The sequence below is a fragment of the Carlito syrichta genome, unplaced genomic scaffold (assembly GCF_000164805.1).
Source record: "Carlito syrichta isolate Samal-C Ts95f unplaced genomic scaffold, Tarsius_syrichta-2.0.1 Scaffold305830, whole genome shotgun sequence".
Classification (NCBI taxonomy): Eukaryota; Metazoa; Chordata; class Mammalia; order Primates; family Tarsiidae; genus Carlito; species Carlito syrichta.
In genome coordinates, this window is record NW_007249926.1 from 323,846 (window position 1) to 395,934 (window position 72,089).

At 36.7% G+C, this 72,089-nt stretch overlaps 1 long non-coding RNA gene across 1 annotated transcript; it reads left to right on the forward strand.

The window, feature by feature from the left end:
• Positions 1 to 20,172: 20,172 nt before the first annotated feature.
• LOC103265085 lies at positions 20,173 to 31,491 on the forward strand. Its single transcript, XR_504614.1, has 2 exons — positions 20,173 to 20,259; positions 31,304 to 31,491. It is a non-coding gene; the product is annotated as an uncharacterized LOC103265085 (long non-coding RNA).
• Positions 31,492 to 72,089: the final 40,598 nt, after the last annotated feature.

Sequence of the window (72,089 nt, forward strand, 5' to 3'; positions counted from 1 at the left end):
CGAGACCTCATCTCTACGATCAATCAAAAAATTAGCCGGGCATGGTAGCACACACCTGTAGTTCCAGCCACTTGGAAGGCTGAGGCGGAAGGCTCGCCGGAGCCCAGCAGGTCGAGGCTGCGGTGACCGGGAGCGGCCACTGCACTCCAGTCTGGGCGACAGAGTGAGACTCCAAATCAAAAACAAACAAACAAACAAAAACTTGTCACCATGCACTTGCGTTGGCAGCACTGTATGAACAACTCGGTACGTTTTCATAACCTTGGTATATCAGTGCTCACAGCTGTGTTTGTGTGGCAGTGTCTTGCAGAGTGGCATTCATTATCGATGTTGTATGTTTTTGTGTGACATTGCGAGAATGTCAAAGTTTGAATTAGAGCAATGAAAATACATTAAATTTCTTGCTAAACTTGGCAAGAGTGGAAGTGAAATCAGGGACATGTTAGTCCAAGTGTATGGGGGTAATGCCATGAAGAAAAAGGTAGTGTACTAATGGATGAAACATTTTTCTGAGGGGAGAGAAAACATCACTGGTGAAGGGAGGTCAGGATGGCCAATTACAAACAGAACTGGTGAAAATATTGTAAAAATTCATCGTCTTGTGCGTCAAAATTATTGGTTGACTGTGAGAACTATAGCAGACTAAATAAAAATTGATAGAGAAACAGGAAAATCTTAACTGAAAATTTCAGCATGAGAAAGATGTGTGCCAAAATGGTCCTCAAGGAGCTCTTACATCACGACAACGCACCAGCTCATACAGCACTGTCTGTGAGGGAGTTTTTAGCCAGTAAACAAATAGCTGTATTGGCATACCCTGCCTTCTCACCTGATCTGGCCCCCAGTGACTATTTTCTTTACCTAAAGATAAAGGAAATTATCGAAAGGAAGACATTTTGATGACATTCAGGACATCACGGGTAAAATGATGTCAGCTCTTACGGCCATTCCAGAAAATGAGTTCCAAAATTGCTTTGATGGGTGGCCCAGGTGCTGGTGTTGGTGCATAGCTTCCCAAGGGGAGTACTTCAAAGATGACCATAGCCATATTCAGCAATGAGGTATGGAGCACTTTTTAGAGAATGAGTTCACAATCTTAATGGTCAGACCTCGTATGTTAGGGTTATATGTATGATTTTACAAGGTAAACAATTCTGTTTCTCAATGTATTAAACACCACTGAGCTATGTGGTTGAGAAAGAACCAGGAATGATATTTCCATTGACCAGGTGAAGTCCAGAGCTATGAGTAAGATTCTAGGCACCAGAAATCATAGGCAACCAGGCTACATCTATCAGTCAAACTTTATATTGCTTGGTTAAAATATCTAATGCAAAGTTACATTTTCTTTGCACAGAAAAATTTGAATAGGATAAAATTGTGACTAACCATAATAATGATTTCCACTAATGAAGGAACTACTGAGTTTCAGCACTGCACACTTTATGTAATTTATTCCAAATAACAAGTCATTGAGGAAGAAGATATTAATATTCCCATTTTTCAAGTGAATAAACTTGAGCTTGGAAACAAATAGTAACGTGCTCAAGGTCAACTGATGGATCTAAGAACCTGAGCCCAAGTCCACATGGTTCCATAGCTCATGTTTTTAATCACAACTTCCAACCAGACCATAACTTAGAACAACCAAGCCTCTTTGCCTGTTTTCAGTGGTGAGAATTACAGAAGAGGTGACTGAGGAAATGGAGAAAGAGGGTAGCTCTGTATTATTCATCTATTTTAGATCGTAAGAGGCCGTCTTGGCTTAAGAAGAAAAGCAGCCATATTAACAATCAGAGCAGACAAGTGACTTGTCCATGAGATCATGAGGGTGGGCAGGGCAGCAAGGGCAGGAAGCCTGAAGAAATGAAAGATGAAGAAATCCTTCCAACTGACAAGCCATACCAGACCAAACCGATGACGTCAACCTATACTTTGTGATTTTACTCTGCTATTGCTCCCGACCCAGATAAAATATTCAGTTGTTGCCAGTGATTCACACTTTTCTGTGAGTGCTTTAAAAGCTGACATGGTTCCAGCCTGAAATGATGGAGATCTGTTTCCAGAAACATCTGGAACCAATGAGAGACCTGTTCAAGTGTGTCCGGGATTTACAGACTTCTTACAGTCACAATCCCTGAATGGTCAGCTACATCGTCATTTGGATTTAATAATTTATTTAGAATTCTCTCATGTACGATATCCATGGTGAGGCCAAATAAAACCAAAACATAATTTTCCCCTAATGACTATGTAGCTGTGTTTTTAGATTTCAGCAGATTTAGAAAGGGCTTTATCTTCTACAACTGACTTTTTTTTCTCCAGTCTAAAATTAGGTATAGTAACAATGCCACAAGTTCATTGGATGCTATAAAGAGAAATGGATACATTAGGTCCTTCCTTCTGAAATGGGAATTTCTTGGTAAATGTTTGAATATCAGTAGACAAAAATCAAATATACAAAATGTCAAATATACAAAAGGTATAATATGTTTTATAATAAAAATATCTAACTGGAGTTGTATGCTTCAATAAATAAAATCGGCTATATTCCAGCCTACGGTGGGGTGAAAATTATGATGTAATTGAGAACTAAATAGCATTGGGTCTACACTTTTTCTCATCCACGTCTTGGCTTACCTGCTGACAAAAATCAATCTGTGTGCCGTACAACATAACAGACAAAAGAAAAACTAATGACTATCTCGTTCTTTGAAGGGTATGCAAGAAAACTGCCTATAAAGAATCTGATATCTGGTAACATTTTAAACTGATATTTGGCAAAGGCTCAATGATTCAGGCAATAAGAAAAGAGAATCAAAACAACCTCAGAAAGAATCTTAGGTCCAGAAAATTGTATTACAGATATTCTGAGGACAGAAATACTACACTGCCACATTCTATGAGGGATCTATTTTCCTTGGGGAATCATTATTGATATTCTTAGTAAAGTAATATCAGGACTGTAAAGATTTCTATGCTAGTTTTAAATATTATGAATCCTATAATTCAGGGGTGGGCCAACTCTATAAAGGATCAGACCATAACTATTTTAGGTGTTGCAGGCCACATACAATTTCTCTCATATTTCTTTCACTCTTTCTTTCCTCCTTCTCTTCCTTTCTTCTCTCTTAAAAATGCAAAATAAGCCGGGCTCGGTGGCTCAGCCTGTAATCCCGCACCTTTGGGAGGCTGAGGTGAGTGGATTGCCTGAGCCCGCAGGTTCGAGACCCACCTGGGCAGCGAGACCTCATCTCTACAATAAATAAAAAAAATCAACTGGGCATAGTAGTGCATGCCTGTAATTCCGGCTACTCGGAAGGCTGAGGCAGAAGGATCGCCGGAGCCCAGCGGGTCGAGGCTGCGGTGGCCGGGAGCGGCCACTGTGCTCCAGTCTGGGTGACAGAGTGAGACTCCAACTCAAAAGAAAAAAAAAAAAAGGAAAATAATTCTCAACTCAGGGGCCATACAAAAACAGGCTGTATACCTATTAATCCTATTTCCTTTTTAAGGATATAATGTAATAATAGCATTCAGCCTAGAAAACCACTGAGTCAAAAAGCGAAGACATGGAGAGGATGCAGATGTGATTGATGAGGTTCATAATTAAGAAAGAATTAGATTCAACATGATGACTGAATGCCCACCAGGTGTTTCTATTTTCTCTGCCTACTTAGCTGTGACTATGACTTGGGCAAACCAGAGAGATGAAACCTTTCTGGGCCCACTCATTGTATTTCGGCTATCATGCAGAAACACTCTGCACCAAAAGCAGTGCTGGTATCTGGGCGGGCAAAGTTGTATTTCAGTTCTTCGTTATCTTGTGACAACCTTAATTAAAAATATGGTTAAGTATATTCTTTTTTCTTTTTTATCTTATGATATGTGCTATGGAAATGTGGCTTAAGTTACCTAAATTCACAGAATTTTCTTGTAGGTGGAAATAACTTCAGTTACGTTACTTTGTCTTCACAATACTTAATTTACTAAAGGAACACTTTAAATATATATATGTGTGTGTGTGCGTGTGTGTGTGTGTATACATAGAATATATACACACAGGGATACATGAGGGGAGACCCCCTCAAAAACTGGAATTTACTTATAAAAAAAGTGTGTATTTATTCTATGTTTAAACTTCAGTCAAATACTTGCTGTTTGATGTGATACACCTATTGAGACACTTTTCCCACTGCTCAAAATAGTTTTTGAACTCGTCAATTTTGATGTCTTTTAGTGCTTCTGCCATTTTTTGTTTCACCTCTTCCACATCAGCAAATAATTTCTCTTTGAGGATTTTTTTCATTCAGAGAAGCAAAAAAGGTTGATTGGGGCAAGATCAAGAGAAAAGAAACAGTGGGGCGTGGGTGTCATGCTGTTTTCTCAGTCAAAAGCTGCTGAAGTCTCAGCACAGTGTGGGCAGGTACATTGTCATGGTGGAAGAATCAGTCTCCTGTTTGCCACAACTCAGGATGTTTCTCAAATCTTGACACAACCTTCTCAAAGCTTCGAGGTAAAAACTTTGGTTAACCGTTTGATCTGGAGGAACGAATTAGAGTATATAAGGGGCTTGCCCCCAAAAAGATAATTTTGGCTTTCTGGGGGGGGGTCATCTCTCATATAAATACACACACACGTGTGTGTGTGTGTGTGTGTGTGTGTGTGTGTGTGTGTGTGCTTTACTGAGTCATCCACAAAGAAGAACAGTGAAGATCCTTGAACTTGAATATTAAAAGTCAAAATGGGAATGACCTTGACAGTTGACTAACACTATGTGAAAGAACATGGGGAATCTAGAAAGTCATAGCTCCTAAAAAGCCAAAACAAAGAACTTGAAGAAAATGCGAAGATTCTCATACTAAGTATTTTATAATCTATAAATGCCCTAATGAGGAATAAATTTATATTTTCCCATCATGAATTGGCTACCTGTTAGGACATTTGATGCTTTTCTTTTTCAAAACTTGCATGCCAGCAAGTAAATTTAGGGCAAAATTTCTATTTACCATAAAAATCTCTATATTAAAGATGTTTGAGGATGAGATGAGGGCATAGAGTGACCATCCAAATGATGTTAGAGTCCCAGACAGATAATATTACTTTGACACCTCCTTTTCTGGTTTTTGGAGTCAATCCTCTTTTCCCAGCAGATGTTAGTAAACATCATAATACTGTTGGCATTCTCAGCTTGGTAATAAAAGACAGTCTTTACATACAACTAGTCCTTTGCCTCTACATCAAACTTCTCAAATACCTTCTTTATAATAAACATACGTTGACTAATTTATACCATGTGACTGGACCTACATGGAGTGATTATGGTTAAATCAGAAAGTAAAGAAATAGAATGATAAAGAATCTTCCCGTGTAAACATGTATGGCATTACACTGAAACAAGTTGAAATAATGTGATTAGTCCCAGGGTGTTCCTGAGTTTGAGGAAATTTCCAGCTTGTCAATTACTCCTTACTAATCTGTGCTAACCAACTCTCTGCCTTGGAATGGGTATTTAAGAGAACAAAAACCCAGCAGTCTTGGTAGTGGAAGGCAGAAATCTATAGTTAACTTCAGCAGAACCAGGTGCCAAAGTGACTCAGAAGCAATGGTATACAAAATAAAAAGGAGTTGTCAACAACTATTACAAAAGAAAGAGCTAAACAGCTTCAAAGTAGAATATACAAAAGAATAAAAGGAAGAAAATGTCTGCCCACTCAAAGAAAAATTCACTCTGTGTTCTTAATTGCTCACAATTGGGAGTTAAAGGTTTATTATTTAAAAGTTAAGCCTTTTAAGCGTAAAAAATACAGAGAAGGCCTGAACAAAGTGTTAACAGTAACTAGAAGCACTTCTTGTTAGCTTTGGATTAGCTATATATAGGGACAATGTATATTGAGCATGAGTTGGGGGAAAATTTTCTTAATTTCAGTGAGTGTGTTCTTTGTCCTCCTTCTACTGATGGATTGATTACATTTGTTCCTTAGGAAGAGGCCCTCAGATCATGTAATTGAATTTCCTTCCTGGATAATGATGCCACCCTGAAAAGTTAATCTGGAAGCAGAGAAAGTTACTTTTCTATAGTTTTTTGTTTTGAGTGGCTAAGTACAAGGACTCAAACAATTCTGCAAATAAGTGACTTGGGATGTTAATAACTCAATAACATTGCCAGTTTTACACATCTATATCCCTATGAGTGAGGCAGAGGCAGCTTGGTGTTGTAGAAAGAGTTCCTATCAAAGTTTCAGAGAACGTGGGGTATAGGACTAGACCTTCACAAACTCATTGTGTGCTACTGAGCAAGTTCTGTGACGTTTTTGTGACTGCTTCATTCTGAGCATGGACATATCATTACCAACCTACCCACATCAGATATATAGAGAGAAATGTACAGGGAATTCATTGTATGTGTTTATAAAAAGGTGCTCTAGAAATACAAATGCAGGTAGTTGGCATATTTCTTCTTCCAAATAAGAAAGCTGCTGAACTGTTTCTTGGAATACTGCTTTGGACATCCTGATTTGGAATCTTCTCAGTCTGCCTGATCTCTCCATCTTTCTCAAACAAAACATTATCCTGTTGACCTCTGTGATGAGAGCATTATTCCCAATTAACTAGTGGCATCTTTCAGATCGATTTCTAAAGCATGCCCTAAAGCTAGCTATCCTCTTCCTATTATTTCCATGACTAACATCTTAGTCCTTGCCTCATCATCTCTTACTGGTAACCTAAGATCTCTCTTTGTTACCAATGTGTTTGTCTTCCACAGTCTACTCTCCATACAGCAGTCACAGTAAGCTTTTACAAATAAAAGTCTTCAGTTCAAAACCTTCCTTGGGACCAGCCTGGGCAACTTGATGAGACCTCATCTCTGCAATAAATCAAAAAATAAGCCAGATGTGGTAGCATACACCTGTGGAAGGATTGCCTGAGCCCAGCAGGTCAAGGCTGCACTTCAGCCTGGGCAACAGAGTGAGACTCTGACTCAAAAACAAACAACAACAACAACAACAAAACAACAACCTTCCTGACACCTGTTTCGCTTATGCAGAGAATTTTATCCTAAGTACTCACCATGTCCTACAAAGCCTCACAGAAGGGGATGACAAATGACCTTTTCTATATGGCCTGCAAGTCAGGATGGTTTTTCCATTTTGAAATGATTGCCACATGAAAATGATATATAATTCAAATTTCAGTGCCTAGAAATAAAGTTTTATTGCCACACAGCCTCATTTACTCATTTACATACTGTGTGTAGCTGCTTTCAATCGCACTGCAGCACAGACTTGAGTTGCTGCTCCATAGACATTATGTTCAGCAAAGGCTAAAATATTTCCTCTCTGGCTTTTCACAAAAAAAGTTTATCAATTTCTGTCCACCAAGTGTGACCTCTCTTTGTTCCTAGTATTCTTCTCATTGCTACTCTGCTGTAGACATGCCAGCTTACTCTGTTAAGTTTTTCTAGCAGTGGTGCTAGTTTATAAGTCATTTCCTTTTGGACTTGGATATTATTTTCTTGAACTTCCCTGGACTTCCTCTCTCACATCACTCTAGAATTTAATTATTACCTTTCTCAGAGAAGCCATCCCTGACTGCCTTATAGAAAATAGTGCTGTTATGAAAATAAGAATACCACATAAGAAATTTGTTACTCATTGGGCATGTGAGTACAAAGGTGGGAACAACTGATGCTGAGCACTGCTAATGGGGAGAGGGAAGGGACACACAAGCACTCATTGGGTACCATGCCTACCACCAGAGGGTGAGAGGGCTTGCTAGAAGCCCAAACCTCACCTGCGTGCAATTAGGTTATGTGGCAAATCCTCACATATGCCCCACAACTCTAAAATTTAAAAAAGTAAAATTAAAAGAAATTTGTTTCCTAGATAAAATCCCCGAGTTTGCCCGAGTTCAAATGCTTTTACTTTCAGATGTTGGATGTTTTGATTGTTAAGAATCTGTGTTGAATATCAAATATCAATGGCTTAGATGTAGTTTAGAAGGCAATCTAGGAGTGAAAAAATGACATGTTTCTCTTTTTTTCCCAGCTCTTCCAAGAGCTTAGTGTGTGACTCTGGACAAATAATTAACAAAATGGAGCTTTGGTTTTCCCTTCAAGGATTTAATAATTATTCCCTTTGAACTGCGTAATAAATAGGGATAACCATTATATTAAACAAGTGACTCAAGAAGAATAGCAAGAACAAGTAAAGATACCCATAATATATTAGGTATATATCATCCTTTCTGGGATTTTATTTTTGATTCTTAAATCTTGGACTTTTCTAAGTCATAGCTGTCTTTATCAAAAAACCTACTAAATGAATATATAGTGACATTACTTGCATTTCATAGGGTGGTTGTAAAAACATACCACAAACTGAGCTGCCTAAAACAACCAAAATGTATGGTTTCACATTTGAGGAGGTTAGAAGTTCAAAATATGGGTGTCAGCAGGGTGCACTCCTTCTGAAACATATAAGGGAATCCTTTCTTGTCTTTTCCTAAATTCTGGTGGTTTACTTGCAATCTTTGGTTTTGCTAGGCTCATAGCTGCATGTAACCAGTCTCTGCCTTCATTGTCACAAGATTATCACACAAACCCTGTGTGTCACAATGTTATCATCTTTAGAACACCAGTCAGATTGAAGTAGGGCCCACCTTACTCTAGTATGATCTCAGCTTAACTAATCATATCTGCAATGACCCTGTTTCCAAATAAGTTCACATTGTGAGATAATGGAGATTTGGACTTGAACATATTTTTTTGGTGGGGGAGGGGAGGCACAATTCAATTCACAACAGTACTCAAAATATAGGTGGCAAAAAGCTGAAGCCTCTTGGGTTTGCAGGGTCAAATGTGAGATCCTGAGAATATGTCCAAGAATGTAGATTTAGAAGAAAATTCTTAGAGGCAAAGAACCCACAGAAAGAGTGAACCCCAAAATATGAATAAAATATTTGACAAATTCTCAGTTATGAAATTTCCCGGGTATAAGTGAGGACTCCAGGAAGCCAGACTGGTAACAGCAGCATTTGTGAGTTATAAGATCAGAGCAGAGACATCAGTAGCTGCTCACCACAAAGAAGGCAAACATTGTGAGCAACGAATTCTCAGACCGTGACATAGTCCATGGTCATGACAATTATTATCCTTAATGCCCAGTTTACTCCCAAAAATTGCTAGACATGCAGAGAAACAGGACTGTGTGAGCCATAAACAGGAGCAAAGACAACAAGTAGAAAGTGACTCTCAATGGTCCTAGATGTTGGATTTAGCAGACAAAAGCTCTACAGCAGCAACTATAACTATGTTCAAAGAATTTTTTTAAAGTATAATACTATGGATGAAAAGTTAAGAGAAATTTAAAAGATAAGTAAATCTATTTAAAAATAGAAATTTGAGAATTGAAAATTCAATTAAACTTTAAAAATTCACTAATGGGACTCAACAAGATATTAGAGATAGCAGAGTAAAGTATTAGCAAACTTGAAGATAGATCAATAGAAATTACCCAATTTGAAGGACAGAGAGAAAGCTGGTTGAAAGAAAATGAATAAAGTTTGACAGGGCTGTGTGACAATATCAATCAGTCTATCAAATATATGGGTGGAGTACCCAAAGAAAAGACAGCAAAACAGACATAAACATGTCTTAAAAAAATAAATAATGTTATAATTTTTCCCAAATTTGGTGAAAAACATTAAATTCAGGAAAATTCATAAACTTCCAGCAGAAGTAAAACAAAGAAAACCATTCCTAAACACAGTGTAGTTAAACTTCTGAAATTCAAAGATAGTCCAAATCTTGAACTTAGCTGGGAAAAATATACACAATAATGAGAGAAGAAGAATGTTTTGATTGACTGCTAATGTCCCTAAAGAAATTATAGAGGCCAGATGATATTGGAATGATGAAATAAAAGTGCTGAAAAATAATAGAATGGGTCTGTAATGAATTCTATGTTTAGTGAAGCTATCATAAAAAATTAAATAAAATTAAAATATTTTTAGATAAACATAAAGTGAGAAAATGTATAACCAGGAGAACTGCATTCCAAGTAGTATAAAATAAGGTGCTCAGGCTACATAAACATATTTCTCTCTCTTAAATTCTTTAAAAGAGAAATGACTGTTAAAATGAAAACAAACAACTTATTGATGAGTTTAGATTATATACAGATGTAATATATATGACAACAGTAGTGCAGAAGCCAGGTAAATGGAAATATACTTTTGGAATATTAATGATATTAACTGTGAGGAGATTGGGTTAATTTGAAAATACATATTGCAATTTTTAAAGGAAACATGGGAAAGTAATACAGGAAGATATGATTAGAAAACCAATAAGTATATTTAAACAAAATTTTTAAAAGTATCTGGTCAATACAAAAGAAGGAAGGAAAAATAAACCAAGATAGAATACTATTTGAGAAAAGAGGAGCACTTTATAATGAAAAAAGGCCAATATAGCAGTAATACATAACAATTATGCATGTGTGCGTGTGTGTGTGTGTGTGTGTGTGTGTGTGTGTGTGTGTGTATACCTAATAACAGAGTTTCAAAATACATGGGACAAAATCTAAGAGTACCTAGTGAATTTTTAGACAAATCTACAATCATGGATGGAATCTTTACACCACTTGCAGTAACTGATAGAACAGATAAAAATTTAAAAAATCAGTACAAATATAGACAATAAAGACACTATCAAACTAAATGGTAATTTTAGAACAATATACCAAATAAATGTGGTATGCATATTCTTTTTATGTACATCTGGAGTTTTCACCAAGATAAGCTGTATGTTGAGACTTAAATCGAAAGATCTTATAGATTATGTTCTCTGACCGAAATGAAATTAAATTAAAAATCAGCAATAATAAAATTTCTAGAAAACCTCCAAGTATCTGGACATCAAATAATACACTTTTCAAAAATCAGCAATCACAGAAAATTAGAAATTATTTTAAGTAGAGTGATGAAAAGGAATTAAATTCAAATGTGTGGAATTAAAGTGATGGTTGGGGAAATTTATAGTTTTAAAGGTGCATATCAGAAAAAGAAGGAAAGACTGAAATTAATTATGTCAGCTTCTACCACCAAAGGCAGAAAAATGGATACTCAAAGATGCCCTTGCTTTAATCCCTGAAACCTTTAAATACACAACATTAGATGACAAAAGAAACTTTGCAGATGTTAATGTCATGAAGCCTGAGACAGGGAGATTATTGTGGAATATCTGGGTCCCAGTATAACCACATGGATTCTTAAAAGTGGGGAACTTTACCAATTGGACTAAATATATGTGATACAAGAAGAAAGGATGGGAAATTTGAAGTGTGAGAATGACCTGATGCTCCATTAATTGCTTTAAGATGGAGGATGCGGTCTATACATCAAGGAATGTATGTGTCTTCTAGAAGCCGGAAATGACTTTCAGCTGATAACCAAGAAACATACAGGAATCTCAGTCCCACAACTGCAAGAAAATGAATCCTTGCTTAGAGTCTTCTGAAAGGAATACAACTCTGTTGACACTTTGATTTTAGTCTAGTGAGACCTGTATTAGACTTTGATATTCAGGACTATAAAATAATAAACTTGTATTTTTAAGCCACTAAGTTTTGGCAATTTGTTATGGCAGAAATATAAAACTAATAGACTGATTAAAAAAAAAAAAGGAAAGAGACAAACTACTAATATTAAGAATGATGGAGGAGCTACTATTATAGATCCTGCAACATTTAAGGGATAAGAGAATATGAACATTTTACAGCAATAAAGGTTGAGTATTCCTTACCCAAAATGATTGGAACCAAAGGATTTTGGATTTTTCAGATCTTGGAATATTTGCATTATACTTACTTATGGGTCCAACATCCCTAATCTAAAAATCTGAATTCCTAAATGCTCCAATGAGCACTTCCTTTGAGTGTCACATTGACACTCAAAAATTTCAGGTTCTGGAGCACTTTGGATTTCCAGATTAGAGATACTCAATAATTCAGATGATAATTCAGATGACATACACAAATTCTTCTTATAATATAAATGGCCAAAGTCAACATAAGAGGAAGTGGAAAATTTAAATAATCCCCCATCTACTAATGAAATTGAATTTGTAATTAAAAGTCTTTCCACAAGGAAGACTCTAGGACCAGATACTTTACTGTTAAATGCCATCAAACATTTAAGGAAGAAAAAAATGTTAATTCTCCAAAATAGAAGAGGAAGGAATATTTCCAACCTATTTTATGAGACTACTATTACTTTGATACCACACCAGACAAAGACATTACAAGAAAGAAGGGTGCCAACCAGTATCCCTTGTGGAATAAAGACACCAATATTTTAAATTATACATTGGCAAATCAAATCCTCATCACATAAAAGGACAACACCCTTTCATTGTAAAAACTCTCAGCAAACCAGGAATAGAAGGGGACTTCCCTTATGTAATAGAAGTATGCATAAAAATCCTTCTACTCCATGGTGAGAAACTGTGTTTCCACTAAGACTGGAAACATGTCATGGATGTTCACTTTCATGATTTCTACTTAATATTTTACTGGAAGTCCTAGATATTTCAAACAGTTAAGAAAAAGGATAAAAGACACACAGATTAGAAAGGATGAAATGTTTTGATCAAAAAGTTGATGGTGTAATTAGAAAATCCTTATATATATAAATATTAAAAAGTACCTACTGTAATTAATAAGGAAATTTGTTATGATAGTAGTATTAAGGGGTTAGTATGGAATAGTCATTAGTATTTATATATAATAGCCAAAAACACTTGCAAAATAAATTAACAAATATAATTTCACTTTAAGAAAATCCAAAAACATTATATGCAGTGTCTTCAAAAGTTCATGAAAAATGCATTTTGTGAAAAAATTATGCATAGATTTCAAACTTTTCTTGCACCAAATAAACTCATACTAACGTAAAATGTCTGAACAGGATCTAGTTTAGACATTAAGAAGGATAAAACATCAGTCTGAAAAGAACCCCATTAGAGCAACATTGACTAAAACGTAAGCAAGAACAAACGTCAAATTTATGGGTGGAAGAATGGTGAAGTCATTTATGCTTTATGCAAAGTTTATGGAGACAACACCCCAAGGAAATCAGCAATTTACAAATGGATAACTTGTTTAAAGTAAGAACGAGATAACATTGAAGGTGAATCTCTCAGCAGCAGACCATCCAGATCAATTTACAAGGAAAAAATTCTTCTTGTTTGTGGCCTAATTGAGGAGGTCTGATGACAAACAGCAGATACAATGGCCAACACCATAGGCATCTCAATTGCTTCAGTTTACATAATTCTGACTGAAAAATTAAAATTGAGCAAACTTTCCATTTGATGGGTGCCAAAACCGTTGCATCCAGATCAGCAGCAAACAAGAGCAGAGTACCAAGGGATGTTTTAAACAAGTGGGATCAGGATCTTGAAGCATTTCTTTGAAGAATTGTAACAGGAAATGAAAGATGGCTTTACCAGTAGGATCCCAAAGACAAAGAACAATCAAAGCAATGGCCACTAAGAGGTGGAAGAGGTCCAGTCAAAGCAAAAGTGGACCTGTCAAGAGCAAGGGTCACGGCAACAGGTTTTTGGGATGCTCAAGGCATTTTGCTTGTTGACTTTCTGGAGGGCCACATGAAAAGAACATCTGCTTATTATAGGAGAGTGTTTTGAGAAAGTTAGCCAAAGCTTCAGCAGAAAAACATCTGGGAGGGTGTTACCAGATAGCTGTCCTCCCCCACGACAATACTCCTGCTCATTCCTTTTGAACAAGGGCAATTTTGCAAGAGTTTCAGAAGAAAAGTCATTAGGCATCCACCTTACAGTCCTGATATGGTTCTTTGTAACTTTTGATTTTTAATCTGAAAAAATATTTAAAGCACACCCATTTTTCTTCAGTTAATCATGCAAAAAGACTGCATTGACGTGGTTAAATTCCCAGGATGCTCAGTTCTTTAGGGATAAATTAAATGGCTGGAATCAGTGCTTAGAAAAGGACCTCAACCTTGATGAAGCTCATGTTGAGAAATAAAGTTTATATTTCTAAATTTTTATCTTTTAATTCCATTTTTCCATGAACTTTTTGAAATCCCCTAATGCATATAGAGATAAGTTTAACAAAAATGGGGAATGACCTTTGTACTGAAAACTATAATTTACTCTTGAAAAAAAATTAAATAACTAAATAAACGAAGTATTAAATAGCTGTTTATGGATGGAAGATACAATAAAGTTGAAAATGTCAGTCCTACTAATTTAACTTTGTACTGAATGCATTTCTAACAAACATTTCAGCAGGTTTTTTAATTGAGGTTAAAAAATTACAGGCTAATTCTAAAATTTCTATAATATAGGAATAACTTAGGATAACCAAAGCAATTTTTAAAAAGAAAAACAAAGTTGGAGAACTTTACCAGTTTTCAAGACTCACTATAAAGCTAATCAATATAATATGGAATGAGTAAAAGAATAGATCTATCCATCAATGGTACAGAATAGATTCCAGAAAATGACCAACACGTACTGCTGATTGAGTTTGGAAAAATGAACCAAGGTAATTAAATGAGGTGAGAAAGTTTTTAGAAATGGTGCTAGAGCAGTTAGTTATCCATATGATGGAAAAACTGAACCTTGGTTTTTATCTCATACCAAACATAAAAGTTAACTCAAAATGCACCATAAATCTATATGTGAAAATTGAAATTATAAAATTTACAAAGAAACAGGAGAAAAATCTTAGTTGTCTTCAAATAGATAAAGATTTCTACTTTGCACAAAAGGTGCCAATCATGAAAGAAAACTAACTTTTATACTAGTCATGTCATATGTTGGTAATTTGAATTAATCCAAACCTTAAAATGTTTCCCTTTGAAAGACATCATTTAAAAAACATAGAAAGAAAAGTTACATACTGGGAGAAAATATTTTCCATGCAGGTATCTGAAGAAAGACTTCTATCCAGAAGAAAAAAATAATAACTTCTACCCCTCAGTATGAAGATGACACACAGAACATAACAAAAACTGGACAAAAGTAGACACTTCACAATAAACCAATGAGCACGATAAAAGAAGCTCAACATCATTCATTTTCAGGGATGTTGATTAAAACCACGGTTAGTGACCACCACATACCCATCAGAATGACTAAAATGGAAAAGACTGGCAAAACAAACTATTGGCAAAGATATCCAGCAAAGGGAACTCTCTTACATGGCTGGGAGAAGCCTAACATTGCAAAACCACTTCAGAAAACTGCCTGGCTTTACCTTATACAGTTCAATATATATCTACCATATGACCCAGCATTTTTATTTCTGGTTATTTACCTGTGAGAAACACCTGTGCCCACATAAAGACTAGCTCATGGATGTCCATACAGCTTTGTTCGCCATAGTTCCCACATGGAAACTACCCAAATGTCTATCCACAGGTAAATGGATGGACAAAACGTTGTCTATCCATAAAATGAAGTACTCTTCAGCAACAAAAAACCTCCAGTGATGTATACGATAATATGTATAAATCTCAAAGGTATTACGCTAAGTGAAAGAAACTGGACACAAAAGAGTGGATATTGTAAGATTTCATTTATGTAACATTTTTAAAAATTTTTTTTTTTTTCTGAGTTGGAGTCTCACTCTGTCGCCCAGACTGGAGTGCAGTGGCCGCTCCTGGCCACCGTGGCCTCCACCTGCTGGGCTCCGGCGATCCTTCCACCTCAGCCTTCCGAGTAGCCAGAATTACAGGCATGCACTACCACACCTGGCTGATTTTTTTAAAATTTATTGTAGAGATGAGGTCTCGCTGCCCAGGTGGGTCTCGAACCCGCGGGCTCAGGCAATCCACTCACCTCAGCCTCCCAAAGGCGCGGGATGACAGGCTGAGCCACCGAGCCCGGTTTATGTAACATTTTATACAGTGTAAATGCAGTAAATGCATCTGTCATGACAGAAAGCACATTAGTGACTGCCTGAAGGCTAGGAATCACAGGGACACAAGAAAACTTTTTTTTGGTTGGAAATTTCCTGCATCTTGTTTGCCGTTGTGACCTCACAGGTGTCACCACAGAAACTCATGAAATGGCTTAAGTGCCACTTTAAAAAGGACTCAGAGAATGTCAGATTAAACAATGTGGTTTAAGGAGAGAGATGCCGGACTGGGTGTGATGGCTCATGCTTGTCATCCCAGGACTTTTGAAGGCCTGGGAGAGAGGATCATGAACCCAGGAGTTTGAGGCCAGCCTAGGCAACCCAGCAAGACTTCGTCTCTACAAAAAAATAAAAACAATTAGCTGGGTGTGGTTGTGAACGCCTGTAGTCCCAGCTACGTGGGAGGCTGAGGTGGAAGGATTGTTTGAGCCCAGGAGGTCAATGTTGGCATGAGTTATGATTGCACCATTGCGTTCCAGCCTGGGTGGCAGAGTGAGACTCAAAGAAAAGACAGAGATACTGTCTTTGTTTTCTAGGATCACAGGTACGAAGCATCTAAGAGATGCTAACACAGCATTCTTTAGATACACTTTCTGTTCTGTTGCCATTGTTCTCTACATTCCTGTGGGCATTATTATGTCAATGAAGAAGAAAGAGCGTATGATATCAAGAGGCAGGCAAAACCACATATCAATTCGACACACCTGATGAGGTTAAGCCTTAGTGCTTATGAACCGGTAATTCTCCTGTATTTTGTTTGAACCCCTGGCGCACAATAACTATCTCTTTTCCTTAGAAATTCCCCATCTTCCACGAAGATGGCATACAAGATTGTTCTGTTGGTTGAGGTCATTTCCTCTTTGTAAAGAGGAGGAGCCAGACCTGGGAAGATGAAGCCACAAAGTCACGGGGTATCTCCTGAGACTCAGCGCCTTTTTAGTCTTTCCTTCTATAGTGAAAACAAACACAAGTTTCAAGTGCTAAGACTATTTGTAGCAATAATGATAATAATAATAATAATAAACACTGAACATGGACAACCCATGTGAGAATGGAGGCAAATGAGGGAAGTGAAGATTATGTCAGTCCCAGGTCCTCAGAAGTAATATGTTATTGTTTTCCTTGATCCCAATAGCCTGACATGATGCCAAGTTCATCATAGGCGAATTAATCAAATTATATCTTCTAGTCTACCTGTGGTACCTCGACTACATTGTAATTCCCTTGATGACCAAGTTGTGGCTTTTTTATTTTTCTGCTTCCCATAGATTCGGACATACTTCCTGTCGCATACTTGATACTTAGTAACAATTTACAATAAATTGAGCAAATGTCAAAAGTCCTATTTTCAGAAAGGAAGACTTATACTTTCATGTGGACTTTATATTTTCATTCTGGTATCACATATCATTTTGTCTGCATGTCTGTGTGTGAAGTAACAACGTATACTCTCTTTATAAGGTATTTTCTGTTTCAACAACTGTGCGATTATAAGGTGAAAACTATTCCCAAATGCCACAAGAGCTAATGACAAATGCAGAAATATTGCTAAAGAATATTTCTCTTGAAGTTTTAATGTCATAGCAATTCAGTGAGGAAAGACAAAAAGACATTCTGATACTAGGCATGTATAGGTATCAGGATTTGGCCTCTTACTGTTTATCTATTGAAAAAAAATGGAGAGGGAAAAAAATCTAGTGACCATGATTTCTGTGTTATTCAATATTTTATTAATGAGGGAAGTATCATTTTAACTGCAGCAATCCATAGAATTATGGACTGATTACTAGTTCAAGTGACAGAGTCCTACAGTGAAACCCATAATTTTACATTACATTCAGCAAGAGATGATGGCAGTTCTTCACATATAATGGTGTTGCTAGCCCAGAATCTTGTTAACACTTGTAGTCTGAGAGGTTGTGCTTATCCTCTCTCATTCTTATTTTGAGCCAGACAGAAAAAAATTTTAAGATCTACTGGCCTTTATTTTTCACAAATGGGATTTGGTCAGTTAGAAATTTGCAAAGAGGAGGAGCTTTGATTTAAAAATTTGAGAATTGAAGTGGAATAATAAAATTACAAAGAAATGAATCTTTTTTTCTTTTTTTTCCCAAAATGAAGAAATACAAGTGCTGTGGTTTGACTTGCATTTAGCTCTTTGTAGCTATTTCTAGTCACTGATTCTATGGAAAGTCGCTAAGGAGTTAGTTGCTTGTTACTGGGCAACAATTTATTCCAATTATAACTGAAATGTTGCTAATAGACAGTTACTGGTGGATAAGAACAGACTTTAAAAATGAACTATTAAATCCACAGCTTTTTCTCTTGTTGTAAAGAGGCAGAAATTATTCTAACAATTGACACTTTTTAATGTTCTGAGGTCTTTTTAGACATTTCAAGCGATCCAGGGGCATCGGTGAGGACCCGAGGGCGGCATGGTTCAGAGCTGTTAAATGTAGAAGTGACATAATTAGATAAAATAGCTACAGAGACCAGGGACCAAATGTTACCAGTGTATGGAATTCCACATTCTCTAAAAAATGCAAATGGCATACAACCTTCAAACATCCATAGGAGAGTTTTTCTTTAGAAAAAGCTTTTAATGGACATCTGGTAACTACATTCTCTCTCCCTCATCCTCCCCATCACATTTCTGCTTATCCGTTAAAAAAACAAAAACAAAATCTACCACAGCTTTCAAAGAACAACGGAAAACAGCAAAATATATTTCTTGTTTTTTCACATGTACCTTTAAAGGAGAAGACACTAAAAAAAAAGGAGAATTCTTGTTCCCAAGTTTCTTGACCCAAATCCAAGCTGACTCACTGACAAGCCTAAACCTTTCCATGTGTCTTCCAGCTTCTGAGGTGAGAATTTGGATACGCTCAAAGTTTGCCACATAGATATATTTTTCAAATGATATGTTTGGTATACAAAAAGATGTATATTTCTTTTTTTCTTTATAGTATTAAAATGCCATGTATAATATGCTGGTCATAGTTGCAAATTCACATGAGCAAAATTACATGCACAGAAGGAACATTGATTGCAGGAGATTTATCGTATAGCCGACAGTCACATAATTTGAAATGTTGTAAGTGATCTGTTCAGTTTTAAAGGTAGTCAGAAAAGCCAGTTGCTGAAAATTTATACTATCTAGTTTCATTTTTCCCCCCACAGTAGGCAAGGACATTCTCAGTAACCGTTCCAGGCAGAGTATATATGGAAATACTTGTTGAATTTAATTGTATTGAATTAAAATTTGTCCTTTTAAAGAATAAAATTGGCATCTAAGTACAAGGTCCCCCAAATGATGTAGGTTCTTCACAGTTGACTGTCTAATGAACTCCTGACTAGCTACAGATGAAAGGGATTAAAATAACTTTACTGAGTACTCACTTTGCTCTGTTTCATTATCTGGACTAAGGAAGTCTGCAATAATTACAGTGCTCCTTAAAAAAAAGTTTCATCATTGTACTTCCTGTCTGATGAGTAAACAGCAAAGCCGTTACGGTCTGTAAGGTACCTATTAAAACCCATAATATCCCTGCAAGGGAGTAACTTGGAGAAACTCAAGAATTCTCTCTGACAGGACACTGAAACTCCAAACGATCAAACAACTCATTGTCATAGTGCGACAATCTTAGCCCTGTTGCAACTGGGCAAACAGTCAATTTGCAGAGAGAAGCATCATCAGTGCAGATAGGAATGCTGTTATTACCCATTATAAGTATGACGCGAAGGTCATATATCAGGCAATTACACCTTTTCATTACATGCTAACCCCTCACGGCAGGGAAGCCACGCTTATGACTGCATTAGACAGACAAAGCCTTCAGCTCTTTAAAAAAAAACCAAAAGCAAAAAAAAAAAAAAAAGATAAAAAAAATTAAACTCGTTCTCTTACCAGCACGATGCAGCACCAACTCGCTCACAGGAATGTTGCCTTTACAGGTTTCTCTATTAATTATCCTGGAAGCAGGGAGAAAAAAAAATTTTAAAAAAGGCAAAGAAGAAGAAGAAGCAGGGTGGTTAAATTAGCGTGCTGGAATCTTTTCAGTTTGTCGCAGAGTAGAAAAATAAAAAAGGGAAAAAAAAGGCTCAGTAATTTAAATTTGCTCTCAGTTCAGGCTGCATCGCTGGGTCCCGCCCCTTCTTCCCGCTGGGTCCCACTACCTGCAAAGCTGGAACTGACAGTTACTGTGCAAACAAAAAAAAGGCAACAAGCATGCTGGGACCATTCTGTCTGCTGTTTGGGTCTCACTTGTCCTGACAACTAAAAATCAGCAGTGGAAAGGTATTCTACATTTTCTTTTTGAGGTACCTGCATGCAATTCCCTTCCATTTTAATTGATACACCATAGTTCATGATGTTGGGGTTTGATTATGGTGGGAGTTTTTTTTCTTTCCTTTTTCTAAATATCAATAATAATTATAATTAATAACATTCTTACTATTATTTGTCTGTGACATCCTTTTTATTCCTTGCTGTCCCTTCTATTGCTCCAAAATACATTCTCTCCTGGTCCTTTCCTTTAATTCACAAATATTGAAATTTCTAGGAATATGGAGATGGGAATACAAGGATTACTAGGGCTTCCACTTCTCCTTTCACTTTTTTTTGGGGGGGGTAGTTGGCGGGGAAGGAAGCATGTAATGCTGAGAATAATTCAAGGGACAGAGGGTCTAGGAAAAAGGTCCCATAGACAACAGAAACTTCTAAGAAGGCTGAAATTTTAAAACAAAGTCTCTGCAACTAAATTTTTAAAAGTTTATTTTAATATTTATGTACTGAGCAAATAATTAAGAATCACAGAAATAAACTTAGTCTACATTGCCAATTTAACCTAAGGTGCCTCCTATAGAAAAACCACTTTAATTTTAGCAGCAACAACAAAAACCTGTTACTTAATGGGAAGCATATTGCGAATCTGAAGCAGAGGAATTATGAAAGATAAAAAAACCCATCCTTCTTCTGTCAGAATGTAAATTGCTTACGTAGAATTTCAACAAGTTTTTTTTGTTGTTCTTTTCTAAATGTTCTTTTTAGATGAGAACATTAGAGATGACTTTAGTATTGAAGCGATCACAAGCCTGCAGGTGGTAGGGATCATGTACAAGTTTGTCTCTTAATTTGAAGCATTGCTTTTTTAATTGTATCTAGCATTGATTCTCCTTTGAAAGTATGAATTTTTCTTGGATCATTTTGCTACTCTAACATAAGAATACCGGGCTGACTGATGTGTCATATTACTTGGCTGGGGTTAGGGTTGTTAAGAGTAAAAATGATAATTGTACATGGTTCTTTGCCAGTGACAGAAGACATGGAAGAAAGTTACTCTTGATAACACGATGGTGTTTAACCTACTTTTGCTAGTTAGTTTTTGTATCTAAAAAAAAAAAAAAATCCCTCATCCCTACCTCAAGCCATTTAAATGAATTTCACTTTCTGTACAACTTGTAGAATCCTTTAAAGTCAAGAATGGGTTACTTTAATGCATTTCACTTTTAAAATTAGACTTTCAAGAAAGAAATGATTAACAATATAAATTAAGTAAACATGATTTAGCTTTTGAAGCCGGTAAAAATTTAGCTGAATGCCAGATATTTGTTCTGTGATCTGAAGTCCATCATAAAACATAGCCAATTAAAGACGGAAAAGTCTGAGAAGGCAAAAAGCAAACCACATATTTTTCTTGTTATAACACTACTGTCAGAAATGAATGCCTTTTTCTCAGTTCCTACTAACAACTAGAGCATAGAAAAATAAGACAGGTCAAGTACTCAAGAAGCCATGCTAACTTCCCCAATAGTTAGGTAATCAGCTTTAATGAAACAGTAGCAAATTACACCAATGTGCTAATTACAGTACTTTGTCACAGCATAAAATGCAATAAAACAACCCATCCCTTGGCTTGGAAAGTGTTATGCATAGATTCTTTCAAAAGATTTAATTGAAAAGAGATTTTATTTTCCTGAAGCATTCTGTAATTTCAAATGGTTTTCCCTCAGTTTTTTTCCTTTTTAGGAGCAGTTCTAGACAGAAAAAATAGATACAAGAGTTAAAGAAAAACAATAATGGCCTTTATAAAATTAGTATCTGTATTACTGCAAAATGTATGACTCATATGCTAACATTGATTACTTTGATAAAATTATGAATAACATAGCATACTTAGAACATGTCAGGTAATGCACACATATACACAGAGTAGCACACGTTGATTTATATTCTAAATGTCTGTTTTGAAGAATACTTTCATGGTTATTAATACTAATTGAATTCAGTTAGCAGAATATTAGTCTTAAGTAAAATAATCTTGACATTGAACTTCAGAGAAGGAACGTTTTTGTTTGGATAAGGTCAAGCAGGTTTTAACAAATTGTGAGCCACATGATTCCACTGGACATTTAACCTGTTACTTCAGAAGTTTTTACTTGGTGCTGGGGAAATCAAGTAATATAGATTGCATATCTCATAGCCATACTGGAAAACAAACCACTTCAAAAATGAATCTCCAGCTCAATTGTTAGAGAATTCTGTGTAGCAACAAATATTTAGGTGACTGTCAAGTCATGACAATGTCTTTTAAAGAAATAAGTTTTCTGGAGATGAATTTTAAAGAACTTCTTGAAATAGGTATACTGTCATACACTATTTAAAATTTCACGCTCAGAGAGAAGTAATATCAAGGTGGGAAATGCTAATTCACTTTTTAAAACTGTATCAAATTAGTACATTTTAATCTTCTCAGTTATAATTGACAATTAAGTATCATTTTCAAACTTCTGGCATAGATTTAAATTATTACTTTTTGACAACTGTCTTTATTCTGAGTCAACTGTCTTAAGTGTGATTTTACTGTTTTGTCTTTTGGGCATTGGAACCCTACCTAATGAATCATGTGTTGTGGCCCTGATGTCTTATTGAATACAATAGCCAATGCAGAGTGTTATTTTGAAAATGTCAATATAATTTAGAAAAATTGTCCACTTCTATTGCACCACGTAGGTATCATAACTAGCCCATTTAAACCTTAATAATCAGAAAATTTTTTCCCAGTGCTATCATGAAAGTGGTCTGCTACGCATGTCTTGAACCATGTCTTCAATCATTGAATCCATTTGATTACGTTTATGAAAAGTTTAATTTGATGTTTCAAATTTAAATACACAGACAAAATTTCTGATTGTAAGGAAATCTTTGCAATCATTTCTTTGGAACCAAGTAGATATGGAATTGTGGACAATTTTGCTCTGGGTATTCAGATTACAAAGGAGTCAAAACAGAAACTGGTATTTGGCCTAGGATAGAACAAAAACCACAAAGATGACTTTATTCCTCAGTAAGCCATTTCCCCTAGGCTTCCATATTTTTACACTGACAAGAAAACACACGGCACATGGACTATGTTTTTAGACTGAATTCAATTCTGAAATATAAGGTAGTTCATGTGAGAGTAGGCCAAATGGATAAACATAATATCCCTGTTCTATCAGTGCTGAGTACACGTGATGTATGAAGTTTCATGGCCTTCTAAAAATTAATTTCTATTTCTAAACCATAAGTATGCAATGCTCCTCTAAAAGGCATAAAAAACATACAAGATATAAGCAGAGAGCACTGTAAGCCACAGAAAATATAAACAGAGAACCTGAGCTATAGAGACATATAAATAACGAGAGCATTTTACGACATACCTATTACATGGAAAAACTGGCTACAAGAGTTTTGAAAGGCATATTGGAAATAAGCAGCTTCCTTACAAATCGGTTGAGAAGAGATTGTATTCTGAGAAAGTTTAAGCAGAGATGAAAGCCCAAGGAAATACCAATCACTATATTGGTATGCGGTAAGAAAAGAGCGACAGAGGACTCTCTCTACCCTGGCCTTCCCTTACTATCCTTGACTTCTATTATTCTCTGTTCTGTTTTTTCCTTCTATGAGCATCTCCTTCTTTGAGCTTTTACTTATGAGTGAGAACATGCAATGATCAACTTTCTGTTCCTGGCTAAGTGGTCCTTTAGCATAATGTTAACCCATGCTGCCACGAATAACAGGATTTCATTCTTCTTCTTAATGGCTGAAGAGTATTCCATTGTGTGTATATATACCATATTTTCCTTCCTTTTTTTGGGGGGGGGGTCAGTGTCTCACTCTGTCGCCCAGGCTGGAGTGCACACTCATGGCCACGGCAGCCTCGACCTGTTGGGCTCAGATGATCCTTCTACCTCAGCCTTCCAAGTAGCTGGAACTACAGGCACACGCCACCATGCCCGGATCATTTTTTTGGTTTATTGTAGAGATGGGGCTGGTCTCAAAACCGTGGGCTCAGGCAATCCTCTCACCTCGACCTCCCAAAGTGCTGGGATTATAGGCGTGAGCCACTGTGCCTGGCCCACATTTTCTTTATCCATTCTTCTATTGTTAGACATTTAGGCTGATTCCATATCTTGGCTATCATGAATAGTGCCACAATAAATATGGGGGTGCAGATGTCGGAGAGGAATAAATTTTAGTGTTCTGTACCACTGTGGGTTGACTATAGTTAATAATAATATATTATATAGTTTCAAATAGCTTAAAGGAGGATAGTGAATGTTCCTAACACAAAGAAATGATGTTTGCAATAATGGGTGTGCTAATTTCCCTGGTCTCTCTATATTATATATATTGAAATATCAGTATGTATCTCATAAATATGTACCATGATGTCAAGTAAAAGACAATTAGGTGAAGTTTTAGAAGGTGAAAAAATAGAAACTAAAAAGTGTACACACCCACAAAAAGGATGACACAGGGCTAATAGAACAGGATGAGAAGAACACATTCGATGTTCAAAAGAAGGAGTGACTTCTCACTTGGATAACGAAGTGGATGGCAGTGCATGTTCTTTGGTGGTCGTGGGGGGGAGAGCTGTTTGGGAATAGTGGGTGACAATGAGGTCACCTTGAATCAAGCCACTTTGAGAACTCAGTTGGACAAAGTAGAGGAGATGGCCAGTGTCTGGGTCCAACTCTCAGGACAGTCATCCGTGGAGACACCATGATGATGAGTCGTTAGCATACAATGGAATCCTTTAATGAGCTCTTCAAGAGAGGGTCAATAAATAAGAGGAGGATTCCAGGAATGGCCAAGGGAAGCAAGCTCAAGTGATAGATTGAATAATGACTTGAGAGGTAAGAAGGAATGTGGAACAAAGTGGGATAAGATAATTCAAGTAAAGATGATTTGGAGCAGACCAAGGCATCACATTCTGCAAAGATTTCAAATATTTATAATCTGAACTGGAATAGACTGGAAAATATCCATGGGATTAACAAATTGAAGGTTCTTAATAAAACGATTGTATTGCAGTAGTGGGATCAGTCGCCAGAAACATTAGTGAAAAAGTGAATTGTGAAAGGCAAAATTTCCTGGCATTAACCACAGCACAAATGAACTTAATTAATTTGTTACTCATGTTATTGTGTTCCTCTCCGGCAATGTAGTTTAAATTACATAGGTAGTAAGGAATACAAAACAGTTAGACTTTAAGGTTTCTTTTTTTTTTTTCTTAAGGCATGTACATTGTTTTTTAATTTAATTTTTATTTTATTTTAAAGATATGGGGTACAATTCAGGATTAGGTGTACAAGTTGTTCTCGTACAGGTAAAGTTTGGGCTTCCCTTTGGTTCCCACTTTTCCTAGTTTGCGATCAGGTACCCTTAGTGGTGTTGTGTACTCTCCCCCTTGTCCTCTGGCAGTATCTCACTATTGCCAATCCCTTTCTTATATTATTATGGTGAATGTTCAGGGTCTGCTTATGAGTTAGAACATGTGGCACCCTGTTCTTTGTTTGTGATAGATCACAACACAATTGATGGTGCTCACTTTGGCAGAGACCATGTATTCATTTAGAGTATGATAGACTCTAGATCCATCCAAGTTACTGTGATGTCCATATGTTTGTCCTTCTTGGTGGCTGTGTAATATTTCACTGTGTGTATGTGCCACAGTTTTTTTTTATACAGTTCAGTTTCGATGGGCAGCACAATTGGTTCCATGTTTTTGCTACTGTGAATAGTGATGCAATAAACATGCATGTGCAGGTATCTTTTTTGTAGAATGCTTTGGGTTCCTCTGGGTATATTCCGAGTAGGGGGATTGCTGGGTCACATGGAAGGTCAGTGTCCATTTTTTTAGAAATCACCACATTGTTTTCCAAAGAGATTGCAGTAGTTTGCATTCCCACCAGTAGTGTAGAAGTGTTCTGTATTCTCCACATCCTCTCCACCATCTGTTGTTTTTTGAGTTATTGATGATAGCCATCCTGACTGGAGTTAGGTGGTTTCTCAGTGGGGTTTTAATTTACGTTTATTTGATGATTAGTGAGGATGAGCATTTTTTCATGTATCTGTTGGCTGCTCGTATGTCTTCTTTTGAGAAGTGTTTTTTACACACTTTTTTAAAACATTTTTTATTTTAAAATTGTGGGGTACAGTTAAGGGTTAGGTATACAAATATGCATTGTGCAGGTACCCTTGTTGATGAGGTGTGCCCCCCGTCCCCAGACAGATAGCAACTACCGTTAATCCCACCTTCATTCCCTTCCCTTCCCTGCCCCCCGCCCCATAGTTTCAACTGATAAGCTTCTGCAAAGCCAAAGAAACCCTCAAGAGAGCAGGGAGACAGCCTACAGACTGGGAAAAGTACTTGCCAACTCCATGTCTGACAAAGGCCTAACATCTTGGATCTACAAGAAACTCAAATGTGCTGAAAAGGAAAAAACAAACAACCCCATTACAAAGTGGGTAAAAGATATGAACAGACACTTCTCAAAAGAAGACATACAAGCATTCAACAGACACATGAAGAAATGTTCAACCTCACTAATCATCAAGGAGATTCAAATTAAAACTACACTGAGATACCACCTAACTCCAGTCAGAATGACCTTTATCAATAACTCAAAAAATAACAGACACTGGAGAGGATGTGGTGAAAAGGTACACACTTTTTAATAAGACTGGTTTTTTCCTTTAGGCATGTTTGAGTTCCTTGTAGATCCTAGGTGTTAGGCCTTTGTTAGATATACAGTTAGCAAATATTTTTTCCCATTCTGTGGGCTGTCTCCCCACTCTCTTGGTGGTTACTTTTGCTTTGCAGAAGCTTTTCAGCTTGATGAGGTCCCACTTGCCTATCTTATTTCTTATGGCATAGGCACTTGGGGTTTTGATCAGGAATTGGTTGCCAGTTCCAATTTGTATAAGGGTGTCTCCTGCATTTTCTAAGGTTCTCATAGTTTGAGGTTTACATTTAGGTCTTTGATCCATTTAGAGTTGATTTTTGTGCCCTGTTTCAATCTTCTGCATGTGGTCAGTCAGTTTTCCCAGCACCGTTTACTGAGTAGATTCTCCTCTCTCCAGTGGTTGTTGGTGGAGGCTTTGTCGAAGATGAGTTGGTTAACAAATTGAAATTTCTACTTCTAGGACTTTATGGTTTCTTTCCTCAAGGAGTTGACAATCTATTTGGAATATACACCGTTGCATTCTAAGTTTTATATTAGAAAACTTTCTGTCTCATACAGAGAAAATTGTGATATAATAGAGAAGACAAGAATTGTTCTTACGTATAATATGTAATATATCTTACTAATTTTTTTTTTTTTTTGAGAAAGCAGGATTTATTGAGAGGACAGAAAACCTCCCATGGTGGGAGGGGACCCAAGTGGGTTGCCCTATATATCTTACTAATTTATGGTGTTCAATTTGGCAGAGACCATGTATACATTGAATTTCAAAGGAGAAGATTGTATGGCATACCTAACGGGCTGAGGAAAAGCTCGTTGGATAACTAGGTAAATGAATGCAAAGTGTACCATAATGTGCCTCAAACATCCTAGAAGTCAGACATATGTAAATGTGTGACATCCCTTCAAGTGGTGTGCTGTGTAATTGTTGCTATTGGCCTGAATTGGCAAGTATTCTGTCCTTGTTTGAAGTCCTTACTTTTCGTATCGCTTACGAGTTTGCTCAACTCAGAATCTTCACCAATTGATTTAGAAGGAAGCTTGGCCCTTCCAACCCACAGATGCTCTGCACATGCTCCTCAACATAGCTTCTGTTTCCTGATATTGTGAGTGAGGTAGAATTAAGTGACTTGCTATTCTGGCACTTTAGCAAAGGAAGATTGTATTTCATTCCCAAACTCAGAATTTATTTTCCAGCCACTGGGGAGAAAGTCCTTTTTAAGGGCAGAGTTATTTCTCTCCAGACATGCTTTTTCTGTACTTACCAGAATTTACATAATTTTTCTTTTTCATATCTAGGAAGAAAATCAAAGGGGGATGATAGGTGAGTAAGATTAGATTTGAATCCTGAAAATATTCTTTAGCTTTCCACTATGCAATAATTTACTGCCTTCCTATAATTTAAAGTCACTTTAAGCATGGGAGTTGCAAGTACAGTTTTCTGGGATTCTGAGTTGATTTTATCATCCAGTGAGTGGCTTATATAGCACTTTGCTACATAGGACATAGAATGTTAAAGATTTTTTATTATTTATGTATTTAGACAAAAGTTACATGATTGATACTTATATTTTTATGCCCACCCGATCTGTTTTCTACAACATGATATAAACTTTCTAGCATTTTGATTTCTTGCCAAATAGAGTTCAATATACAACACGGTGGGACAAAAATGAAAAATAAAACAAAATAGACAAAACAAAAATTAACCCTAAGTTCACTATTGTGAGAAGAAAGTTTTACTGTAGAATTATGAAAAGGTCAGCCAGTATATCATTACATAAATTTATTTTAAATTTCCAAATGGAAATTCATTTTTAAATTTTTTTTTTTTTTTTGAGTTGGAGTCTCACTCTGTCGCCCAGATTGGAGTGCAGTGGCCGCTCCCGGCCACCGCAGCCTCGACCTGCCGGGCTCCGGTGATCCTTCCACCTCAGCCTTCCAAGTAGCCGGAACTACAGGCATGCACTACCATGCCCGGCTGATTTTTTGATTTGTTGTAGAGATGAAGTCTCACCAAGTTGCCCAGGCGGGTCTCGAACCCAGGCTCAGGCAATCCACTCACCTCAGCCTCCCAAAGGCGCGGGATTACAGGCTGAACCACCGAGCCTGGCTATATTTTTAAATTTTTAAAGAAAAAATTAATTTGCAAGTGACTCAGTCATGAACCTGAAGTGCTTACATGAACACATCAGTGGTATACGCAGTAAAGGTGAAGAGTCACGTGTGCAAATTCCTAAGGATGTATGTTTTACCCTAGAAACAATGGAACACTGCTAAAGTATTTTGAGCAGGAATATGGCATAATAATAAATGTATATAACTATATATGTGTTTTTGTGTGTATACATATCTGAAAGATGGTCTTTTCAGCAGCATAGGTTGAAGTAGTGAGATTATTTCAATAACATATTACCCTGAAACTATTTTACCTTGCGTGGTTGAAAAAGGAATTAAGGTAGTTTATAGAGAAATACAATTTGACAATATAATGTCTTGGGGCAGAGAGAAGAAATAAGGATACAAACGCAGACAAAAACCAGAAATCAAATTAATGGACAAGATGATACTATATTGCTGCATGCCGTTGATAAAAGTAAGCTGAGCTTTGGTTCTAAGCTTTCCAAACAATGTGAAATAGAAAATACTGTCAGCTCCATGTGTCATACTGTCCACAAGATAAAAACAAAACACTTGTTTAGGGAAAGTACAGCTCTTTGGCATGAGAAATTACAGAGGAATTTCTCTCACAGGTTTTCACAGAGAGGTCTCAGAATGGTGTATTAAACAACTTTTATGACACAAACATTTACATTTTATCGACAATGGATCTGATTCTGACCACAAAGTGGGCCAAGCTTTTTTTTTTTTTTTTGAGTAGGAGTCTCACTCTCGCCCAGGCTGGAGTGCAGTGGCACACTCACGGCCACCACAGCTTGATCTAATGGGCTCATGTGTTCCTTCCGGCTTAGCCTTTCAAGTAGCTGGAACCACAGGCACATACCATCATGCCTGGCTAAGTTTTTGATTTATTGTAGAGATGAGGTCTCACCAAGTTGCCCATGCTGGTCTCAATCCCTTGGACTCAGGCAATCTTCTCAACTCTGCCGCCCAAAGTGCTGGAATGACAGGTGTAAGCCACCACAGCCAGCAGGGGGCCAACTTCTTATGTGAAAGCTTACTGTGCTGCTTATACTTTTGGCTTAAAAGACAAATAATCAAGTGCTCTGCCTTAGCTCTAAAACCAAACTCAGAAGCAAAGCTTGCAACTGACTGATCAATGAAACCATATTAAGCACCTAATTTGTGCTAGGCCCTGTCCTAGTTGCTACAGATACAACCGAGAACAAGACTCAGTCAGTGTTTGCTCTCAGACTAGTGAGGACAAAAACAGGCTAACAGACAGCTACAACAATGAGTGATGGGTGTAGAACACAATACGGAAGTATTGTAGAGCATAATACAGAAGGCAAAGGATACTCCCACCAGAGACTTCAGAAACTAGAGATGGCTTCAAGAGGAAGTGATGTATGTGCAGTATCTTGAAGAGAGGGAAGAAACTGGCTGAGTGAAGAAGGAACTAAAGACATGGGCAAATAAAATAGCCACACTCAAAGGAACAAAGACATGAACACCTTTCCTCTAATGAAGTAACAGTTGTGTGCCACATGCCTGGAACAGAGTGGTCAAAAGAAAATTTTAAACAAATTCATAAATAAAAGTTGATTTCTCAAATGTTTAAATAATAACGGTTGCTTAATACAGCAAATATCATCTATCTAAAACTTATAACAAGCATCATTATTTACTGTTGAAACTCAGAAACATTCCCATTTAAGTCAGAACCAAGACAAGAGTGATTCTACTATTCTTGTTATTCAACAGTTTCTTGGAGACAAGAAATAAACAATACATATTTTGAGAAGAAAGACACAGCTATGAGAGTTTTTATATTCTTTTTACAGATGATATCTTCATCTATATAGAAAATTCAAGACATTACATATAAACAGTGATAACTCATAGGAAATCATTAAGGCTACTGATACCAAATAAATATATAAAAATCAAGTATATTCCTATACTCAGCAATAAACATAAAATGCAGTAGAAATCAAAATCCTCTGTATACTAAGAATAAAACTATGAAGGCTTGAGGAATAAATTTAACAAAGACATGAAAAAATTTTCTTGGACAAAAATCATAAACCATCATTGAGATATACAATGTAGGATATTAATATATGAGTAATACAATGTTATAGAGAACCAATTTTCTTCAAATTAATTTATAAATGTGAATGTTTTCTTTCTTTCTTTTTTTTTAGGTAGGATATACTGAGAAGACAGAAAACCTCCCACAGTGGGAGGGGAAGTGACGAGGTTGCCCAATGCAAAGCACTTTCAATCAAAATGTGATACATTAGAACCCAAGGAGTCTGAATCCAAAATTCAGTGCTTGAACTGAACATTAAGCCTCCTCTGTAAAATAAAGAAAATATTGGAAAGAACAACATATGAAAATGTCTCAGTATTTCATGATAGGGAATATAAAATCACAGCTTCGGAAAATATAGTATATTCCACAGAAAATAATTAGGAGGAATTCTACAATGAGATATAAGAAAGAATAATTTTTAAAGGAGGCTTCAACGTCTAACCATGGTCCAGTAATGAAGTATGGTTCCTGTTACGAGCTATAAAACTAAGGAAAATATACAAAACAACTGTGTCCAAGCACTGGATCCTAAGAAGCCCACGACTGTCATTCCCAAGAGAAGGAAAACACATGATGTAAGCCCCATATTCACTGCAGCTCTAGGGAGAGAACTTCAAATGCAGCAGAGGAAAATAAAGAAAAAGCAGAGCATTATGATCTCACTGACAAGAGGAGGCAAAAAGTTCAAGACTGCTTAAACAGCTGAACTTGCAGGAGAGGTTTCAGAAAGGGGAAAGAAATGGAGAGAGGGGCTCCTGAATATGTGTCTGGGTTCTTTGCAGGCCTTTGCTTAAGGCCAAGAGTGGGATTCTGCATTGCACAGCAGAGAGTGGCTACAGCAAAATTCAGAGTGGACCTGGGATTTCATAGTTGTGGTAGATGCAGCATTGAGACTCAATCAGAATGGAAGGGCCTTGTTAATACCCTAAGCATTCAGTTTATATACCCAGGAAAGTCATACCTTCGGAACAAAAACCATGTGTAAACTTCTTTAAGCAAACCTAAAACTAAATCTCAACAAAATACACAAATGCTAGCAAATTTGCATTCTGCTGAAATGAAACCTTTAAAAAAACACATTGATTCAGATGTATTACAACTGGTTATTCACAATGATCAGCATTCTTGTCTAGTCCCTAGATATGAGAATAGACAAAAAAGGAAATATGTATTTAACCCAAAAGAAGGGAGGAAAAGAAAAACTGTATAACAAAAATAGATAAAGTATATTTTAAAATAGAAGAAATATGGTAGAATCAAACCTGAATATATCAATAACTGCATTAATTGTAAATAACTAAACACTCCAATTAAAATTCAGAGATTATCAGATTACATACAAATAAGACCCAATAAAATGTAATCTACAGATATTTACTTCAAAGTATAAAAGTGCTATCATACGATTCAGGAATTCCACTACTGGATTTACATCTGAAAGAAAGAAAATCAAACAGATATCTGCACTTTCATGTTTATATTCACAATATATGGAATCAATCTAAGTGCTCATCAGTGGATGAATGGATAATGAAAATGGGATACACATACACAATGAAATATTATTCAGCCATAAAAAATAATAAAATCTTGTTATTTGCAACAACATGGATGGAACTAGAGGCCGTTATGTTAAGTAAAATAAGCCAAACACAGAAAGACAAGTATCTCATGTTCTCAATTAAATGTGGGCGCTAAAAAAGTGATCATAATGATAGTGAGTAGATTGATGGTTACCAGATTCCAGGAAGTGAAGGGGGTGAGAATAAAGAGAAGTTGATTAATGGGTACAAATATACAGTTAAATAGAAGAAATAAGACTCGGTGTTTGACAGATCGCTAGAATGACTATAATTAACATTGATTTATTGTGCATTTTAGAATAGTTAGAAAAGAATAATTTGAATGCTCCTAGTCTAAAGAAAAGGTAGATATTAAAGGTGGTGAATACTCCAACTAGCCTGATTTGATCTTTATGGAGTATATACATGTATCAAATTGTTGCATGTACCCTGAAAATATGTACATGTACTATGTAAAATTTTTTTTACATAAACATGATGGAATACAATGTGGTCATAAAGGAGGACAAAATTATGAACTTCACAACAACTTGCATGGAATTAGAGGCTATAATACTGAGTGATCTATCATGGAAACAAAGAACTGAATAGCACATGTTCTCATTCATAAGCGAACCTTGAACAACTATTGTAATACTTTAAGAAAGGGATTGGCAGTAGTGGAAAACTGCTGGGGTGGGGGTGGGATTGGTAGTAGTGGTAGACTACTGGGGGTGGGGACACACCTCATCAACAAGGGTACCTACATAATGAACATTTTTATACTTTACCCTGAATTGTACCCCACATCTTTAAAATAAAAAAAAATTTTTTAAAATTAGAGAAAAACAAACAAAAACAAGTGAAATATAGAGACACAACTAGAGTTAAAGTAAAAGGAAGAAAGATGTATGCCATGTAAACATTAAGCACATGAAACTCATAAAGAAAATGAACGCAATAAGAGGATAAATTTATATCAAACTCAGTAGGTTTTAAGATAGGTAGTATTAGCAGCGATAAAGGGGGACATTTCCCTCCGCTAAGGGAGTAAAACCAGCAGGAAACCTTAACAATCCTAAATGTATATGTGGCTAATGAGTGCCTCAAAAATGCAAAGCAAAACTGGCAGATCTAAAGAAAGAAATCGAACAAATTCAAAGTTAGGATTGAAGATTTTGAATTTTATTTCAGAAGTGAATTGAACAAAGAAACAAGGAATCAATAAGGATATAGAAAATTTGACCTCAGAATGTTGTACCCAGTAACAGCAGAATATACTTTTTTTTTTCCAAAAAAACAAATATACCTTTTTCTAGGCAATAAAGCAAGTATTAAATTTCAAGACTGATAAGAAAAAAAAAAGAAAAAAAATTACAGTGTCAGTAATAAAAGAGGCTATATCTCTACAAACCCTCCAGAGTTATATGTATAAGGAAATTTTGTCTACAGCTTAATATCAGCAGCAGATAAAAGAAAGATGGACAGATAGCCTGAAAAGCTTAGTTTACCAAAATCAACTTCAGAAGAAACAGAATACCTGAAGACTATTTACTTATTATAGTAAATAGATTTGTAATAATATATCTTCCTGCAAAGAAAAGTCCAGCCTCGGATAAACTGGTAAAGTTTAACAAATGAGTAATGTCCATTCTTACAAAAACTGTTTTCAAAATAGCAGAGTATAGACACTTCCTTAATTAATTTTATGAACTAGCTGTAGTAACACATTACCTGTAATAACAAAATCTAGCATGGTCATTACAAGAAAAGAAATATACAGCCTGACCGGGCATGGTGGTTCAAGCCTGTAATCCCAGCACTTTGGGAGGCTGAGGTGAGGGGATTGCTTGACCCCATGGGTTTGAGAACAGCCTAGGCAACTTCGCGAGACCTTGTCTCTACAATGAAAAAAAAAAAGGAAAAAGAAAAAAGAAATATAAAGTCTCTAACATTTCTTGCAAAGATGTACCTACCCTACTGTTCTGTAATTCAATTCCCAGGAATTTACCCAAGAGAAAAGAAAATTTATATTCCCAAAATAATTGTAATCGACATTTATAACTAATTTATCCACAGTAGTGAGTAACTGAAAATAGGAATATGTTTAACAGGCAGATAGATGAACACGTTTTGAATCATGCAATAAAATACCTATGTAGCGGTAAAAGTAAGCAAACTGATGGCATATTTAAGGGCATAGATGCTTTGTACAGTTATCATCTTTTGTAAAATGAGCCAGAAATAAGTAATACAGAGAACTTAGTTCCTTTAATATGGAATTCTATAACAGGCAAAACCAATCTGCTGATAGAAATTAGAACAGAGATAACAAGGGTAGGGGGAGAGACGATGCCAAGGTGCTAAGTAAACGTTCTAGGGGAAACAAAATATGGGGGATAATTGTTACTTAGACGTGAGTATTTGTCAGCCCTCGATCTATATACATTATTTTATACTTTGTATGTAAAGTTTATTTATAGTAAAAGTGAAAAATAGGAAAAACTGGCAGGATACTTTAAAAAGAAGGACAATTGGAATAACTGCATATATTCTAAAACAACAAAGTAGGTGAGAAGTGAATGGAGCATGTTAAAACACAAATACTATTCTAAACAAATATCTCAACTTAAATGTTATCTTTGTAAAACATTATAAATGTAAAATTTGTCAGATTTTCAAAAAAAGACAAAATTGATATATTAGACAAAATAGTGTATCGGGAAAAGGTGTTTTGAATCAGACTTCTTAGAATCTTGTTTTCTAGAAACAAGTCTTGTTTTCTAGAAAGACTTTATTTTGGTTTTTACCTTTGTTGTGTTAGATGCTCATGAAAACATTTTGTGTACTGTTTTTAGAGTAGCCACTGAAAGCAGATAAGAAAAAGCTTAAATTTCAAATCAGTAGAGGAAAAATAGTAAAAGTAAAACAGGTAAACAAATGAAATGGAAAGGTAACCAAAGAGAAAGAACTATAATTGTGGAGAAAACTCCGTGATTCTTACAACCCACATACAGATTAATCACCTATATCTAGTAACAAATTGAATTTTCACCATGTCTCTGTGGCTTCACTATTATACTCATTTTACAGAGGAGGAAAGTGTGACAGTTTATGTCAAAAAACTACTTAGTGACAGATTTAAAATTAGAAAGTTTGATTACAAAATCCGTTTTGGAATCAATGTCTTATTCTTCCTCCAAAAGTATAAAAAAAAAAAAAAAAAAAGAAGGGTTGTAATAGAAGGAATTCCAAAACAAAAATAGTTATGATAAATGTGAAAGAACTAAAGTTACTGGTAAAAAACCTTTCAAAGGAATTTCAAAAGTTACAACTCTGTGCCACTTCAAGGAGTACATGTAAAATATGGAAAAGTTGAAAGTCAAAGGATTACAAAAGAGACAAAGAAAACACAAACCAGAATAAAAGAATAGCTATATTTATATAAAAATGCACTTGAAGACAAAAATATATTGAGGATAGAGAGGGTCACTAGACAATTATAAAAACATTCTATTCAACTGGAACTTATAGCTTTACAAACTTGTATGCAGTTTATAATATAGGTCCCCAATTTTTTTTAAAAAAAGAATTACTATTCAGGTTCAACCTATGCTAATAATGAAAAAATGTTGAAGTCATTCAAAGAGGACCTCGAGCAGCTTGAAGAATTTTTGTTACAAATAATTTAAAATGTTTAAAATATTAATTATACACACACCCATATATACACTTACCATATTGTTTTTAAATACAGTATTGGGCATTCTTATTGATAAAGTCTTTCCTACTCCCTATTCTTTTTGTCTTAAATAAAATTTATATGAAAATTTGTGATTTATAAATTCATTGTAATTTTCTAAGTTTTGACAAGTATTACATATATTATTAAATTTACTTCCTGGAAAAGTAAACTAATTTGATACGTACCAATTCAAGAATTTATATAATAATTTTTGATACTTTTATTATTAAAAAGTTTTATAATTTGAATAGATAAAATATGAACACAATATTATTTAATATCTATATATCTTTTGAGGAATTTTTCATGCTTTGCATAACTTTCTTTTTTTAAAACTTATTTTAATTTAATTTTTTTTCACCTTTAAAGATTTTATTTTAAAGTTGTGGGGTACAATTCAAGGTTAGGTATACAAATATTCATTGTGCAGGTACCCTTGTTGATGAGGTGTGCTCACCTTCCCCAGCCAGTTTCCCACTACTGCCAATTCCACCTCCCCACCCCCCACACCCCTGCAGTTTCCTGCTACTGTCAATTCTTTTCTTATAGTATGATGATAGCTGTTCAAGGTCCGCTTATGAGTGAGAACATGTGGTACTCAGTTCTTTGTTTCTGTGAAAGATCACTCAGTATTATAGATTCTAAGTCCATCCGGGTTGTGACGTTCGTGATTTTGTTCTTCTTTATGGCTGTGTTATATTCCATTGAGTATATGTACCACATCGCTTTTTATCTAATCCTCTTTTGATGGACAGCACAGTTGGTTCCTTGTTCTTGCTATTGTGAACAATGTTGCAATAAACATCCATGTGCGGGTATCTTTTTTATGGAGTGATTTGAGTTCTTCTGGGTATTAAGTATACAAATGGTCATTGTATAGGTAAAGTTTGGGCCTCACTTGGTACTCTTATTAATGAAGTATGCCCCCACTCCTGACAGTTTCTCATTACTGCCAATCCCTTTCTTACAGTATTATGATAATTGTTCAGGGCCCACTTATGAGTGAGAACATGTGGTACTCAGTTCTTTGTTTCTGTGATAGATCATCGAGTATCATAGACTCTAAATCCATCCAAGTTGCTGTGAGTTCATCATTTTGTCCTCCTTTGTGACTGCATAATATCCCCTTGTGTATATGTACACGTTTTTAAAATCCAGTCCACTTTCAATGGGCAGCATGATGGGCTCTGTGTTTTTGCTATTGTGAACAATGCTGCAGTAAACGTGCATGTGCAGGAATCTTTTTCATAAAGTGATTTGAGTTCCTCTGGGTATATTCCCAGTAGGGGGATTGCAGGGTTGGATAGAGGGTCGATTTATTTTATTTAACTTTAATTATTTTTATTTTAAAAGTGTGAGATACAATTATTCAGGATTAGGCATACAAATGGTCATTATGCAGGTACCCTTGTTGATGAGGTGTGCTCTCCCTCCCGCAGCAGTTTCTCACTACTGCCAATTCCTTTCTTATAATATTATGATAATTGTTCAACGCCCACTTATGAGTGAGAACATGTGGTACTCGGTTCTTTGTTTTCATGATAATCACTCCGTATTAAAGCCTCTAAGTCCATCCAAGTTGCTGCGAAGTTCATAATTTTGTCCTTCCTTATGGCTGCGTAATATTCTATTGTGTATATGTACCACGTTTTTTTATCCAGTCCTCTTTTGATGGGCAGCACGGTTGGTTCCATGTTTTTGCTATTGAGAATAATGCTGCGGTAAACATGCTTATGCAGATAGCTTTTTCATGGAGTGATTTGAGTTTCTCCAGGTATATTCCCAGAAGGGGAATTGCAGGGTCGTATAGAAGGTAGATTTTTAGGAGTTGCCAAACTGTTTTCCACAGAGGCTGTACTTGTTTACGCTCCCACCAACAATATAGAAGTGTTCCCTTTTCCCCACATCCTCTCCAGCAACTGTTTTTTGAGTTATTGATGATGACCATCCTGACTGGAGTTAGGTGGTATCTCAGTGTGGTTTTAATTTGCATTTCTTTGATGACTAGTGAGGTTGAGCATTTTTTCATGTATCTGTTGGCTGCTTGTATGTCTTCTTTTGCGAAGTGTCTATACATATCTTTTGCCCACCTTGTAATAGGGCTGTTTGTTTTTTTCCTTTATGCACGTTTGATTTCCTTGTAGATCCTAGTTGTTAGGTCTTTGTCAGATATAGAGTTGGCAAATATTTTTTTCCCATTGTGTGGACTGTCTCCCCGCTCTCTTGGGGGTTTCTTTTGGTTTGCAAAAGCTTTTCTGCTTGGCGAGGTCCCACTTGTCTTATATCTTATGGCATGGGTGCTTGGGGTTTCGATCTAGAATTGGTTGTCAGTTCCAATTTCCATAAGGGCGTCTCCTGCATTTTCTAAGATTCTTATGGCTTGAGGTTTTATGTTTTGATCTTTGATCATTCAGAGTTGACTTTTGTGTATGGTGATAGGTAGGGGTCTTGTTTTAATCTTTTCCATGTGGTCAGCCAGTTTCCCCAGCACCATTTACTGAATAAGTTCTCCTCTTCCCAGTGGTTGTTGGTGGAGGCTTTGTCGAAGATCAGTTGGTTGAGAAATAGAAGTTTTGCTTCCAAAATCTCTGTCCTGTCCCATTGGTCTATATGCCTGTCCTTGTACCAATACCAGGCTGTTTTGATTATTGCTGCCTTATAATAAAGTTTAAACTCTGGAAGCATGATATTGCCTGCTTTGTTTCTTTTGTTGAGGATTGTTTTGGCTATTTGTGGTCATTTATGTTTTCATATGAATTTCTGTATTGTCGTTTCCAGGTCTGAGAAGAGTGATGCTGGTAGTTTATTTAATGGGGATTGCGTTAAATCTGTAGATTGCCTTGGGTAGGATGGACATTTTAACAATGTTGATTCTGAGCATGGAATATTTTTCCATCTGTTTATGCCATTTTTGATTTCTTTGAGCGGTGTTTTGAATTTTTTATTGTAAAGGTTTTTCACTTCTCTGGCTAGGAAGATGCTGTGGTATTTCTTTTGCTGTTATTGTTGCTATCATGAATGGGATTGTGCTTTTTATTTGGTTCTCTGCTGTTTGTTATTCGTGTATAAGAATGTGACTGTCTTTTGTATGTTGATTTTGTACTGTGAGACTTTATCAAGATTTTGTAACAGATTCTCTTGGATTTTCAAGGTATAGACTCCTATCGTCCGTAAAAAAGGGATAACTTAACTTCTTCTTTTCCTATTTGGATGCCTCTGATTTTCTTCTCTTGTCTGATTGTTCTAGCTAGAACTGCCAACACTATGTTGAACAGGAGGGATGAAAGTGAGCTTTGTCTTATTCCTGTCTTCAGGGGAAATGCTTCCAATTTTTGTCTGTTTAGCAATATGTTGACTGTGGGTTTATCGTAGATGGCTCTTACTATTTTGAGTTGTGTTCCCTTTATGCCTAGGTGTTGGGGTTTTTATCAAGGAGGCGTGCTGGATTTTATTGAATGCTTTTTCCGTGTCTAATGATATAATAATGTGATTCCTATTTTTACATCTGTTGATGTATTTAATTACATTTATGGTCTTGTGGATGTTGTACTAGCCCTGAATCCCATGTTTATGTTCTTTTTGACTCACAAGAGGTTTAATATGCTAAAGATATTGAACTTCATATTTTGAAAACATTATTTCAAGTTTTTAGATAACTTAAGTACTGCTTATGAATAAGTGTCCTTTTGTTACTAAGAAACTTACAAGTTTAATGTACCCAAGTATGCTTTCTCCTTTATGTTTTTTTCTTATGTTGAGAAATTGTTTATCATTGTAAGATTAAATAGTGATTTCCACATATTTATTATGCTTCCAAATTAAATGTACTGAGAAATAGCTTGCATTTCAGTGAAAATCATAATAAAAATAAAAATAGAGTTGAGTAAAATAAAATTAGAATAGAGTAAAATAAAATAACCAAAATATGTTGAATGTATTGATGGTGGTATGTAAATTTAGAAAAAATTATTCATGGATGCTTGTTGTAGAAGATTAGTAAACTAAAAAAAGCAGAAAAAGACAATGAGTAAATAAAAGCTTAGAAATCAATGAAATGGAAAATAAAAATACCACAGATATGTTTAAAAAACTCAGTAGTTTTAAAAGAACGATAAAACAGAGAAACTTCTCATAAATAAGCAATATTAGCAACAAAAGGGGACATCATTAGAATAAAGTAGATTTAACAAATAATGAGAGAACACCACAATGAGTTGATGCTAATAAATTATAAAACTTGGGCAACTTCTTAGAATATAATTTATGTTTTCCCTGAAGCTTTCTTAAATCTTCTTAAAACTGAAATCCAAAAGTGTATTTTAAAAAAAGGCCATGTTACGTTTATATGAGGAATGTAATCACCATATTAAGATACTTAAAAATGAATATATATGACCATCTTAATGTAAAAAAATAAATCAATTTCAATATTTGTTTATGTTTATAATTCTTATAAAACCAGGTCACATCTATCTAACAAAGAATAGCTTACAAAATATTTAATGGTAAAATTCTAAAATCCTAAAGAATCCCTGAGGAACACCTACAGTGACCACGTCTTTTCAGCTTTGTACTGGATACCCTAGACCCTAAAAATGGAAAAGAAAGTAGATGCAGAATTCTTGGAATTATAAGATTGGAAACACATCTTCATAGCACAGAAGATATTATCATCTAAGAGCATGGAAACAAATCTGTTTATTAGTTATTATAAGTAGCAAAAATGTCTGGAAATAAAGTTGGTTGTGGGATTAATATATAAAATTCCATTTCTCTACATGGACAACATACAGAAAACAAAATTATAAAAATATCTGTTCCATCTACAATGACAATAAAATTACAAGAAACAAGCCTAACAACATTTGTGCAAGGCAAGAATGGAGAAAACCAGATAATTTTATTGAACAATGTTAGAAAAGTCCAGGCTCGGTGGCTCAACCTGTAATCCCAGCACTTTGGGAGGCCGAGTGGATTGCCTGAGGCTGCGGATTCGAGACCAGCCTGGGCAACTTGACGAGACCTTGTCTCTACAATAAATAAAAAATTAGCCAGGCATGGTAATGGGCAACTGTAGTGCTGACTGAAGTGGAAGGATCGAGGGCTGAGGTAGAAGGATTGCTGGAGCCCAGCAGGTCAATGCTAAGATGACTGGGAGTGTGCCACTGCACTCCAGCCTGGACAACAAAGTGCGACTCCAACACACAAAAAAAAAAAAAAAAAAAAAAGAAAAGAAAAGAAAAGAAACAATTCCCAAACTATATAATGTGGGACTTTATAAGTTGATTCTCAAATTTATATAGAATACTCAAAAGTCAAAATTTGTCAAAAAATTCTAAGAATATGATGCGTTTATGTGCATGAATTGTTCTACCATATATTGAGAGCTATTATTATGCAATAAACAGTGTGGTTTGGGCCCAGGGGTAAGTAAATTGATCAGTGGAACAAAATAGAGAGCTTAAAAACAGATCTATCCGTACATGAAAACTGATGTCCATTGTCATGCCAAGTATGCAGTAAAATGGGTCATTTAGTTTGAAATTACATTCTGTGGGACGTCACACAAGTAAATTGAGCATTCCATAAAACATCTGAGGGTGGTGTGTGTAGAGGCTTGGAGAGTTTGTAAGACAAATCCATACCCTGCATGTTAGTTTTGGATTGCACGAATCCCTGCCCCTCTGGGATAGAAGACTTCCGATATCATAGATTTTCAGTCAAGTGGCTGACTGAGCTGTTTGTGCGATGGTACCATACTGAGAGCTCTGGTTTGGACTCTGCTACTGACAGGGTTGAACATTCAGAAGCATCGCTCGTTGAGTCTTGGTTTGAAGAAGCCAGGGTTACCTAGCTTATTTACAGCCTCCATCTCTCTCTTCATAACTACTTCACTTATGGGGCCACTGCGGACGGCAGAACAGAGTCTGCCTGATATTTGCCCCCAAACTCATCCTGCCTACCTAGTAATTGATAGCCTCCTTTGTTGGTAAATGTTATATGTTTCCACACTCGGAAATCCATCAAGTGTCTGTTTTCCTTCTCTTTGCTTGCCATCTTTCAGTATGGCTATTTCCAGGTCCTTACCAATGAGCCAAGTCATTGCTACTGCCCAGAAATTCATGCCACTTCTCACCTCGGATTATTCTCTTTCCATACATAAGGGATGACCAAATGCATCTGTCTCTTGCGGCCCTACAAATAGAAGATTTCTTTCCATCAAAGTTCTTTGAGGTCATTCCTAAATAGGGTGTAGTGCAGCCTCAGACCATTCTGTTTGTACCAGCATGTTGAACCAGGTTATTTGTAGAGCAAGACTAAGTTTTTCCTTTCTTTTTTTCCCCAGCTCCTTATAGATAATGTCCCAGGAGCTATACTGAGTGTTGGAGGGACACCCATCAACACAACAGATGTAGCAATAAGGAGATCTGAGACATCTTTTTGGTATTTTTGGGGGGCATCTGGACCCACTCAGGACAAATTCTGAATGTATAATTTGTGTTGTGTAATGGGTTGTGACTGCTCCTGTCCAACTTTGTAATTCAGTGAATCTGAGTATACCCAGCTCATAATGTGCATCCCATGGTAAGACACTCACTGTATATAGGGCCGCATAGCATACCAGGAGATGCTTTTCAAACACTGGGCAGTACCTTCCTTCAGAACTCTAGATTCTGTGCAGTGACTCATTTATTAGAGATTACCAGAGGCGTTGGATAGTGCTTTGTCTAACATGGTTATCTCCTGCCACATTGGATCTGCCAGATCACATGGTTTGCACCTGTGACAGCATTCTCTCTTGTTCTATGCTCTTAAAACTGGCAGCCTTCGAGTCGCTTGATAAATGGATCAGGGCACTTTGTGTGGTGGTGTTTCACTCTTGGCAGTAAAAAGTGTATTGTTCAATAACTAGCCCTTTTTCTTAGATGGAATATCACAGCATATCCCAAATTAGTGGAATCTTATGAACATTAGGAAAGTGGCAGGTGCCTGGATTTTAATTTTATAGGGTACAAGTGTGCCCTCAGGCATGTTATGTACCTTTCCAAGGCAACCAGAATGCCTGCCATTTTCTGCTCACCAGAGTATTTGGATATAATTAATAGAGTGGCCAAGCATGCTATTTTGCAGAATGACAAGATATTCAAAGTTGTTATAGAATATTTTGTGCCAGAGAGCAGGAAAGGTGATATAGCCTAGGGGAAAACAGTGAATGTGTACTGCTGTTGTCTCCATGTAAAAGCATATGACTTTGATCTCCTTTACTCATGAATAGTGAAAATAATTTGTCATATCAATTATAGTCACATTATCAATAGTCACATTCCTAACGTGCCAGAATCTGTGATGATTCATTACAGCAGCAGAGATGTAATGTGGAGGTCCTCCATGTGTTTGTCCATGATACTGTCCAGAGGCAGCAGCAGCATTAGCCATCACATATATGTTCACGGATAGTCTAGATCTCCCCTCCATCTAGACCCAGTGGGAAACTACATTTCCCTTTGTTTTATTTTATTTTATTTTTTGAGTTGAAGTCTCACTCTGTTGCCCAGACTGGAGTGCAGTGGCTGTTCCCGGCCATCGCAGCCTCAACCTGCTGGGCTCCGGCGATCCTTCCGCCTCAGCCTTCCAAGTAGCTGGAACTACAGGCGCACGCTACCACGCCCGGCTAATTTTGTGATTTATTGTAGAGATGAGGTCTTGCCAAGTTGCCCAGGCTGGTCTCGAACCTGCAGGCTCAGGCAATCCACTCACCTCAGCCTCCCAAAGGTGAGGGATTACAGGCTGAGCCACCGAACCCGGCTTCCCTATGTTTTGTTAAGTGAAGCAAAGCCTATCTGACTCGCTTTGGCTGGTAAAATGTGAAAGTTACATGCATCACCTCTGGGTGATAACTTTGAGCTGGTGCTAGTAGCCACATTTGCTTTCCATTGCCATGGTGATGGTGAAAGTGTTGATATGTTCTCCATCTATATTTTTATCCCTACTAACCTGTGTTGGTCATGTCCATGTGAGCAAGAAATAAAGCTTTTGTTTGTTAAGCCACTGAGATTTTGGGTGATGTGGAATCTTAGTAAACCCAGAGGCTGGTAAACTATAGTCCAAAAGTCAAGTATGGCCCCATACTCTCTGTAAACTGGAATTTATAAAAAAATTGTGTACTTATTCTTACATATTTAAACTCAGTCACTTTCAAAGTACTCTCTGTTTGATGCAATACACTTACTGAGATACCTTACTACTGCTCAAAAGAGTTTTTAAACTCATCCGTTTTGATGCCTTTTAGTGCTTCTGCCATTTTTTATTTCACCTCGTCCACATTTTTCTTTTGAGGACTATTTTCACTGAGGAAACAAAAAAAGTTACTTGAGCAAGATTGGGTGAACAGGGAGGATGGGACATGGGGATCGTGCTGTTTTGGGTCAAAAACTGCTGAACATTCAGCGCAGTGTGGGCAGGTCTGCTTGTAAATCACCCATCATGAAATGAGCAAATGAATTGAAAGAGTCTCCAAAAAAAAAAAAAAAAAAATTCACTGTAGCTGAATGTAGCCTCTCACAACCATACTAGTTGCTCCACTGGTGCTGAAGGGTTCTTAGAACACTTACCTAGCAGAGGAAGCCTGTATTATCAGGATCACACCCTCCAAAAAGATAATTCAGGTTTTTGGGGGCATCTCCTTGTGCATTATCTCTAGTTCCTCTAGTGTTACAATGGCAGAGTTGAATATAGCCCGTGCAACTCATAAAGCCTAGAGTTATCACTCTATGACCTTTTATGGAAAAGGTGGTTGATTCCTGGTACAACCTGTGCTACATGATACAAAATGAACAAAAAATGTCTGAAATCCAAATATTGCCCCAGACTAAAATAAGAATGACTGTTTACACTATATGACTTTAATTTCATGAAGTTCTAGTACAGATAAAACTCACACATGTATTCGAAGTCAGATTGTCAATGACCCTTTGTGAGTGGGGGGGTCTGGAGGAAGCCCTGAGAGTGACTTGGTTGCTAGTATGTTCTTGTTCTTGATCTATTTGCTAGTCACACAGGAGTGTTCACTTTCTGAAAGATTATTAAGCTATTTACTTATTAGTTTTCCGTGTGTGTTTTATATGTCAAAAAGAGGAATGAGAAATATCTACGTGTCTTTATACTGGATGATTTACAAGGTATATCTTTAAGAGCAAAAAGGAATCTCAGAGTAGCCAAGAAGAACAATACGTCACCGTTTATGTAAAATACATAAGGTAGATATGGATACATAATTCTGGCGTACAAATAAATTACCTCTTGAATGACAAAGTTTTGCTTCCCCTAGAGAAGATAATTGGGAGAGCAAAACAGAAATAAAACTAACTTTTAACTGTGGAAACCCCTTTTTAAACTGTCTTAGTTTTATAATGTGTAACTTTTAAAAACTTTAAAAATACCAGCATGAGAATTATAGTGTATGCTTTAGGCTATTAGCTATTCACTTCTATTACATATTTGTTGGTTTCTAATTTTATTACTACTATTACTCATAACCATGTGACCAACATCCTTGTCTCTGCCTGCTTTGCTAATTATTCCTTTAATGCAAGTTCCTAAAATATGACTCAGTCCAGCAATGAATGAGAGTCAGATTTCCCTGAAGATTAAGTGATTTAATCACTAATGCTTACATTTATGTTAGTTTTGATTTGTATCATCATATGTTGCTATTTTAAAATATTTAAACCTTTATTTTTATTCTTGCTGTATTGCCCAGGCTGGCCTCAAACTTTTGGGCTCAAGTGATCTTGCCTCAGACTCCTGAGTAGCTGGAATTATAGGCACATACCACAGCACCTGGCTAAAATTCTCTCATTTTCTATTTAACATGAAGAGCATTATTTTTAAAATTTATTTTTATTGCATATATTGAAGGTGTACAAAATGTCTTGATACTTATATTCTTAGTGAAATGATGACTAAAATCAAACAAATTAACGCATATTCATCACGTTCCATAGTTACCTTTTGTGATAAGAGCACCTAAAATATTTTCTCTTAGAAAATTTCCAGTGGACAAGATCAACTATAATCTTCAAGCTATACATTAGATCTCTAGACTTATTCGTCCTCATAACTGCAAATTTGTACCCTTTGACCAACATCTCACTTTCTCCTCCTCTTTTTCTGTTAACCACCATTCTACTCTTTGTTTATTCAACTTTTTAAAGATTCTGCATGTGAATGAGACAACGCAGTATTTTTCCTTCTGTATCTGGCGTATTTCACTTAGCATATTGTCCTCCATCTACATTGTGGCCAATGGCAGGAGGTCCTTTTTAAAGGCTGAATACGATTCCATTGTATTTCTGTAGGCCCAATCCTGAAGGGTGATTTTCAGGATGGAGCATGAATGTATTTTATCATCGAATCACTTTTTAGTCTGTATTAAGAATCACAATGCGTAGCCATACTTATTATATGAGAAGGGACTCCTCCCCAAAACAGGAATTATCTTTTGGAGGATGGACCCCTTGTGGCACAGACTTGCCCCACTAGATAATGTTGTAGTAACCCATTGGCATCAGTGTGCCAGCTAGTGTGGTTGTGAAAGACTGCATTCGACGTCAGTGAATTTTTTTGAGAGATTCTTTCAACGCGTTTGCCCATTGCATGATGGGTGATTGACACGAACAACCTGCCCACACTGCACTGAATGTTCAGCATTTTTTGACCAACAAAGGCATAACCCCTGTGTCTCACCCTCCTGATTTACCCAATCTTGCCCCAAGTGACTTTTTGTTTTGTTTCCCCAGATGAAAAAGTCCTCAAAGGGAAACGTTTTGCTGATTTGGAAGAGGTGAAACAAAAAACAGCAGAAGAACTAAAAGGTATCAACGCTGACAAGTTCAAAAACTGTTTTCAGCTGTAGATAGGTCATCTTTGTTTAAATTTTTAAAGAAAAGATTGGAAAAGCTATCAGGGTGAAGGTCCAACTCTTACTTTTCCTTCAGACCATGTTGTCAGTTACTTGATATCTTTTACTATAAATTATTTGAATAATTTAAATTTATTATTGAGTATTTTTTCTTACAACTAATAATAAGCCTTCAGTAGAAAAAATGATATCAATTCTAAAGCATACTCTTATTTAACGAATAATTTATGAAATTATCTGATTAGATCACAAGTGTCTAGAATCCCTCTAAGAAACGAAGTGAAGGACATACAATTAAAATTTCTGGACGTCACTATCAGTTCCACCATTGGGGAAGTCTCTTGCAAAAGTCATTCCACGACTTGTAAAGTGTGTATTAGAAGGACCTGACAGAAGTTTCTCCAATATTCTTGTGTTACCATTAATTTTTTTCTTGGTTTACATATGGTGACTACACTCAGGCTTTTAAGTTGCATACAGAACTATTTGGTGGTGAGGACAGTTATGCTTCCATATAATAGTTTTGAAAACTTTAAGAAGTAAACATTGCCATATGAATCTCATATGCTCAGACAAATTCTTTAGGTTGGGTGTGCCTAGGTCTCTTGTGTATATAAATCAGAATTTGATGCAGTTTGGGACACAAAGGAATGAAGAAATAATCAAAAGAACATGTGGACTTGTGATAACTTCAAATTGGATATAGTGCTTCTTAGTGAAAAAACTCTCCAGACTAAAAGTTAGGAGTCTTAGAATGATGATTAGATTTTTGTTAGGGGGCCCTCCCGAACTGATATTCTGCATATCTTTTATTATATTAATAGCCCTTAAGGCTATCTTCCACTTATTGGGATATTTCAGTGTTTTGGTCTTTGAGATTTTCTTGTTGACATGCACGAATTAGACTGTATTGACCCTAAAGGAGAAGACTTAGAGAAGTATGCTAGAGATAGCAACTTATATAATTCCCGGTAGTTCTTTGGAAATCTCACTCTCAAAACATTCTTTGACTCAAGTCCTGGAATCAAATTAAATTATAAGTAATTATTTTAATGTAAAACGTTGTCTATTGATATGCAAAGAGACAGATCAGCTCTGAAACTCTAAAGCAATGCTGGTGGAACCAGAAAAATGCTCAGGTCTATAATTTTTATACATTATGCATTTCTAATAGACCTACTTTCTTCAAACATATCCCTTTGAGAGCTTGGCCTATTATCATGTATTTTCAGCCATGTCTAACGTGGCCTCTACATGGACACAAAGAAACAGTCTATTGTATCAATTAGGGCTATTTTAGTTGTTTAACAAATACCCCCCAAACTTTCTGTAGTTCAGCTTTACTACAGTTTATGTCTTGCTCTAGTAACGGCATAATGTGAATGTCCCTGAACTGTGGAAAACTTGCTTTCTAACTGTGGTGTAAGGACAAGTGGGCTTCTTCCTATTTGTAGCTTCATTATCCTTCAGGATCTGAGAGTTCTCTGCTTCCAGCAAATAGGCAGGGAAAAGCACACTGTTTCTTAAGCAAGTTGGGTTGCAAGCAGCATTCATATCCCTTCTGTTGTTACTCTGGACTTAATGCAAGGGCTGTTGGGAAACATAGACCCTGGTTGGGCCATTCCCTTCCAGGGCGAATCTAAATTATGCAAGCAGAATACGTCAATATTGACAATTTTCTCTGCTCCCTTCTATATCTCAGCTAGCATTAGGAGACAGGCGTTAGCTCTGTCTTGTAATGCTAAGGTCACTGTCTTTTATTAAACGGCTACCCACACATGAGTTTTTACCAACTCCATTAAACTATAGATTGAATTTTTTGATGGAGTCCTGTCCCAGGACTGACAACAGCATTCCCCCATTGATGACTTTTGAATGACTCTCATTACATTCATTACTAAAACAGAAAAGGTGCCAGAAGCAAAGCAGCTATTAGACAAGGCAGTTCCGGATGCTTTTATTTGAAGGTAGTCTTTCCCTGTAGGTAGTTTTTCTTTTGGATTATTAACTCAAAGTTCCTGTTTAATGAGGTATTGAAGAGCACTGCTCTCAGCATTGGGAGACTTGGTACTAAATGCTTACCTCCTTTGACCTCAGTTTTTTCACCTGCAAGATGAGTTTAGACCGAACAATCTCGAAGAGCTCTTTGTGTTTTAAAAACTCAGTAGAATGGGATGGAATCTTGCACTATTGCTTGTGTACCTTTGGTCCTTTGAAGTTCTGCTTTTTCATTGTATGGCCATGAATGCTGATGTTCTTATCCACACTGACTATGCTCATGTCTGACACTCTCTGCCAGCGTGATCTGTCAACTTGTTATCGCTTCCTCACCCCCAGCAGCTCTCTTGTAGTTTCTGATCATTGTTTCCTGCCACTGTTTCAAAAGCTGGAATGTGGCCGATATGCTCAAATTCCTAATCAGTTTCTTGAAGCTTTAAGTCCTAGCTTATGATAACCGGGCAAGTTAACCTTTTAAAACATATTCCCCAGGTAGATACCACTCTCTTCTCTTCAAATCTAATTGAATACCCATGAAATGTGATCCATTTGATGGGACCATCTGGTTTTTTTTGTTTTTTTCTTCTGCCAAAGACACTCTGCCCATTTTGGCAGCTTCCCTAAGCGTACTCAATCACTCGTGCCAAGTACAGTTGGAATGCTCCATGAATCCAAACTCTGAAAACAACTGAATCAAGTAGCATTCGTCTTAAACGGATTGATTTGTGATGAGTCAGGTAGCACTGGCCTATATGCCTCAAGGTGTAGAGTGTCAGGGGGATAAGTTAAAAAATGATATCTATCCACACTTGAAGTTATTTGAGTTTACTAAATAGTGATGATTTTGGAATTTTCTTTCCTGAGGTCTACTCCTCAACTTTGGGAGTTAGAATCTGTATTCACATAAGTGCCATCTGTGATCCCTTTTGTACACATGATCCTGTGTACGTCTAGACTCAGTTGATTGGTTCAGAAGAAGCACCTGTCTCATGCTGGTGTCAAGCTCGGCCCTTCTATCCTAGAAGGGAGCTGGGCTTAGGAGTCCAGTATTTCTCAAATCACTGTAGCTATTATAAAAATAGCTTGGGTATTAAGGTCATGAATCTTCCCACGTGGATCAGAAAAAAAGTTAGCATGTCTTCAGTGAGAGAGAGAGAGGAGGGAGAGGAGGAAAGGAGAGACGATATAAGAAGGAAAAACAGAGGAATAGAAATGCTCACTTGAAGAGAAGTTATGATATCTTTTGCACACCTGCTCCTGATTTTTCAGAGCTCAACCACATTTCTTTTCTTAAATTCCAAGAGATAGGCAATTTAAAAAACAAATTTTCCCTTTTTTGTTTAAGCACTTTATGCCACTTACAAAATAAATATTAATTTATACATCCAGAAAAACATAGGACTATAATCTTTCCAATCAATAAGAGACTGACTCACTAATTATTGCTTAAAAAAAATCCAGACTAAACATACAGTTTGAACCATGTTGAGGTTTGATTTCAATTTAGAATCAATGATTCCAATACATTCCTAGTTTACCTGTATTCCTAGAATACCTAGTTGCAGTATTCCTAGTTTACCTGTCACATCAACAGTGTCAATGCTTTCGATATATCCAGATTCTGGAGGGTTAATTGTATAAAATATCTACATCTCTAAACTAGTCTTATGACATTTCATTGGACAAGGTATGAGGATGCTATTGTTTTTTATTTCAATATTAAACATTCTTAAAAGACTCTATAAAATTTCATGGTTCTTATTTGTATAATAGAAGAGTCCTCTAAAATACAGCACTAAGTACAAATAATGTTTTGTAAAATAATCTTAAAGCTTAGTTTTTTTTTTTAAATTGGGGTCTCACTCTGTTGCTCAGACTGGAGTGCAGTGGCACAATCATGGCTCATTGTAGCTTTGACTTCCACTTCAACCTCCCAAATACCTAGGACTGTATGCATGTGTCACCACATCTGGTTGATTTTTTTATTTTTATTTTTGTAAAGACAAGGTCTCACTATGTTGTCCAGGCTTGTTTCGAACTCCTGGGCTCTAGTTATCCACCACCGTCCCCTGCTCAGCCTTCCAAAATATGTGAGCCTGGCTCAGCATAATGATTTTTGATGCTTTTATTCAATTTGTTCAGACTGTGGAGAAGGATGATAGTAAAAGAGGTAGGTATCATTCCTACTTTTTATCATTAAAAATTCCCAGGTTTTGGCTCTAAATACAAAAAAATTACATATCAGTGACAATGCTTTTTTTTTTTTTAAAAAAAAACTTTAACTATGCATATAGTATATCTTAAAAGAAAGTTGAACAAAATACTCCTAAGTGTCTTTGCATACTTGATGCAAATGTATCTTCTGCATTATGATAATGTTTTTGCTAACTCTTGACAGCTTTTAAAAAAATGTTGGTTATATATATGTTCTAGGAAACTTGTTAATATTACATGATTTTTCTGGTTTTTGTTTTATTAAGTTTTCCTTGCTTTAAGTTGCAGAGTGCTTTTAGTTTACATGACCTTCTCCAGATGACTTAATCCAGAAACCCATCCATTGAGGTGGCAATGTGATGAAATGAAAGGTCTTCATCTCTTGAGATGAGCTCTTTGTGAGAATCCTGGCTTCAGAAGTTACTAATCGTTTTTCTTGAGCGTATCACTTAATCTCTCTGTCTTATTTACTTGTCTCTAGTCTGATGATAAAATTTGACTTGAGAGGTGATTGCAGAATTAAAGACAAGGTAGACACATGGCAGGCAGGAAATAAATAGTTGCCATTGTTATTCACCAGTATCCTCAGCAAGAAGAAACATTCTGTTTGATTCCCACAAACATTTTCTTAAATGAATTGGCTTATTCCATTCTTGATACTTTAGCACTACTCCCTCTTCCAATGGAAGAATAAAACAAGAGGAAACTCTGCTGTGATGCTAAAGAAGGCCTAACCAAAAAACACTTCATCTTCGGTTTTTGTGGATGAAAACAACCCAACACCTGGTTTTCTTTTAATAGCATTCTTTATCAGCTGGGTTGAATCGTCTACTTTATTATGTGTATTTGAGCTTCTTTCACTACATAAATATTAATAAAGAAGGAAGTAATATAGAAGTGGTTAGTTTTCCTCTTCTCAAATAATAAGACATATAAAAATATCATACCATCATTTGATCAAACAATCAGAAAGTAGAAAAATGCGTATACAATTTTGAATAATTTTAAAATTATTTTCTCCTATGAGAAGAAAAGCAATTTAAAAGAAAAGCCCATCCCAAACTGATGACTGAAAATAGCCTTTGAAGGACAGATTAGAAAATGGATTGCATTTGTTCCATACAAATGTCTCATGGTAGAAAATAAATTTGCTCAATACCAAGGTTTTCAGTTATTATCACATAAACCATTTGAGTCATGTCGTTCACTATTGAAATCAAGGAAGGCATCAATGACCTGTTTCTTGTGATTCATAGCGAGTTTAGCAGATTCATGACGGCTGGGTTTACACAAATTTTTCCCTGAGCATTCAAAGACAATTTTGCAAATAAATTTTCTATTTCTTATTATATAAATCAGTACAAACAAACCACCATCATTTTCAAAGTCTTTCCCATTCATTTTAAATATTCATTCTGCACGTTTTAATATTGCTGCACCTTGGAGAGTCAACCTTTATTTTATTTATTAAGAGGGTACTAGTCTAGGTGATACAGCAATAGGAACCATAGTTAGCATTCAAAACTTACCTTTGAATTGTTCATTTTTATATTAGAAACTTGTATTTTGACTTTAAAAATTTGAAAACATATGTGTTATCTCTACAGAATTGGTTGGTTTGGTTATGATTATTTACTTGTCTGTTTCAGTAAGTTCTAACCAGGAGGTGTTGCACAAAAGTTAGATACAACCAAGAGAGGAAAGTATGAAGGGTTGGCATATCATTTCTCAAGTAACATGCACCAGTGATAAGGCACTATGGAACTTTATATTTTTCTACTTATTTAATGCATCAGATTTTATATCAGGTAAATTATCTGTTGGATTTTAAAAATTAACCTCAACCAAGCCGCAAAATAGTAAGATTCATAGCCACTCATTTCTTCCTTATATACCCTGCTAAAATATCTCCCTACTTCATTACTCTTTCCCTTCTTCCTAGTTTATTTTATTCTCACAACTTTAAGTTATGCTTTCTTTAATTTTTTTTTCACCCTCTTCCCCTCAACAATTTAAAGAACTTGTGGAAATCAATGAGCTGCATGAATCTTACCAAGAGCTGACTTATTTACTATGGAAATTCAATAGTTTCTCATTATAACATGGAGACATAAAAAAGGCAATCTGTTGTTATGAAAGTTCTTCAAATGCATATTCACATGGATGTTTTACTCTTTGATCCATTGCATAATGTTTGAGACATTTGTAAAATATCAGAAAGCAATAGAATTAAGTTTATGTAGTTTCCAGGGGAGGGACACTTCACAGAGACACTGAAAGTTATTGATTCCTATCAAAAGCACAAGGACAAGGTAAGTTATTTCTTGTATTATATGACAGTAGAAATGCAACTGAGCTACAAGGAAGTATTCGTCATAGCAAGAAAGACTGATGAGTTCTGAGGAAAACACATTGCTCAGTGATCAGAGCTGTGGCTCTAGCTTTCATAGGTCTTATATTAGGCAATCACTCTCAGGAAGACTCTTGGTTCTACCAAGGCAAAAGTCAAAGTTTTTTCCTTTTTATCTTTAAGATTAGTGTGATCGCTCAGCCTGTATTACCACACTTTGGAATTTTGGGATGCCAAGGTGAGTGGATTGCCTGAGCCTGTAGGCTTGAGACCAGCCCAGGTACCTGGCAAGACTTTGTCTCTACAATAAAAAAAAAAAAAAATTAGCCAGGCATGGTAGCATGCACCTGTAGTTCTGGCTACTTGGAAGGCTGAGATGGAAGGATCCTGGAACCCAACAAGTCAACACTGGGGTGGCTGTGAGCATGTCACTGCACTCTAGCCTAGACTACAGCTCACAAAAAAAGAGGAAATATTAGCATAATTATAATGTAATTTTTTTTGTTAATGCCTCAACAATAGCAATGCTATCATATCTAGCTTGCTTACATGAACTATTACCAGTTCATGTTCCATAATTAGAGAATCTCTGTCAAAGAATACTTGTTCTAAGTATTGAATGTCCTAAAAGTCCACCTTGAGAAGACCAAATGATCAAGTAGCAAGCCAAAACTTGAGAAATGGAATCACAAGAAGCATGCCTTCTCTGTGGAGAAGTAGGGCCCTCTTACAGACTGATGTACTGCATCAAACACACAGTGTGAAAGATTAAAAGAATATTTCAGATTTTCCAAACTAGAGAGAATTGTCTTCTAATCAGCCATTCACATAAAAAGAGACAGAGCTAGATAAAGTAGGTATACTGATAGTCATAAAACAATAGTTACAAACAGCAGCAGTTTTTAAAGCAGGAAGGCCTGGGCATTAGAGAGCTGACACCTCTCCTGGCACAGAGATTCCAGATATGTCCTATAGTCAGTGTCTCTCTGGGGAAAAAAAAAAAATGGAGGCAGGGAATGTGAAACCCGAGGAGACCAGATCAAGGACAAAGACTGTCTGTCTCTTCCACTTAGAATAATAGATTTTATGAACTGTCTGAATGTGTAACAGGCAGTTCAATGATTTTCATATCCATTAATTTTGTTTGAGTGCAAATCGACTTTTTAGTAAGATTATACATGCCTCCATACAGTTGATTTTTAAAATCCATGCCTTTTTTTTTTTTTTCCAAGTAATACCTTAAAGATCTCCATTTATGGGTTTAAATGTAAATAATTGAACTCAGGTGAATTCTGCTGGTCACATGGTGATGATCTAAGAACTTGGCAGGAACCACTTTGATGGAATCTTCAGGCTGCCAGTCACAGACACCTGTTATAGCTGAAATAGGGACTTTTCAATTATAGGTCTTAATATGTTTCCTGTAGTATTGCTGCCAGTGGTATATGCACACAGAGAAGCTTTGTTGGACTATTTTTTTAATAGCAAATTCGTGCTATTTCATGAGAGAACCATAGCAGATATGCATACATACACACAAACTTGTCTATGCCACTACTCATTGGAAACATTTATTCTCCCTCTTCATCTCTGCTCTTCTTAACAAGAGAAGAAATTCATGCAGGATAAGTTAGCATTGTTTGTCAATCTCTTTCTAAATTTGGAATCTGTCCAGAAAACCCAGGAGGAAGCTCAACTCAGCTACAATTAATCTGCAGAAAATCCACCCCACGTGACTTCTCCCCTCGTCCCTATCACTGCTGATCTTTTCATGTATTCTTTATAAGGAATCCATTGAACTTTAATTAATATGAAAAATTCAGGTTTTCATCTGATTTAAATGTGACTGACATCATGCTGCTGCTAAAAGCGGAACAAAGTATAAGCATGGTGAAAATAAAACTCAAAACCTGGTGCCTGCCACTGTTTTATTTTTTCACTGCCAAATCATCTCTAGCACTTCCATGAGGCAGGAAAGAAATGCATCCATAGCATTTTCCAGGAATTTTCATGTCTATATGTATGCACAGGGACATGCTGAAAAAATGTCTGTGCACAGGCAGGGACACAGTTTGCTGTCAAGTGGATTCGCAATCTTTAGTTCCAAATGTCATGGTTGAAAACGTCTGAACTGACAGAGTTAAAGGTATATGATTCCAAAAGGGTTAATGTGGCAGGAAGGGAAATAAAGTATTTTTACATGGAAACACACACACTCCAGATGCATCTGTCATTCACATACAGGCACCTTTCTCCTTGCCTTCAGTGAATTGTTCAAAACAGGTGCAAATGTGCTCTTGAAGGGAGCCAAGCGCAGGGCATCTACTCAGTTGCCAGTTGTTAGTGTTCTGCTTGCCACAGACCAGGCTGCCTTCACATTTAGATATTCTGCTTAAGCATGGGTTGGTGCAGTGCATGTGTCCTGATGCTAGGATAGCTCCTTTAAAGGGCTGATTGTAGTCCTGTTATCTCCACAGAACTGCGTTTACTGTCACGGCAACATATGGAAGCTAAGAAGTAAACACAAGGGCAAAATCAACACATTTTTGAAATACACAATACATTGTTGTTAACCATAGTGTAGGTGAATATCCTAAATATTCTGACTTGATCATTATAGATGTAACCAAATGTCACATGTATCCTGTATATTTGTACAAATATTGTGCATCAATACAAATTAACACTTGCTTTTTACTTCCATAATATATCTTTGTCATTGATCTTTAAACACTTACAGTTGTCAGCTAAAAAAATAATCCCTTTCCTGACCATCATGGTGTGTGTTGTTGGTTCCCTTCTTTATTGTGTCTTATCACAAGACTTTTGGGAACAAGTGATTCCTGGTCAGGAGACAAGCAGAACCTGTTCCCCAGTGGATTTGAATGAAAACTGGCAATAAAATTAGGTGCAACTCGAAGAGCAGACATTGGGGAAGAACCCAGGAAGGTGTACAAGGAGCTGCACATGAGATGGCTTACCTAGTGATGCTATATTAAGTTCATTATTATCTTACATAACAAACCATCAGCACCATATGAACAGTTGGACAGGTTTTATTGAAACAATAACAACTTCTGTTTCTTTGTGAGTAGTCTGATATCCAATAATAAATATGTAAGCTCCTTGGTTTGAAAACAAAAAACAAACAAACAAAAATTTTAAAGAGAACTTTGCCCTAACGCCACCTATTGGCCTTGGTCAAATAATTCTCTGTGCATCTGCCTCAATTTCCTAGTGTTGGAGATCAGGAAAAGCATGGGTCCTGTCTTGTCATATAAATGTGTATGGATAATTTGAATTTTTGGAAATTAAATTAATAGAGTCTGAGAGGGTGAATCTCACAAAAACTTCTGAAATTCTGGTGAATTTATTTGATGTTTGAAGAATCTCAACTTATTTTTAGATTAATACTAATATTTCTCTCTTTTATTTTCCCTATAACCTCTGATAAGTACGCAAGGGACACCTTTTAATATTTACACATATAAACAAACACATATACACGCATATGAAATTTTTCAAAATCACAGCACTATTCACAATAGCAAATATACGGAACCAACCTAAATGCCTACCAATGGATGACTGAATAAAATGTAAAGTATGTTATATATATGATATATTCTTTCTTTCTCGGTCTTGAAATTCCGCTCAGGCGTAAGAAAGAATGAAATCATATCTTTTGCATCAACTTGGATGGGATTGGAGGCCATTATCTTAAGGGAGATAACTCAAACAGAAAGTCAAATAACTGATGTGTGGAATAATAGACATTGGGGACTTGGGAGGGTGGAAGCAGAATGAGGGATGAGAAATTACTTACAGGGTAAAATGTACACAATTTGGGTGATGGCTACACTAAAAGCCCAGACTACACAACTACACAATATATCTACGGAACAAAGCAGTACTTAGACCCCCTAAATCTATTTTAAAAATTAAAAGTTGCAGTCTAAATACGTAGCATTCAAATACTTTCATTTTAGTATAATTGTGTTTCAAGAAATATAGTCCCAAAGATGAAAACATGGGTTAGAGTTGAAAGAGAGTCAATGGTAATCTTAATTGTTGATTAGATGGAGTCTTGAGTTAAAAGGTACAGACAGCGCCTGTCATTTCCTACATTTTTTTGTTGTTCTTGTTTTGATAAATTCTATGGTTATTTAAGTATGGTTTGCTTAATCCTGTATCTCTATCAGAGTTTTCCTGACCTATAGGAACATGACTGTAATTTGGGAGGCTGGGGTTGTAGACGGCTCTCTGAGTTTCTGTTTTTTCTTCACATCTGCCTTTAGTCTGGATTATCTAATCAAGGATGTTTGTATGGCAAACAGCCTTGGCAAATAGAAATATTGTCTACCACCAGAGTAAAGAGCAGGCATGCTTGTTGTCCAGTGTAATAAAGTTAATGTCTCCTACTAAGGCAGAGGTCAGACAGACTTATTGCAGATTACAGAAGATTCCTGTTTTTAAGCTCAGAATTCTTTTCCTAAAATCAATGAACTGTGTGTGCAGTTATTACCTGGCTCTTTTTGTGTTGCCCTGTGGGAACTCGGGCTGGGGGAACTGGCACAAGAAATGCTGATGTTCTGACTCTGCTATCACTGTAAGGAATAAATTGTCCTCTATCCCTGACCTAGGATGGTGTCTTATGCTAGCATCCATGAAACTGTGTCAGGCTAATTTATTCACTTGCAAGTAGGGTAAAATTTCAGATTCTTTACCTTTCTTGAAAGATGGGTGTTTGACCCCATAGAAATGCCAATTCTGTACTTGTTATAATCCATTTCTATGAATATCAGACAGCAAAACTATTTTCTTTGGACCAATAAATAGATCAGTAAGCCTGTACTATAGATCAGGGACTAGTAAACTGCCATCTGTGGGCTAAATCCAGTCTGCTGGCTGTTTTTGTAAACAAAGTTTTATTTAAACAGAGCCATGCACATCATTCACAGGCTTTCTGTGACTACCTTCACACTACAACAACACAGTTGAGTAATAGTAACACAGACCCTGTGATCATCGGAGCCTGAAATATGTGCTACCTGGCTCAGTTGAGAAAATGCTTGCTGACATCTGTTGTAGACCAGAAGTGGTTCGGCCATCATGAGTTACCTTAGGAATATTTGGGGTAGAGAGATGAAAAATAAAAGAATGATTGCATGGCAGGATAAAAGAGAGTTTAACAATAAACTCCAGATGAACCTACTGACTGTATATACTACACTTCTGCAATGTATCCAACAATTATTTGTTGAACCCACAGTAGCCCATTCAAATCCTTCAAGACTCAGCTCATCTCTCTCTAAGAAGCTGCCCTTAATTCTATTAAGAAACTTACTTTTTCTTCTCAGAGCTTCCATAAGCACTTTATCTGAACATCTTTTATAACCAATTTTCTACTTTACATTACAGTGTTTATATATACATTATTTCTCCTACTAGACTATAAACTTCTTAGGATAAAATCTATATCTGTAAATGTATTAACAAACTATTCTTTCAATGATCCAACTTTCAGGATAATGATCCACTTTTAGGGAACCCAGAAATTGATTTGAACAAACACTTGTTTAACAGTAGGAGTCATTAAAATGGATTTTTTTCTACTGTTAGTTTAAAATAGCAAATTATATCCTTATATTAAAAAATTAAATATGCTCTAATGCATTGACTTTGTAGAAGATTTCATTTTCTAATTATATGTCTTAAAGTCTAATTGCATTTTCTTAGCAGATTTCAATTTAATAAAGAAGGAGAGTGACATAGAATAGAACTATTCCTATTGGCATGGGAAAAGATGGTTCACATGTCTATTCTTGAGGCGATAATGTGGAAGATACAGAAAAGATAGATGTAAGCAACTCTTAGAAGTAGAGAAGAAAACCAGGTGCGATGGCTCAGGCCTGCAATCCCAGCACTTTGGGAGGTTGAGGTGAGAGGATTGCCTGAGCCCAGGGGTCTGAGACCAGCCTGGGCAACTTGGCGAGACTTTGTCTTTACAGTAAATCATAAAACTAGCCAGGCACTACTTGGAAGGCTGAGATGGAAGGATCACCTAAGCCCAGTGGGCTGAGGCTGCCGTGACTGTGAGTGTGCTAATGTACTCTAGCGTGGGAGATGGACTGACACTCCAACTCAAAAAAAAAAAAAAAAATGTAGGGAAGAATGAGCCAATAAGTGAGCCAGAAATGATATTCTACACAGCTGTGGTAGGATTCAGGTAAAGAATGGAGTGCCTTGGGCTAAACACAAGGAAGCAGATTATTGGAGAAGGAATATTAATCAGTCTGTAGGGGTTACTGAACTAAGTCAGTAGAGGAGGGAGTTCCAGAAGAGATGGCTGAAACCTATAAGAAATATAGGATGAATAATAACATTATTGAGCTTTCTAAGAGCTAGGCATTCACCCCATTTAATCATCACAAAAACCTTATAAAGTAGAGCTGATCCTCACCCTCATTTCATAGATGAGGTCAACTTGGCTTAAATAGGTTAAGTAACGTATAAGGCAAATGACTACTAAGCAACAGCAAGGGAAGTTTAATTAGACTTCAAGCCTCTTCACTCTAGAAGACTAACCATTCTGGTAATTATATTCCATTGCCTTCAGCTGGGCACAGCTGTTTCCCAACATGCCTCACTGCATCCATGGAGAAAACCCTTAACCATCTCTAGCTCTGTTGGAAGTCACTCACTAAGATGGGTGTCGCAATGAAGGCACAGTTTCAGGTATGATTCACATCTGAAGCTCTTCAGTTCCCTTGAGACACATCACTCCAGTCTTACTCCCGCAGGCAGGGAGAGGCCATTCACACTCCCCCAGCAACTCTGCTGATAATGGCACTGCATGTATTCATAATTCAGACATTCTTACTTCCAGCCATCTATCGCCGCACCTTCACACTACTCTATTCTAATGGGGCCATACAATTAACATATTTAACACTTTAGAATAAGGAGAGGCAAACCTTGATCTCCGTCTTTAAGATGTGCTAATAATAATTTTTTCAGGTAAATCTCATTATATCTGGATGCTCTCAGAATAGTTTCACTCTAAAGTAATTATGACATATACCAGCTGTTGGCCCAGCGCTCTAGGGTTTCAAATAAAAGCTGGAACCTCTTCAGAGAGGCCAACAGCTCAAAGCAGGACAAAGGCATAGTGGGTGGAGAGTTCTCAGTAACTGACACACATCTGGTTTTATCTTTTCATTTGAATCATTTAGTTCCACTCTGACCTTAAAAAAATGAAACTGAAAGAAAAGTAAAACTTTTATAGCCGACAGGATAGAAAGGTGAAAGAGTTTTAGTGAATAGAAAACGATACAAGCTAAAGTAGAAATTCAAGAGAATGTTGAAGAAATTGGCCTTTCACATAGGACAAAAGTTAGAGAGTTTAAGGGGTAGTGAACTTGTCAGATAGTATGTGGTTGCACAGGCCTAAATCTAAGAATAATGAGATGCTAGAAGAATTTATATTAAATTACGGTCGATACTCAGAACACACAGCTGTAAGGCCGAAACTTGACTTCACTCTAGCAGCCAAAGTCTACCATCAACTTCACACAGAATAACTGCAATGTGTTTCTTCATATCCTATAGCAACAAGGTTTGTTTTTGAATTGTCACCTGATCCTACCAGTCTCCAAATTCGCACAGACTAAGACTATTTTTAAGGGAAGAGCAAAGTGGATGTGCATATTTTACAAGGCTTCTAGCATTTTAGGCTCAAACAATGTGGTGTCAATGAGAAAAAAGTGATCACATTTGTGTCTGACAACTCTACTTAACTGCTGGTTACTTAAAAGCTCAGGACTGTCTTTTATCTTATTTCAGTTGCTTTAGGGGCATAAATGGCCTTTGGTTACATGAAAGTGTTATATAATGGTGAAGAAGTCTGGGCTTTGAGTGTACCCATCACCCCCACTAGTGTACATCGTACCTGGTAGGGGATTTTTTCATCCCTCAATCCCTTACCACCTTCCCCCTTCTGAGTCTCCAAAGTCCATTATACCATTCTCTATGCCTTTGCAGACCCATAGCTTAGCTCCAACTTATAAGTGAGAACAGGTGGTATTTGATTTTCTGTTCCTAAGTTACTTCACTTAGGTCTCCAGTTCCATCTAAGTTGCTGCAAATTGACAGTATTTGGTTCTTTTTATGACTGAATAGTATTCCATGTTTTATATATATATATTTGTTTGTTTGAGTTGGAGTCTCACTCTGTTGCCCAAACTGGAGTGCAGTGGCCGCTCCCGGCCACCGCAGTCTCGACCTGCTGGGCTCTGGCGATCCTTCCACCTCAGCCTTCCAAGTAACTGGAACTACAGGTGTGCGCTACCACATCCAGCTAATTTTTTGATTTATTGTAGAGCTGAGGTCTAGCCAAGTTGCCCAGGTGGGTCTCGAACCCGCAGGCTCAGACAATCCACTCACCTCAGCCTCCCAAGGCGCGGGATTACAGGCTGAGCCACCGAGCCCAGCCCATGTTATATTTATACACACATCAGATTTTCTTTAGTCACTAATCAGTTGATGGGCATTTAGGTTGATTTCACATCTTTGTAGTTGTGAATTGTGTTACTTTTTTTTTTTTTTGGACAGTTCCCCTCAAATTGTACCTGTAGCAGTTACTTGTATACTATTGGAATTCGTGGAATACTTGAGTCAGTAACATGGATGGATGCAGCTATATTAATAAATATTCACAAATCTATGGGCAAGATAAAGGTTATTTTGATTTTTTTCCTACATCTACTGTTCTATATAAAGGCCATCAGATAGACTCAATTAGCTGTACTTTATTGCTTCTATGTAGTGTGAATGCAGCAGTAAGGAGTCAGTATCGGGCCAATCAACAGATGTCAGCTCATATCAGAAAACTGTAATTAGGCTGATGCCAAGTTCCCCTTAAAAACTGACTGTAAAGCTGCAAATTTTGTAAGTTGGAATAATTTACTATTTTAGTCAAACTATCCATATCTGCGGCCAATGTCTTCCTCCCCAAACCGATTCCCCTATGAGTTACATATTTCAGCAGTATCCTCGCAGTTTTTAAGACTGGAAGCTATGAGTCATGTGATGTCTACCCTTCTTCATGTTCATGTCCATTCCATTCTGAATTCTGTGACTTTTGCTTTCATTAAGAGTTTTGAAAACACGACAGGTTAAGTATCCCTAACCTGAAAATCGAAATCTGAGAGGCTTTAAAATCTGAGACTTTTTTGAACATCAACATGATATGGAAAGAAAATGCTCATAGGAACATTTTGGTTTGGGGATTTCAGATTTTTGTGTTCAGGATGCTTAACTGGTGAGGACGGGCGGGATATTCAACCTGTACTTCCATTTCATTCCCTCCACCACCACTTCTGATTTAGACAATCTTTAACTCTGATTTGAGCCATGGCAATACATTTCAACTGGCCTTCTTGAGTCTGGATTATTTTCTCTCCAGTCCAACAACAGTACTGTCAGACACATCTTCTATATGTGTTCCCTGTGCAAAACAATTTAATGACTCCCTACTACCTAGTAAATAAAGTCCGTTCACATATATTAAAGAAAAGCTCCCTAAAAATTAGACTTAGCTCAATCGACTAACAAGCTCAGTGATTATGATCAAGATCCCTTCCTTCTCAGAGTCCTGTTTCTTCACTTTAAAAATTCAGGGGCTTGAAACTTTTGTCTTTTTGGCTTACTACTTGATGATTTTATATCCTAACTGTTGTTAGAGTAGAATGTGCACTGTATGTTAAGCAACATGCATTTCTTGTTATTCCCAGAACATGAGCTGCAGCAGGGGGTTTATAAACATTTTTAGGATTTAGACTTCTTTTGAAACTGTGATGAAAGCTGGGGATGCCCCATACACAGAAAAATTATGGATAGAGTTTCATGGCCAAGTGTGTGAACCGTATGAGTCTGTGGAATCGCTCTATAATTTCCTGCATTGCATCACTCTACATATCTACATTTTCTATCATAACTCAGATAACTTTCTGAGATCAAATTAAAATACAACATCCTGCAATGTCTTCTTCAGTTCCACACTTATGAGACATGAACAATTCATTCTCCAAACCCCATAGCATTTTGTGTCTCTCTTTCTCCTTCCTCCCTTTCTCCCTCCCTCCCCTTCTTTCTTTTCCTTCCTTCTTTCCTTCCTTACCTCCTTCCCTCCTTCCTTCCTTCCCTCCTTCTTTCCCTCTCTCTTCCCCCCCCCTTTCTCTTTCTTTCTTTCGACAGGGTCTTGCTATGTTGCCCAAGCGGATCTCGAATTCCTGGCCTCAAGCAATCCTCTCATCTCAGCCTCCCAAAGTGCCGGGATTCTAGGTGTGCGCCAGTATGCCTAACCATTGTGTATACGTTTCTTAGCCATTATGACATTCTGCCTCATGTGTTAATTCTTTCTGTTCTACTCTAATTCCTCTACTATGTTACAAGGGCTAATATCTTACTTTTTTTTGGTTTCCCCTTATTCTTCTCCCTACCTCCAGCACCCTGATATAGACCTTGAACATCAAAAATATTCCATGAATGTCTATTAAATCAATGAACAAATAAAGATCCAGGAAAGCAGTTTTAAAAGCTCGAGTATAGCTTTCCATTTACTTACATATTTAATATTTACTTATGTATTTATTTGTACTTAAAAAAATATTGCAATGCCATAATTATTATCTGTAACTTGCATAATATCTTAATAATACATAACTGGAAATAGAAGGTAAAGCTATACCATCTGGTAGTAAATCAGCTGTAAATTTCATGGAACATTTCTGAGAAAGGCTAGATTTTTGTTCAGAGTCTGTGAGTAAAATAACATTACTCCCTATGATACTAAGGTCAACTTTCACAACCATGTTGTGTGTTACATATTCTGCATTACATTCACAATTCAATATATTCAACTTTGAAAGACCTATTTTTGTTTCACTTGGAGAAAATAAAACTCATGCCCTCTGTTCCACAAAGAGCTACTTTAAAGATTAGAAAGGGTTCACAGAGCATTTTGCAAAAGCATCGCTTGCTTTCCAAGGTAGTGTTCTTGGTTTGTATTCTGAGGACTAAGTAAATAACATTTTCTTGCTATGAATTTGGTTCCCCAAGGAAAATGGTTGCGACTCATTTCTTCCCATTACATTATACTCTTATTCCCATTTGTCACGTAAGATTTAAGTTCTCTGCTTAAATGACAATAATGGCTCACCCGGATTTCCTGATCTCAAGACCAACTTTTTACTAGACTCATCCTACCATACAGAGACTCTTTCCAGAACTCTCCAAATTATTAATAGCTCATCCATATGTCTGTGACTATAGGAATCCAATATTCTATACTCTGTAGGACTCTTAGCTAAAAATCCCAATCTAACATGGCTTTTAACAGATGAAAATGGTGTTCATTCCATGGCTTATGCATGTGATCTCAGACATACTCCCTCAATAGATCCTGCAGATGTACTAATAGAAATTTTTTAACAATATATTTTTGTGCGAAATTAACATGGTCAGGTAACCTAGACATATTTTTTTTTCTCTTTTGTTGGGAATGGAATGGGAATGTAGGTACACCAAATTTGGAATACAAATAATCTCCTCAGAACTCATATTTTCAATTCTTGTGGCAAAGAAAAAGCCATTGATAGTTGCGTGGTGTTTCTTTCAAGGTAAGGCCGGCCTAGAAAAGAATCAGTACTCCTTAAAACAAGACTATTGTGGTTTTTGGTTTAAAAAAGGTGTAGTCATGCTAAGAGGAGTGACTGTCTTCTCTCAGGTGAGACCAGCCTATACTGCCTCTGGGGAAGAATATCATTGGTCTTACGAGGTGCATTGGCTCTTCAGGTTAAGTAAGGGGATGATTGCTGCTATGGTCCTTGCTGCAGTGAAGCCTGAGTTGGAACTAGAAGGCACAAAGGGAAACCCTGAACTCTGTAAAACAGAGGACTGAGGGGTTGAGGAAGAAAGAATCTTGGCTAGACAGGAGGAACATAGCCAAACACCCTTCCTTGGATATAAGAAGGGATCACCTTTCTTAGAATGCCTAACTCTATATGGCCCCACTCAGGTTCTTGGAAGTAAGATAAATACAGTTTATTTAGCTAAAAAAATAAAATTATATATATATATGCACACATTAAGGTTATATAAACTATGTATTTCTTATCTTGTACTACTCTTTAAAGATCTCCTGGACTGTTGAGTAAAAAACTTTATGTCCTTCCACTGAGTTTGTTTTTAGCAAAACTGGAACAGTGGGATATATTTGGTTAAAGAGGGTGGTCATTTCTTTTCTCAGTCATCTTGCATGGCTTTGAAAAGAAAGGAAAATATCCTGCCCCTGCTTCTAGTGAATAAAGAATAACTGAGCAGAGTTACTGCAGGTGCTGGCAACAGTTAAGAGGAGACCCTCAGATCCCCCCAGGTGAGGACTGTCAGGCCAGATTACCTAGCAGAAAATGAGAGGGCTTGCCTAGGCCGTGGTATACTCATAGCTCTGGGGAATGAGGCAACAAGGCTTTTCAGACAGGAGGAACTATCCTTAGCAAAACTACCTACAAAGAGTTCGTGACTTTTGTACATTCAATTTACTCAACTTGCCATTTTATACAATAGGTACCACTTCTCCTAAACCACCTTTTAAGGGAAGAATTTAGTTATTAGGGTTCATGAAAAGAAGGAACATTTACGCTTTTGATTGGAGCTCTGTGTGAGACACACTGTTACTGGAAGGAAAGTCCATGTTCAGTCAAGATGGCAGTGAAGCTTTTGCCCGTGCAGGATTATAGTTGCTGACTGTCCCACCCCTGAGGGGTGCTGAGGAAGAAGTAGAGGCACAGGCAAGCCTTTATTCGTGTTTCCTGACATATAAGAGCCCCAAACCCACACCCATGAAGACTAGGGTGTAAGCTTGCTGAATCAGGAGTGGGCTTGTTCTAAGGAGGTCTTTTTCTCATGGTTAGAAGCAATGTCTTCTCTTTGTGGGATGTTCACCTCCTCTCACTCTCTCTCCCTGCTGAAATAGAGGACAGTCCTGCATTGGGGGCACAATACCAGTTGGGGACAAGGCAGTTGCAACTTGTTTATTTAAGAGGATTGTGGGGGTCTGGTCATTATGAGGAATTATGACTGAGAATTATATATCTTTTTCCCTATCCTATTTCAGGAACTGGTGAGCTTCCTGAGACCAGTATAAAACTTAGAAGCTATCAGATGTGAGAAGGACATTGGATCAGTGAGAGATATTTAGAACCCCGAGTGTCCTGGGATAGGTGGGAGCAACCTTCTGTTCAGGCTGAATGACTGACTGGCCTAAAGAGAGAGAATCCTTGAAGGAAACATCATTTTGAGTTGATAGTTTTCAAAATTTGCATGAAGCGGTCCAGTGACTACTAGAAGAAAATATTAGGGGTAAATGCTATAACATTGGTCTGGGCAATTATTTTTTTTAAAAAATATGACCCCAAAAGCACAGGCAATTAAAACAAATATGAGATTATGCCAAACTAAAAGCTTCTGTACAGCAGAGGAAACAGTCAACACAGCGATCAGACAACCTACAGAATGGGAGAAAATATTTGGAAACTATACATTTGATTATGTCTTAACATCCAAAATCTATAAAGAACACAAATAACTCAATGGTAAGAAAACAACCAACAAAAATGAATAGAGTCCTATTCAACATAGAACTGGAAGTCCTAGCCAGAGCAATCAGACAAGAGAAATAAATAATGGGCAAACAAATTGGAAAGAAGAAATCAAACTATCTCTATATGCTGATGATATAATATTATACCTAGAAGGTCCTAGATTCCTCTAAAAGACTCCTGGATTTGATAACTTAATTCAGTAAGTCTCATGATACAAAATTAACACAAACAAATCAGTAGTGCTACTATGCACCAATAGCAACCAAACTGAGAATGAAATCAAGAACTCAATTCTATTTACAATAGCAGAAAAAAAGCTAAAATGCCTAAAAATATATTTAACCAAGGAGGTGAAAGACCTCTACAAGGAGAGCTACAAAATACTGGTGAAAGAAATTGTACAGGATACAAACAAATGGGGAAACATCCATGCTCATGGATTGGAAGAATCAACACTATTAAAGTGACCATATTACCCAAAGCTATCTACAAATTCAAAGCAGTCTCTATCAAACTACCAATATCACTTTTCCCACAATTAGAAAAAAAATTCTAAAAAGCATAGGGAACCAAAAAGTCAGAGTAGTCAAAGCAATCCTAAGCAAAAAGATCAAAGCTGGGGGCATCACATAACCTGGCTTCAAATTTACATGGTACTGGTACAAGAGCAGACACATGGACCAGTGGAACAGAATAGAGAATCCAGAAATAAACCCAAACACCTATAACAAACTGATCTTCGACAAAGCAGAGAAAAACATACACTGGGGAAAGAACACCCTATTCAACAAATGGTTCTGGAAAAATGGGATAGCTACATGCAGAGACATAAAATTTGATCCGTATCTCTTACCATATTGAAAAATTAACCAAAGATGAATTAAAGACTTAAATGAAACTATAAAAGTCCTAGAAAAAAATCTAAGAAAACCCTTCTGGGCATTGGCCTGGCAAAAAATTTGCGGCTAAAACCCGAAAAGCAAATGCAACAAAAGCAAAAAGAAATAAGTGGAACTTAGTTAAACTGAAAAGCACTGCAAGAGAAATAATCAATGGAGTAAGTAGGCAACCTACAGAATGGGAGAAAATCTGCACAAACTATACATCTGACAAAAAACTAATATCCAGAATCTACAAAGAACTCAAATAAATCAGTAAGAAAAAAGTCAATGTCTCTGTTAAAAAGTAGGCAAATGATATTATCAGACATCTCACAAGATAAGATTTACAAATAGCCAATAAATATATGAAAAAGTGCTCAATATCACTAATAATCAGGGAAATGCACATTAAACTGCTATACAATACCATTCAGAATGGCCATTAATGAAAAACCAAAAAACAGTAGATATCACCATGGGTGCAGTGAAAAGGGAATGCTATACACTGTTGATAAGAGTGCAAATTAGTAATATCTATGGAAATCAGTATGGAGATGTCTCGAAGAACTGAATGTAGATCCACCATTCAATCCAGCAATCCCACTCCTAGGTATCTACCCAAAGGATCAGAGATCGTTATAGAAGAAGACACCTGCACTCGGATGTTTAGCCCAGCACAATTCACGATTGCAAATATGTGGAGTCAACCTAAATGCCCATCAAGGGATCAGTGGAAAATGAAAATGTGACACACACACACACACACACACACACACACACACACACACACACACCATGGACACTCTTCAGGCATAACAAAGAATGAAATAATGTCTTTTGCAGCAACTTGGATGAAATTCATCCTTAGTGGACTAATTCAGGAACAGGAAACCATACACTGCTTATTCTCACTTAAAAGAAATTCATCCTTAGTGAACAAATTCAGGAACAGAAAACCATATACTGCTTATTCTCACTTATAAGCGGGAGGTAAAACTGAGGATCCGCAAAGGCATATAGAATGGTATGATGGACATTGGAGATGCAGAGAGGGGAGAACGGGAAGGGGTGGAGGGATGAAAAATCACCTGTCAGGCACAATGTGCACAGGTGGGTGTGGTGGGTACACTTAAAGCCCAGACATCTTCACAGCTATACAATACATCCATGCAACAAAAACTATTTGTATTCCCTAAAGCTATTGAAATAATAATAATAAAAATGAGCAGAGGACCTGAACAGACAGTGCTCAAAAGAAGATATACAAATGGCCTAAGGTATATGAAAAAATTCTTAATATCACTTATCATCAGGGAAATGCAAATGAACAACCACAAGAAGATGTCATCTTATACCTATTAGAATTGCTGTTATGAAAAAGGACAAAAGATTACAAACGTTGGCAAGGATGCAGAGGAAAAGGAACCTTTGCACACCACTCATGTCAATGTCCATTAGCATAGCCATTATGGAAAAGAGTATGGAGGTTTCTCAAAACTAGAACTAACTGCTATTCCACTACTGGGCATATATCTAAAGGAAACGAAATCAGTATGTCAAAGAGGTATCTGCACTCCCATGTTCATTGCTGCATTATTCACAATAGCCAAGATATGAAATCAACCTAAGTGTTCATTAAAGAATGAATGGATAAATAAAATGTATATACATACAAGGGAATACTATTTTACCTTAAAAAAGAAATTCTGTCATTTGTGACTACATGCATGAACCTGGGGCACATTGTGTACGTGAAATACGTCAGGCACAAAAAGACAAATACTTTATGATCTCACTTATACAGAGGGTAACCCCAAAATGGATACACATTTTAAGAAAGGAAAAACACTGTATTAAAATTGTAATACTTAATAGGACGAATACAAGTCACGTTTGAGATCTGCAGTTACAAGAGGTGCTCGAAGTGGCTACCACCAGCATCCAGACACTTCTGATTATGGTGAGCATCTCTTAAAATGTGTAAATATATATTTTTGGCAGCCCTGGTATGTAGAACCTATAAAAGTTGAGCTCAGGGAAGTGCGGAGTAGTATCATGGTTAATGGGGTAGAGTGTGGGGAGGACATTTGGGGATATACACAAAATTTCAATTAGAGGGATAAGCTCAAGAGATCTATTGTACAACAGTTAACTATAGTCAATAGTAGCATACTATATTCTTGAAAATCACTAAGAGAGGGGATCTTAAGCATTCTCACCACAAAGAATAAATAGGTGAGGTAATGCATATGTTAATAGCTTGACTTAGCCATTCCATGTTGTATACAGATTGTAAGGCAGTTTATACTATAAATGTATACTTTTTTGTCAATGCAAATAATTTTTTTATTTTTCTGCTGAATACTCTAAAATTGGAACTCAGCATTACTGAAAACGAGAATGTTGGAAAGAAGGACACAATGCTTTTCCAAAAATGCCAGAAAGGTGCATCTTAATGCTCTATGGATAGAAGTAGCCATCTGTCTTTCAGGCTGACTCCAGCCTGACAGCAGTTATTTTAGTAGACCCGTATGGTTGAACAATGCAAGACAAGTGCCTACCGATTTTCCTTAGATTAACCCTGCATATTGGCAAAGGTAAGTAAAGGAAAATACTTTGGACTGGGATAATGATTATTTTATTTTTTTCATATAAAATTCTGTTCCATGGTGGGATTGGAGGTGTGGTCATCACAAAAAAATAAAATAAAAATTAATGAGAGGAGAATTTCTAATTCTCTACCTTTGCACAAATAGAAATACCTTTCTTGGCTGGGCTTGATGGCTCAGCCTGTAATCCCAGCACTTTGGGAGGCTGAGGTGAGAGGATTGCCTGAGCCTGCAGGTTCAAGACCAGCCTGGACAACTTGGTGAGACCTCATCTCTATAATAAAAAAAAAAAAAAAAAAAAAAAAAAAATTAGCGGGGCATGGTGGCTTGCACCTGTAGTTCCAGCTACTTGGAAGGCTGAGGCGGAAGGATTGCTGGAGCCCAGCAGGTTGACACTGGAGTGGCTGTGAGTGTGCCACTGCACTCCAGCCTGGGCGATAAAGTGAGATTCCAACTCAAAAAAAAAAAAAGAGAAACACCTTCCTTGTGTCCCCCACCTCTTACAGAAATTTGAATATAGAGACCTCTATTGCTTGACTTTCTAGATGATCTAAGGAACACATTATGCACCAGAGGAGGGGCCTGCTGATACTATCCTGGTATTTTTGAATCAGTCAGTTCCCCATTTACTGTATCTCTGCAAAGACTGAAATGAACATGAAAGCCTATGAAATACAACTCTGATTCTATCGAGTGATTTCTGCCTCATCCAACTCTCCCTAGCCTAGAGTAAATGAGCCCTCTTTTGAGTAACTGTGAGCTCTTGTTTGGCACTATGCATTTGAATCTTTTCATTTCATGCACTCCCTCAGCAACCAGATTGTAATTCAGCTCAGTTCAACCCCACTTCGTTTAAAATATTTATTCTGTACCAATTACAGGTCAGGGACTGTGCACCATGCTGGTGATAAATAGAAGGCGAGCTGGTCCCCGGATTCTGGTAAAAGGTTT